This window comes from Ipomoea nil, unplaced genomic scaffold (genome assembly GCF_001879475.1).
Source record: "Ipomoea nil cultivar Tokyo-kokei standard unplaced genomic scaffold, Asagao_1.1 scaffold2805, whole genome shotgun sequence".
Lineage (NCBI taxonomy): Eukaryota > Viridiplantae > Streptophyta > Magnoliopsida > Solanales > Convolvulaceae > Ipomoea > Ipomoea nil.
In genome coordinates, this window is record NW_017619233.1 from 4,042,823 (window position 1) to 4,114,911 (window position 72,089).

At 34.2% G+C, this 72,089-nt stretch overlaps 6 protein-coding genes and 2 long non-coding RNA genes across 12 annotated transcripts in view; 5 read left to right on the plus strand and 3 right to left on the minus strand.

Annotated features, from left to right (window-relative positions):
* Positions 1–2,955, minus strand: part of LOC109158317 (peptide deformylase 1B, chloroplastic) — a 3,414-nt gene extending 459 nt beyond the window's left edge. Inside the window, exons 1-5 of one of the 2 annotated variants that reach the window (XR_002050364.1) lie at positions 2,649–2,955; positions 2,413–2,551; positions 2,074–2,266; positions 1,002–1,140; positions 122–184 (exon numbers count right to left, since the gene is read on the minus strand). Coding sequence is in view for 1 of the 2 variants with exons in the window: in XM_019306243.1 (XP_019161788.1) it covers positions 122–184; positions 1,002–1,112; positions 2,074–2,266; positions 2,413–2,551; positions 2,649–2,874 (732 nt within the window). In the remaining variant the exon portion in view is untranslated. The remainder of the gene's footprint in view (positions 1–121; positions 185–1,001; positions 1,141–2,073; positions 2,267–2,412; positions 2,552–2,648) is intronic. The other variant, XM_019306243.1, reaches the window with a different exon arrangement.
* Positions 191–1,012, plus strand: LOC109158318. Its single transcript, XR_002050365.1, has 3 exons — positions 191–492; positions 771–776; positions 929–1,012. It is a non-coding gene; the product is annotated as an uncharacterized LOC109158318 (long non-coding RNA).
* A 3,232-nt stretch (positions 2,956–6,187) lies between the features above and the next one.
* LOC109158090 lies at positions 6,188–6,700 on the minus strand. The gene has a single exon (XM_019305911.1). The coding sequence runs from the start codon at positions 6,698–6,700 to the stop codon at positions 6,188–6,190; it is 513 nt and encodes a 170-aa protein (XP_019161456.1).
* Positions 6,701–14,174: 7,474 nt separating this feature from the next.
* LOC109158288 (carbonic anhydrase 2-like) lies at positions 14,175–19,493 on the plus strand. 2 transcript variants are annotated; one of them, XM_019306207.1, is made up of 9 exons: positions 14,175–14,457; positions 15,821–15,883; positions 16,391–16,519; positions 16,900–16,948; positions 17,068–17,184; positions 17,730–17,869; positions 17,973–18,078; positions 18,598–18,756; positions 19,240–19,493. In XM_019306207.1, exons 1-9 carry the CDS (start codon positions 14,279–14,281, stop codon positions 19,279–19,281), a joined length of 984 nt encoding a protein of 327 aa, XP_019161752.1. In that variant the 5' UTR covers positions 14,175–14,278; the 3' UTR covers positions 19,282–19,493. The 2 variants fall into 2 exon arrangements, with proteins under 2 accessions (XP_019161752.1, XP_019161751.1); XM_019306206.1 differs by having other exon boundaries at positions 14,178–14,461; positions 15,822–15,883.
* Positions 19,494–19,773: 280 nt separating this feature from the next.
* On the plus strand, positions 19,774–21,188 carry LOC109158289. Its single transcript, XR_002050353.1, has 2 exons — positions 19,774–19,882; positions 20,714–21,188. It is a non-coding gene; the product is annotated as an uncharacterized LOC109158289 (long non-coding RNA).
* Positions 21,189–24,320: 3,132 nt separating this feature from the next.
* On the minus strand, positions 24,321–28,427 carry LOC109158287 (cysteine-rich receptor-like protein kinase 42). Its single transcript, XM_019306205.1, has 6 exons — positions 27,618–28,427; positions 26,491–26,601; positions 25,752–26,102; positions 25,446–25,680; positions 25,207–25,351; positions 24,321–24,818 (listed from the first exon to the last, which is right to left on the minus strand). Exons 1-6 carry the CDS (start codon positions 28,384–28,386, stop codon positions 24,462–24,464), a joined length of 1,968 nt encoding a protein of 655 aa, XP_019161750.1. The 5' UTR covers positions 28,387–28,427; the 3' UTR covers positions 24,321–24,461.
* Positions 28,428–32,427: 4,000 nt separating this feature from the next.
* LOC109158101 (denticleless protein homolog) lies at positions 32,428–36,688 on the plus strand. The gene is made up of 16 exons (XM_019305921.1): positions 32,428–32,724; positions 32,814–32,926; positions 33,024–33,132; positions 33,224–33,288; positions 33,778–33,816; positions 34,118–34,214; positions 34,327–34,414; positions 34,639–34,702; positions 34,792–34,868; positions 34,976–35,057; positions 35,138–35,217; positions 35,315–35,399; positions 35,505–35,573; positions 35,658–35,725; positions 35,818–35,866; positions 36,024–36,688. The coding sequence occupies exons 1-16, from the start codon at positions 32,658–32,660 to the stop codon at positions 36,369–36,371; spliced, it is 1,500 nt and encodes a 499-aa protein (XP_019161466.1). The 5' UTR covers positions 32,428–32,657; the 3' UTR covers positions 36,372–36,688.
* A 16,885-nt stretch (positions 36,689–53,573) lies between these two features.
* On the plus strand, positions 53,574–55,734 carry LOC109158000 (LOB domain-containing protein 25). 3 transcript variants are annotated; one of them, XM_019305814.1, is made up of 2 exons: positions 53,574–53,913; positions 54,875–55,734. In XM_019305814.1, the coding sequence occupies exon 2, from the start codon at positions 54,929–54,931 to the stop codon at positions 55,481–55,483; it is 555 nt and encodes a 184-aa protein (XP_019161359.1). In that variant the 5' UTR covers positions 53,574–53,913; positions 54,875–54,928; the 3' UTR covers positions 55,484–55,734. The 3 variants fall into 3 exon arrangements, with proteins under 3 accessions (XP_019161359.1, XP_019161360.1, XP_019161361.1); XM_019305815.1 differs by having other exon boundaries at positions 53,574–53,912; positions 54,893–55,734; XM_019305816.1 differs by having other exon boundaries at positions 53,574–53,912; positions 54,901–55,734.
* Positions 55,735–72,089: the final 16,355 nt, after the last annotated feature.

A 72,089-nucleotide genomic window follows, 5' to 3' on the forward strand; every position in this document is an offset into this window, starting at 1 on the left:
TTTTCAAAATTTCAATAGACTTGATAAAATCTTGTATTGATGTCACATCCAAGTTTCAAGAACATCAAAATACAATATAAAACGTTAGAAGAATAGATAACTGTATAATTGATGTACCAACCTCTAAATTTTCCCGCACAGTGTCTAGGACTTCATCAGACATTCGGTCAAAGAAAAGAATTCCCTGCACAATCATTAATAGTACATAGTCAAGGGCAGTCATGGCAATCTAAATATGATGTTTTAGCCTGCAAAGTGCACTAGTATTAGAAGAAGAGAAAAACACTTCAGAAATCATAAAACAACTTAAACAATCACCTAACCCTACATTCACAAAAGGGGTGAACGAGTGGGTGGAGCATGATTCTTGTACTAGAAGGTCATGCATTTGATTCTTTCCAACACATTCTCGGTCGAGCCAGTCACACAGGGTCTTCCTAGTGCGGTTTACCTCTCATATGTGGTTTGCAGACTAATACACACAGGAGTGGGGTTATCCAATGCACACCCTCGGGTTGTGGCTATGGATTACCCTCGTTGCCCCAAAAAAATATAAAAGGAATATGTCTTTGTGCATCTAAATTAGAATGAAAACAGGATCATAGCTTTTGAATGAGAGTTCTAATTTTCTAAATAATGTAAGGCTCCATTTGGACAAACAACTTAAAAGTTCTTCTGATATGCACTGAACAATAAGTTCCATGAAATAAGCTTAAAAGAGCTTAAATAAGTTCAGCATTTCAACTGACTTATGTATAAATGTTTTTCAGCTTTACGTTTAAAGATACTTGAAATATAGCTTATAGAAATAAGCTCAAAACAGCTTTTTGAAATCCACACACTCTTTTTGTAAGCATATCCAAACACAGTAGCAAAGAAATCTATGTCCTTAACAGTAGTAGGTAAGCCCAAATAAGATGAAAATAAGCTCATCCAAATTGAGCCTAAGTTTGAGAAATATCAGTTGAAATAATAATACAGCAAACTTCCTAAAGAAGCACCTGCAAATGATCATATTCATGCTGGAAGACCCGTGCAGGAAGCCTTGTCAATCCAACTGTAAACCTTGCCCCATTTATATCCTGTGCATCTACGTTCACAGAATCTGGTCTCTGGAATTGAAAATATGGACAACCCAGTCCGTCAAAATTCACGTTAACGAAGAACATTTAAGTACATTCAGCAGTTCATGAATCTAGTGTTGAAGCAGCTTATGGGCAGATTCATACTAGCTATTTGCAATTATTCAAGGGATATAAGCTTTAGCTTGGTAAGCTAAATCCTTTTCTAGAGTTTGAATCCATCCTATCCCCTCTGATATATAAAAAATAATTCCAATGGTTGGAAAATTAGGCATTAAACCATTAAGCAGCCATTGAAAGGTTGAAAGCAATATACCTATCAGGTAATCAAGAGCAAGTGCGACATAAATTCAAAGAAAATTAAATTGAAAGGACATCCTTCATCTGACAAAATGTAAGTGCCAAATAAACCCTAAAGTGTAGGATACAGAGCATACAAGGAGTCATATTGCATGTTCCAGACATGAAGCTAGACACTAATGTAATGAAAAATAGCCAATTTCCATAGGGAGCACAGGTTGAAAATACTATACCCACCAGGTAATAAGGAGCAAGTCAGTCATAAATAACAAAATGTAAGTGTCAAATAAACCCAAGACTATAGGATACAGAACATACATGGAGGTCTGTTGAATTTTTTTGACGTGAAGCTAGATCCTAATGTAATGAAAAATAGCCAATTTCCATAGGGAACACTAACAAGGTACTTGATTTTATTCTGTTGACCTATTTTTCTTTCCAGAAAGATTGTTACAGAGGGAAAATGCACATGCATGTGATTGCTAGATATGACACAGAAGTTCATGTTCCAAGCAAGAAAAGCTCCATCCTTTCATGCAAGCAGCTTAAAATTGGAATTCTTTGTGGAGCTTGCTAATAAGAGAATGAGGAAAGAAAATGAGTAATCATCATGCATCCAACCAATAATGAGTTTAAGGTCAATAGTAGGGAAAGATTAGAAAATCATTAGTATAGATAATTGTATTAATACCTCTACATCAGCATAAATCCCAGGAAAAGATAAGCAACCTTCATTATATGGCAGCACCTTTCTGGAATATCTGGTGACCCGTGGATTTACAAGAACAATTTCCTCTCCTTCACCCCGCTCACCAACCGGATTAAATACCATAAGCTGAACATTAATTCCAACCTGCGGTGCTGACAGCCCAATGCCATCAGTTCTGCAAAATAGGGTATGAACAAAGAACTTCAATGAGGGAAAAAAAAAAATATTCAAACCACTCCAAATCATGAGCATTCACGCCTAACAATCTTGCTATCAATCTTCCTAACTCCAGAGACTGATTAGGAAGGCCACAAAACTCACCTATACATTACATCGAACATTTCATCTACTAGCTTCTTCAAATTATCATCAAACGTTCCAATTCTTTTGTTCTTTGCTCTAAGTATAGGATCCGGATATTCTACAATTTTCAGAGGCCCCTCAAAACACAAATCGGCCACTAACCACAAAATAAAAATAAATAAATAAATAATCAGTCAATAGAACTAAAGTTGTGCATTGAAATTTTCGAAAAAGTAGAAAAAAGAGGTTTTTACGAGATGCAAGTTCATCCTTGATGACTTTATTCGAAGATAAGCTTCGCCTAGCCTGCGCTCGAACGGCGAGCGGTGAAGGTTTATTACGGCTTATGGAATGGAAGGGACGGCCAGTTGACATGAGCCGGCGGGAATGGAAACAGCTATCGAAGAGCAGAGAATACCGACGAGCCAGCGAGGGAAGAAGAGATTGAAACGATGAGTGGAGCATAGTCGCACCCGCCATCGCCACATGAAAGAGGGAAACGGAGCAATAATCTTGTAACTTAACGGTGTACCAAAAACAAAATCATAAAGAATATAACGTTATCCATAGAACAAATACGAATTTTGGTTCATATTAGTAAAATAGCTGTTTCTATTTACATGTTTAATTCTTACTAATTTTTATCATTATTATTTTAGTGCTAAATATATTTTTAATATATTAAATGTACATTATTTATGTATTGAATGAACATTATACAAAATAATGTACTTTCAGTACTCAAATAATGTACTTTACCTAAATACCATATACATTATTAATATATTAAAAGTACATTATTTGTGTATTAAATGTACTTTTAAAAAAAAAACTATTAATACATTATTTTATAACATACAAAATATAGTTCACACAACTTATGTAGCCATGGTCCACACAATAATGATTGGATCTTAGAGTTCAAATTTCTTTATTCATACTCAAATAATAATAATAATAATAATAATAATAATATTATTATTATTATTATTATTATTATTATTATTGCTCGATACTTTATGCCCAAAAGACGATAAATTATTCTGTGGATCCGGGTCTAAAAAATTTATATATTGAATATTTACAATTTACATACTGATGTTCACAATTCACGTATTGAATGTTCACACGTTTATATATTAAATATTCACAATTATACTTTTTTTAGTAGGATGACTCAATTACACTTTTATGTATAATTCGGTGACTAATTTGAACCATTCTCCTATGATTTTTATAATAATTGGTTTAATCTAAAAACATATCACAATCGAATAACATTGTATTGTTGTATTTCGCTCCCTTTAGCCCGTAGCACTCCTCGGTGAAACAGATTTATCCATATGAAACAAAGTGTAAAGTAAAGCAACAAAATTAGAGGGAAAGACGAGGTAACATATCAAATATATTATCTTCAAAACCACTTCATATGTACAAATGATTCAATATACTCCCTATATAATATAGGAAAATGATCAAATAGACTTTTAAACTTTACGCCAAAAATTAATTAGGCACCTAAACTTTTAAAAAGTACAATTAAACCTTCAAACATGTTATTTTTTGTCAAATAAATAAAATTTACCGGTGACTAAACCGGTTACGGTAAAATTACATGGTTGACCATATATTTGCCGTTGACCGGCGAAATCTTACCGGAAAACATTGTCATCGACCAAAAGGTCAACCATGTGGATTTTTTGTTTTTAGCACCCACCACCCACTATCATCCAAAAAAACTTATCCATACAAGATGTATCATAATATACACGAGCCAGATTAAAATTGTCATCCCTAAAGAGAATAACTATCCGTTGTTATGCCGTGGACCATGGTCCGAAAACGACGTCTTTCTTTAAGTAAAGAAACGGTTGACGTTATATTTTAACAAATCCCGTTTTTTTGTGTGCTTATAACAAAACAAAACTACAGTGTATCTAAAATTAAACTGAAGAATTTGTCTCGCATATATTATCAAATGAAACTGTAATTGAATTGAAATGATACATTAGTTGTGTTGAAATGAAATTGCAATATGTATAAAAAGAAACTGAATAACATGTCTCACATATTGAGTGTATATTTTCAAATGAAACTGTAGTTATATCAAAATGATATTTTAGTTGCATTGTAATGAAACTACAGTATATATAAAATGAAACTAAATAACAATTTCACATACTTGAGTGTATATTGTCTAATGAAACCGTAGTTGAATTAGAATTATAATTTAGTAGTATTGTAATAAGACTACAATGAGTATAAAATGAAATTCAATAATATGTCTCATTGTAATAAGACTATTGCATGTATAATGTCGAATTAAACTGTACTTGAAACAAAATGAAACTTTAATTGTGTTGGAATAAAACTACAATGTGTATAAAAAATAAAATTGAATATGTTGTATTAATCGAGATAATTACACAAAACATGTGCTTTTTTTTTTTTTTCTTAAAAGAAACGGTACTGTTTTGGACCATGTTCACACAATCACATAGATGTGTGGACCATGGTAGTCAGTAAAATTTGCCAAAAACTATGGGGGAAGAGTGACGCGCTTAACATACATACTTATTAACGTATGGGCTACCTTTTTCGATTTTGCTAGTTGTAATTAACTGACAAACTCACACAGAGTGATTGTGCAGACTGAAATATAATTCCATTTTGAAGTAACAAACTTACATGGCTTATGGAGTCTTCGATTGTCATTTCCCGCAGTCACGTGAAATTTTTTGCTGCCTGCTCGTACAACATATATTCAATGCCCTTCAACATTTCTTCATTAATTTATGTAAATGTTAGATTTTAGCACCAATAATATTTGGAAATGAACTAATAATCGTGAGACCAATAATGAAAAAATTAATAGTCAGAAACTAAATGTGAAAATGATTCAATAGTCCAAAAGTGAAAATAACTCATTTGTATTTACACTATTATTGCAATTATAAATATTTATACATTTTCAAGACGACAACTAGTCAAATGATGAAATATTTTTCTTTTCCTATTCAAGTGCGAGCCATTCATATGTATCATCTAGATCTCTAAATACAAGAACACTTTATACACAAAATGTTAAGCATATATATATATATATATATATATATATATATATATATACACACACACACACACACACACAAATTTGCAATACACTATCCGTTTAATCTTTTAGTTGAGATGTACATATGTTTTAATTTTGTTAGGTTTGAATCTTTGCGCCACCCAGTAAAAAGAGGCTATGGTTCACGTATTGATCGATAATAGCAGGGACCACATGCTTCAATTCAAATGATATAATTTGTAATTCTGTAAAATTAAAAATCATTAGTTTAATACTTTTATCATATGTACCGAAAAAAGTCAGAAGTTAGCTGCCCAATTCAAATAATATAATGCTAATTAAAACCATTCATTTCCTTAATACATACAATGTAGGCATGTAGCTAGACTTTTCTATATTCATTTTTTGTCCATTACAATAGTACCAAGAAAAATAAATTGAAACCCGTGAATTGGCTATGATACCAGGTGTTAGAATCAATTAATTACGCCAAAAGTTATAGTTTTTAACAAAAAACGCAACTTGTTAGACTTAACCCTTCAGACCTTTGCTCAACAATACCCATCCGCCACATTCATTTTCGAGAGATAAGATGTTAAACTTGGTCTTTCAGGCCTCTGCCCAACTGCTCCCAACATATACAATTTGTACTTCAAAACCCTTAATTGAAACTAGATAGCATATGTAATCAAGAGTATATCAAAATTTCCTAATTGCCCTTTAATTGCATTGAGGTGGAATTTCAGTGAAAGAAACCCTTCCAAACCCCAAATGACCAACCTGATACAAGTCTAACCAAACCTCCTCGGAATCAAACCTTGCACTAAAATTGTCTTTTCCCATTTGTTCTCGAATCCCAAACACCGACACGGACGATCCCATTCCCGATGTCTCGTCTTCCACGCTTCCCATTCTCGGAATCCCGTCGCTCCGGCGACTGCATATCCGCCGAGAACCGCCGCCGTTTCTCTTCTTCCTCTTCAGCCATTTCCGGCCCAGCGTCCACGGGACCTTGAACAATGCCAGGACCAGGATGTCCACCACCGCGCAGGGGCAGCAACACACCGCCACGCAGTCGGCGATCATCCCCGCCGTGCATGACTTGCACGCCTTCCCCGTGCACACGATCTCATCTCCGCCGCCGTCATCTCCGCTGCGGTGGTGGTTCTTTCTTGGAACTACGGCGGCGGCGTTGCTGGTCCCATCGTCGTCTCTCCCACGTGAAACTACCATGTCTCTGATCGAACTTCTTGGCGAATTGAAATTCTTGGATGGATATGAATGACGGTTACACCTTATAAACGGTGTTTCTAACTACTCAAGTAACTAATTATAAATTTTTATCCGATCCAAATCTAATAAAACTGCCTGGGAAATATACTATGGTAATAGATTGAGTTGAATGAGAAGAGATAGTGGATGGAGTCGGAAAGTGGAAGTGGGGGCTATAAACGCTTTACACTCTTAATGCTGCCAATTGGCCTTGTGGTTGTGGGATGTGGCTACTTACAAAGTTACATGTATGCTCATTTATGAATTAATACTCAATTTAATGTTTGATTATAGCGGTTTTTTTTTTTTAATTTAGTTATAAATATTTTTTTTTGTTTAATTAGGTCATCGATTTCGACGGTTTGACTCAATTGAGTCATCGGCGATTAGAATCAAGGACTAAATCGAAAAAAATCACTATAGTTGAAGGCGACCCAGATCTAAGTTCGGCGAGAAGGCAACCCAATGGTCGCCTTCTCAACCGGAAAAGGCACCACATATGGGTTGCCTTCTCCAACGAGAATGAGACCCAAATCTGGGTCGCTTCTCGCCGGAGAAGACGACCTTGGTGTCTTCGTCACTTTTTTTTTTTTTTTTTTGTCAGAAAATTCACCTAAGGGTGGCATGAACCCTAATGACCTGTGATAACAGGTCATTAACTTGTTTTTGGGTTTCATTGCAAAAATAAATTGTTGATGGATGTAATTGTATCTTTAAAAAATTTAAAGGTTTAATTGATTTTCCCAAAAAGAAATAGTATATTCAATTTTTGGTTTTGATAAATAATTTATATGTGCAATCTAAATTCGTTTCAATATACAGAGTACACAATAAGTAATTTTGTTGTAACCACTATGTGAGGACCGTGAGGTACACAATAGTATTATGAATAAAATTATATTCTTTTCATTGATAAAATGCATAATATATATTTCCTTATTAATACTTATACCATAAATAGTTTCAAATTATTGGTCCATGTATTTGGCCGGGGTAGATATTTATTATACCCAATTATGGAAAAGTTAAAACCTTACAATTGATTTCTCATTATCTGAGCATTAAGTATAAACCATACATGGTACTTATTAGAGGGTAACGTGACTTCGAACAGGACACGTTTGTTTTTTCAAACTCATCTGAAAACATTTTTGTGTTGTATTCTAATAAAATAAAAAGTTTTCAAAAAAAGTTTGGATCAGCGGAGTGTATTTTATTGCTTGGAGATAGGGAAGTTTGGAACAAAATATATTAAAAAATAAAGGTACTGTCAACAAGGTTCAAACTCATGACCTTTAACATAACAACACACATTTCAAATCATTAAGCCACTCTATTTCTTAAGTACAAAAAGACATGATACTCTATTTACCCGTTTAAAGATCGCTGACATCCAGGTAGTGAAGGACGCCTGTATGGCCAAGATTGAAGGTTTATTGATGCCGTACAATTGTCAACCATCTAGAAGGCCTCTACACTATATAATGCACCATTCCCTCCCTTTAAGGCATCATCCTTGATTCACTCAATCTCCACTGGTTTAGTGGTTTGTGGTCCTAACCTCTAATCCATACATCATGGTTCGTTTCCTAGCATCAACATTATAGGGAGGGGGGCAGGTACCCCCACCCCCACTCTATATATAACCTTTGTATTTATATAGTACAACTGTACAAGTTTCCCTGCCCCCCTCCCCCTACCCCACCCCACATATAACCTTTGTATGTATATATAGTATAATTGTACAAATTTTAGTATTAGTATAAAGAAACAGATGAATATTAACAAGAAGTAGATTAGTTGGCAAAGTAAACAATAAAGGTTCAGGTTTCACAGTTTCTCTTGGCTCCACACACGCACGCGCGCGCGCGCACACACACACATAACGTTCTCTTATATTAATAATGAGACGTGTAATTTATAATGTGTTCTCTATTCAAATTATTTTATCAAATAAATTATGTTTCAAATATTTTGTTATGAGCATTTTTATAAAATTTTGATGTGTTATTTTTCACCCATATCCAACAATATTTATACCTATATTTCTGGGATAATTTATTTAATTTTTTCAAAGGGAAAATCGCACTTTTGGCCCCCCCAATTAGTGCTCAAAATGCAATGTGATCCCAACTTCTCAATTTGGACAGAATTGTTCCCTTAATTATTTTCCCGTTAGTCAATTTAGTCCTTCTGTGAACGGTGTTAAACGGATTAACTCACAGAAGGACTAAATTTTATGTATGTTTACTAAATGAATAATTAACTGAATGATCAAATTTGGAACAAAAACAATTGTCAATAGATCATTTATGATCAAATTGAAAGTCGATGATGAAAATTGGTAAAGATCAATAGTCAATGAATCATTTATGATTCAATTGAAAGTCGATGATAAAAATTAAAAAATGTCTATAGTAATCATTTTTAGAATTAACTCATTACATTAATTAGGTATCTCAACTTATGTCGGATTAATTTAAAATCTCAAAATCCTTGTCAAGAGTGCATGAGAAGGTAACTCACAAGTCACCCCCATTAGTTCCAAGTTCCTACCATTAAATTAGTTGTACACTCAATGACTCCCAAAATTATTAGTGAGATTCGAACTCCCACATTACTGTTGGAGCCAGATTTTAAAGTGAACCTAGCAGAGGTGCAATTTTATATTTTATATTTTATATTAATTTGGTGAGGAGCGCGTGATAGTGCGTGTAGCTGGCGAGGGCTTTGCGTGGAACTGTGGAAGATCAGATAGATATGGAAGAAGAGATCAGAACTTGTTAGTTGTTACTGGAAAGGAGGGTGCAAAACGGGGTAAAAATAAACTCACCATCTGAGTTAGGTTTTAACTTTCATCTTCTTCAACATTGTATTATTAACCCAGGCAGGCCAGCTGGTATACGAATGGTAACTTGAAAAATTAAAGTTGCCGTACAAGCTCAATATGATTTTTCAAATTCGTAGAGGGAGAGAGAGAAAAGTAAGAAAAATTGTAATGTTAGGATCAAACGTTTACCACTTACTGATTCATAGCTAATAGCGAAGACGTAATTTATTTCTTTACTTATAGACCGCCATCACATTGTTCGAAACAGGCTGGATGCTGGACTTGACCCGCAAATTATGTTGTGGAAACGTGTTCACCATGTGCATGGTGAATATATGGGTAGATTCATAATTTCTATGATGTAGATTCATAATTTTGTTTTTCATTTGTTGTTAACGACGTTTCTCTCTTCGCAATCGCATTATTTCGTCTTCGCAGTACAGAAATTATGAATCTACAGTATATAAATTATGAATCTACAGCATAGAAATTATGAATCTAGAAATTATGAATCTACAATATAGATGTTATGAATTTACAGTATAGAAATTATGAATCTATCATGTGTTCACCCTGCGCATGGTGAACACAGTTTTATGCCACAATATAACTATTGGGACTTGACCCTTAAAGGCTTTATCAGTCTCCGTCCAACAACCTTAAGCATCGGGTACTGGACATAGCCCCTTTAATTTACGTGCCCTGTCCAACAATTGTGAGCTTATAATTTGAGGAAATTAAAGAAGGTGAGAGATGAGAGGCAGTGACAAAGACAGGTGAGGCAGGTAGAAGCCAAGTTAAGGTTGTGAAACATCTAGCTCAACTCCACTTAATGGGAATGTCATAAATAGAATGGATCACCATCTCATTGTCTTTGATCCAATATAAGCTTTTATCCAACTGTTTTTATGTTTTTGTCCTTTTGGCCTATCCTAACACCATGTCTACCCTATCTCTATTCATCTGTCAGTGGATGGAATCACACTAGCTAGCTTCTATGCCACCTTTAATTTCTTTCTTTCTACCTCCAATGATGCACTATATGCATGGTTACATACTTTTCTACTTTATCGTCCGGTTTACTTTCTATTATCTTTGTTTGTTAGTTTATCTTGTATCCACTATTCAATTCAAATTCTTTAATAATTTGCATGCAATTCCTTCTTCTATTTTGAATAATGAAATATATAGTGTGAAAGAATCACCACAAAACATAAAGGCTCTGTTTGTTAAATGGCTGGGCAGCTGATAGTTGTTAGCTGATTGTGTTTATTATATTAGAGGGTATAATTAGTTGATAACATTAACTGTACTGTTGTAGAAAAGTATTTGGTAAATTAGCTATTAGCTGATAGCTGTTTGGTATAATTTCTTTTATGAAAAAGCTAATTGAAAAAGTTGTTTGGAGTAGCTTTTTGAATTTTAGTATTTTAGAGTTGCAAAAAGCTAATTAATTAACCAAACTAAATCAAACAATTAATAATGGTCAAATAAGTCAAAATTGGCCTATATAGGCCAATTTTTTTACCAAATAAAATAAGGACGAATGGATAATTCGGGTGGGTGGTTAGCACAAATTGAATCACTATTTCTTTAAAGAAAACCAGGCTAGGAGCAACTTAGGTTTCCAGATCGCAAGGCACGAGAGATAATCTCTATGTTTATAATTCAATAATAAGTTTTTAAAAGACTCTTATATAAATAGTGGTAGAAACTCACTTCCCAAACCAATGTGGGACAAAAGCTTCTTCAAAGCCTTTTTCCCTTCACTTTTCTAACTCAAATGGGTCTACTTTGATAATCAATTTCTCATTCACCCATTATCCGTTTTGAGCATACAATATATCAATCTCTTCGTCTCACTACGAATAACCTAAATTCACTTTGACCCGACCCAAATCGAAAATAAACTCCACTAATAATTATACCACAAAATAGCTACTTATAATGTCATTTTATGTCATTTAATTAAGCTATTTTCACACACACACACAAATTTAAATGCTTGTTTACTACTCCGTAAATACTAAACAAAGATACTACTTTTACTCAAACACATTTCATATGGTGCGATAGCTTCCCCAACGTGTGGATATATATGGACCATTGGATGAGCTTAGATCAATGGCTAGAGATTTATAAAAGGGAGAAAATGCGGCAGTATTTTGATAATTTCAATGATATGCTGGTGCATTTAGATATGCTTGATGGTGTTTTAAGTCCAATACGAGTCAAACGTGTGCACCACAGACCAGCACGTAGTGAACCACAAATCACTACTAATTGTACCACAGACCAACACTTAGTATGCCACAAAAATATACTTAGTGTACAAAATTATAAAAATGTCATCGTGTTTTTTCTCATTTTAATTTCATTGATTTTCAATCACTGAATTGAACTCATCCAATGGTCCAGATCTGTCCACACTTGGGAGGCTACCGCATCTTATCCTAGATTATAACTGCTGGAAATTATGGAATTTCTAACCTCCTGAAAGTGATCTTAAATCAAGTCGAAATCCTTGTTCCGACCACTTTTGGTATCCGGAAAAACCTTTGTTGCTATTTCCAACCACTTTTTACTTTCGACTTGATTTAAGATCAACTTCAGGTGGTCGGAAATTTCATAATTTCCAGCAGTATATATATATATATATATATATATATATATATATATATATATATATATATATATATATATATATATATATATATATATATATATATATATATAATCCTAATCATATGAGAATAACTCCCCAGATGAAAACTTGTGGACAAATCCAAACTATTGATCTACAAGATTTGGTAAATAGGAAATCAAGTGAAAAATGAGCAGGATTATTTTAATAAATATTACAAATTTTTAAAATAAGAACTAGTTTTCACGTGAGAACTATGAAGAACAAAGTTACGGTGTCTATTTTTTTTTTTATAATTTTTTTTCCATCTAATGGTTGTGATTTAATTGAATTTAAATGGTACGGTTTCATAATACTTTAGTCGGGATGGATTAGTAATTTTGTACTATTTGTAACTACATGGTTATGTATTCGAGTGTTTCTAGCTAGTAGATTTGTAAGAGTTGTTTACCCTTTTTTACCATAAAGTTTGAGGAGTTTTTGCCCTGGAGTTTTCATCTTCGTCGTTTCTTCTTTAGCCATGGGTCACTACTGGAAATTATGAAATTTTCGACCACCTAAAAGTGATTTTAAATCAAGTTGAAACCAAAAAGTGATCGGAAATAGCAACCAAAATTTTTCTGGATACCAAAAGTGATCGGAACAAGGCTTTTGACTTGATTTAATTAAGATCACTTTTAGGTGGTCGAAAATTCCATAATTTCCAGTAGTGGTCAAGTCTGATAACAAGTAATTTTATTCGAATATAAATTTTCATATGTTGGATTATTCTGAGTTCTTTATAGTGTATTTAGAATTTCGTCTAAGGGTGTCTCATCTCATCAATGTTTCATCGGCGGTTATATGTAGAGTTTTGGTGATTTTGGGTTTTAGTTTTGTTTATGAGTTGTGGAGTGTTATATTTTTCAAGTTGTAGGTATTGCACATTCTTGTAGGTGTAGTGAATAATATGAATATGAATATGAATATATACCATGCATTCCTAGTGCACTCATCTTATGTTTATCAGTGTCGTGCATTCTTGTAGCCTTGTAGAGTTGTAGGCATATTTTGCAATAAGAATATGATTTTTGCACATTATTAATGCACTCATCATAGGTTTATCTGACGGAGATAGGACGGATATCTGAAGATAAATCGGATTGTATAAAATAAAAATAGAATAAAAAAATTAAGGAAAAATCTTGAAAATATAAATCATATTTTTTTTTTTTCAAATTTCCAGAATTAGTATACTAATGTACTAAATTGTTGTTAAGCACCTTGTGCTTAGTTGTCACTTCTGTGACTCTCCTTGAGGGAAGGTCACCCGGCAGTGGAGTATTGACTCTTTGGGCTACAATAGATGGACAAAATATATATTGAACATATACTACCTTGTAATAGAGTCGATAGTACGCAAAAAAAAATGTACGAAACTTATTGGATGAGCATAGATCAACAACTACAACGTGCACATGTGGCAAATGCATGTAGTGCATGTGCATACACTTGATCGTGTACCATAGACCAGCCCTTAGTGCACCATAGACCATCCTCCAGTGTACCATAGACCACTACTAAGTACACTACAAACCAGCACTTTGCGCACCACAGACCAGTTCTTAGCGCACTACAGAGGATCAACCCTTAATGCACCACTGACCAGCACTTAGTACACCACAGAAATATACTTGATCCAAAAAATTATAAAAATAACAGTACATTTTTTTTTTTTCCTTTTTCATTGATTTTCAATTATTGATCGAGTTTATCCAATGACCCAGATCTGTCCGCACAATTGCAGCTGCACTTGATGGTATATAGCATGTGAAATGGAAAGCTTAAATTGGTGGGAGGGAAATGATGACGTTGAATGGTTTAGGCATGCAAGTAAGGCCAAATGTAGGAGAGTTTTGATAATTGAATTAAATCTCCAACATCCAAACCTCATCTATCTCATCTCCAAAGCTAGAAGCTCTCCTTACCCCACCTTTCGCTTTCCTTATCGAATGGGGTTCGTTATGGTATATTTACCGTGCTGTAGGCTGTAGCAATTACATACATACATACATACATACATAGCATGTCGACGGCGGCTTCCATCAACGGTTGTCTCTCCTCTCTTTCCCCTGCAGCTGCCAAAGCTTCCACCGCCGGCAGATCAGCCGCCGCCACTTCGTCATTCCGTTCTCCTCCGGCAGCATTTGCAAGGCTTCCCAGACTCATCAGAAACCACCCTGTTTACGCTGCCCCTCCTACATTATTGGTACACACTACACTACACTGCTGCCTGCACCCACTTCATCTTCATCTTCTTCTTTTTTTCAACTCTACTAATTTATAATAATAATAATAATAATATATACATATCAATATATCATCAATAATGTTACTTTTCTGCTAAGTCATCCACAGTAATTAGCTGCGCCGCCTTCCCTGCATCCTGCTGCATGTTTCCCATCCCAAGTATATATATAATTATATATCACATTGTTGCCCAGTGAGGATATGATAACTTAGGTGGTGTTTAGTTGGGTATTTTTATATCCTATTATAGGTTTTGATACTTATTATCATGTTTTAATTGTCCACTTTTATTATTAAAGATGTCAATTCCTCCGTTCCCATGAGGATCCTCCATCCCTTCCCCAACAAAGACGTGAATGAAGAAAAAGTTTGGAGAATGGGGTAGAGATAGAGAATGTTATCAATCTCCCATTGGGGGACCGGGACGGGAAAGGAATGGGATACCCCTTCCCTCCCGGCCCCGCCCCAGGCCACCCCTGATTTTTCAAATATAATAATAATAATAATAATATTATTATTATTATTATTATAACAATATTATTATTATTATTATTATTATTATTATTATTATTATTAAAGTTGTAGATAAGTTATAGATTTAACTATTCTAAGATTAAAAGTTTGGTTTGGTGGTGCTACCAAGACGATTTCTTTATGCCCATCAAAGGACCTGTTTTTAAGTAAATATTGTGAAATATAGTAGTTTGACTTTTATTTAAACAAAAAAAAAATTAATTTAATTAAAATTTGACCAAAAATTCCTAACAAAATGGGAATGTGGAAAGATTTCTGACCCCTGATAGGAATACGGACAGAGACAGGAATAAGAGTGGGGTTTTGGGGACGCGTACCCCCTCCCAGCGCCCCATTCACATTCCTATTTGTTATCCTCCTATTATTAAAATTAAATCTTTTAATAATTACAAAACTAGTTATTCTTTTACTCCTTTACAAAACTCACATGTATTTTCCAATGTGAAAAAGTTTATCCTAAGGCAATGGAGAACAAGCACGCAAAGCTTAGGAAGGAGGTGTGCAGAAAAGAGTTTAATCAGAAAGAAAAAAAATTGTAGAATTTGGACAAAAAGAGAGAAAAAAGTATAAATAAGGGATATTTGACAATTAATTGATATTTGATTACAAATGGATTTGATTGTTGTTAATTCTCTTCAAAAATATTATATTTTAAGGCCGGTTTCTACTTCATATCAAATTTTTTTAGGTAATTCAAGGTCTTTTCTTACATTTGTAAAGAAAAAAAAATATTGAATTTGTTAATTCTCAATTTCCAATGAAATATGTGGTAATTAACTTTGCAGAGAGAAGACATGACGAAGGGCAACTACGGAGAGGCCATTGAAGAGCTGAGGAAGGTTCTAAGGTAATATTTTAACATAATGAACAATTATATATATATATATATATATATATATATATATATATATATATATATATATATATATATATATATATATATATTAAGTGAAATGTTTCACACTTGTTGGAAAATGTCCACCTACTAGGATGAAGTATTTATCACTGCACTAAAAGTTATAGTGTATAGTGATTAGTGAATGCATACCTTTATTTTTTTATAATGTCACATTTTTAAGGGACAAGGCCTTAATTAATTGCACAACACCTGCCTTTGATACCATTTTTTAAGATCAAGCTAGCCGCTAGCTAACTATAGCTTGTAGCTAAGACGGCGGCACAATTTTATTTCTGTATACTAGCACATTTTCGAAAATCAAGACATTGGGTTTGAACTTCCGCCTTCCACCCAACGATCCCTTAGCCACTTAATTAGTATAGGGAAAATTGTATTGATCAGAACGTACATACATTATATTAATGGGTGTTGAGCAATATAATGATGTTTTTGCAGTGAGAAGAGAGAATATGGAGCCATAGCGGCTGCAGCAATCAATGAAATAACAGCAGAATTACAGACCTCCGACGCCCCAACCCAGCAGATCAAAAATGGTTTCGTTCACTTCAAAACAGAGAAATATGAGTAAGCTGCAGCAAGCCACTTAATTAGTACACGAAAAACTGTATTTTTGGTCTTTCAGTTATACTTGTGATACAGACTTAGTCTCTGAGTTAAATTCATGATCATCTTTAATCCTTTAAGTTATGCATGGAGTGACGATTGTAGTCCTTGAAGGACCAAATTAGCCACTTTATTAAGTGATAAATTTATAGTAAAAATAGTCTCCATGAACTAAAATCCTCACTTTGTGCATAACTTTAAGGTTAAAGAAGGTCACGCATATGATTAAGGAGGGCGGCCGGATATGAAATTAAATAATATGCATGGCTCCATTATATTCATTATGCATATATACATAATTTTTAATGAATTAATTGTATGTTAATTATTATATTCTCAAGGAAAAATACAGCCTTGTATGGAGAACTTGCAAAAGGCCAGAGCCCTAAGGTAATTACATATGTAATTGTGAATATAGATATAGATATATATTCTGATTCATGCATTATGATCATACTCAAAATTTAATGAAATGTTTTTACTTACGTTGTTGGCATGCATATATGCAGTTTATGGTGTTTGCCTGCGCAGACTCCCGGGTTTGCCCATCACATGTGCTGGACTTCCAACCAGGAGAAGCATTCGTCGTCAGAAACATTGCCAATATGGTCCCTGCCTATGATAAGGTCAGCCTAAACTCTATATATAGAGTCCAGTGCAAACTAATTATGGGCACACAACAAATTAGTATCATACATACATAATGACACACAAGAATATGTGTAAACATCAGGTTTCGTTAACAAACATATGCACACGACATACAAACTATGGCACACGACTATATTAATCCAGGCACACGACACAACTACATTAGCCCAGACACACAACATACATACTAATGGCACATGACTACACCAATCCGCACAGTCCTCTATAATATAGTGGTTCTCATTTGAACTCAACTATATATATATATATATATATATATATATATATATATGATCAACATATATGATCAACATATATGTGTTATTAGGTGAAGGCCCGTGAAGGGCAGTCACGCACTGATAGGATGATTGTTGCGTCAAGTCCTGAAAGGGCCAAATCCAGCACATGTCTCTAGAAAATATGCCGATATATGAAAATGAAGTTGCGTTTTCATTATTAATTATAATTTTTGATGTAATGATAAGGGTTTGATAGTAACATTTTACAACATAAGTAACAGAGCAAGTACTCTGGAGTTGGAGCTGCCATAGAATATGCTGTTTTGCATCTTAAGGTGGAGAACATTGTGGTGATTGGGCACAGCGCCTGTGGAGGTATAAAGGGCTTGATGTCTTTCCCTGATAATGGACCCACTTCTACGTACGTACGTAACAACGTAACTAACAGTACTAAGTTTCAATACAATATAATTTGCCTTTACTATGCATACATACATACACTGTTTTGAACTTTTACTGTACAGTGACTTCATCGAAGACTGGGTTAAAATATGTTTACCTGCGAAGCACAAGGTGATATCAGAACACGGTGATGCACCTTTTGGAGATCAATGCGCATATTGCGAGAAGGTAATTCAACTCAATCCACAATTCCATCTTCAATTCACCGCTTAATTTGCATTTTACCGTGCATCAAAATTGTTAGGGCCATAAAGGCCAGTGAAGGGTCAAGTCCAGCATCATGTGGTTAGAGAATGATTAGGTGGAGGTCTGAGCAACTAAGTCTAGCACTAGATGGTTAGGAGATATTTGGACGGTGGAGGCTGAAGGATCAAATCCAACACGGCCTCTTGAAATATGGAGTATAAGGAAATAAAGTTATGTTTTCATTACAGTTTTGAATGACGAGAGAAAACGGTAGCCACTATTAGAGGACATGCACGGGGTACCTTATCTCCTGTGACCCTAAGCCGGCACAGAATTAGAAGAGTAAACCAATCTAGGTTGTTCATAGTTGACCGACTCAAACTAATATGACTAAATGTAAACTTGTGATCTTGTGGTTATCCTCTATATTGTCTGTATAATGGTAAGTGTATGATCATAACAAATATTAATATGAATATGAAATGCTGAGTGGCTATGCAGGAGGCTGTGAATGTATCTCTAGGCAACTTGTTGACCTATCCCTTCGTGAGAGAGGGATTGGCAAAAAACACTCTAGCATTGAAGGGTGGTTATTACGATTTCATCAAAGGGGCATTTGAACTCTGGGCACTCGACTTTGGTCTTTCTTCTTCTCTCTCGGTATGAACTCAAAACTACCCTTTTATTTGCTTCCTAACATATATATATATATATATATATATATATATATATATATATATATATATATGGTTTAGTTCCCGTGCGGTCATATACAAAAATACACCAGGGTGTAGTGTATTTTTGTGATGCATTTGTACATTTCACCTTGGTGATTTCTGAACACATTATGGTGCATTTATGCATACCTAATAGTGTATGGCCGTACATTTTATGGTGTATTTGTACATATCTAGTGAATCTATGTATACTTAATAGTGCAACCTGCACTGAAACAAGGCGCCGCATTTGTGTGCGTGTGTATATATATATATATATATATATATTAGCTATAAACACTGGATCTAGATAGTGTCTCCCCTGGTAGTTTCAATTCTATTTTTTTTCTTTTTAAAAAAAAAATTATTATACTAATAATATAAATTTCTCATGGCTATATATAATTTCGTTTTCCTGGTTTGGTAGGTTAAAGACGTTGCAACCATTCTGCAATGGAAGCTGTACTGATGATGTGAGGAGAGATGAATAATGTTGCAAAGATGAGTCTTGCACGTACTGTTACCAATTTTAGAATTCAAATATGGATCAGAATATATAGGCCGTGCAAAGCTTTATCCACTTAGTTAGTCCCTAATTTCAAATGTTCCATTTAGTTCATGTGTTAAAGAATTGATCAATTTAGTTCTTATGATATTACAAAATAGAATAATTAAGTAAAATTTTGATTTCATGACATTAAAACAATACTGAGTAATAACTGATTTCATGACATTCTGAAATGACAACTTTACCTTTACTTTATTTTTAAAAGAATCACAATTAATTAAAATTTTAAAGTTAAAAGAATCAATAATTAATTTAAAAATTTAGAATTAAACGTGACAAAAATATCATATTTGGAATTTCGGGTGACCGTGATAACATTCATTTAAAGAACTACACCCGCGTCACACTGAATTACGGAGTATTAATTTATCATTTATGCACAAGTCCACGTCTACAAACGTTGACAAGAATACGGGTTGAACTCTTCAACGGAGCGCTTTTTTGTTCTTGAGAATTTTTCACTGCTTCAACTCGCTATCTAACTTCTCATACAGTTGTACAGGTCTGTATTCAAATGATTCTCAATCTTCTATTTTTTTTTTTAAATCTAATTTATGTGGGCACAAAAAATAGCAAAAAACAACGAAATTTGATCGTTTCGTGTTTGACCTTTAATCTGTTTGAGACGTTGAGTTACCTGAAAACAAAGGGATCTGGTGGATTATGTTCGTCACCATCTGTTTGCTTAAGGGAAAGTTGCAATGGATGGGATTTAATTTTATGTGCATTTGTTTTATTGTCTAAACAATTTAGAGTTGATTCTGTTTTAGATGCATAGAATGAGAGAGATGATTGGATCGATATGTATAGTGAGAACATTCATTGATCTTTGTTGGGCTTGCCCCATTCCGTTTTAGATTGGAATTTGATCTTGGTGGACAGAAATTGGATATTGGTATATTGGTTCATGTTGATTGAATAGTAAGGTTGCATTTGATAATAGAAGTTTACTACTTTGCGTGGGAGTAATTTTCAAGTTTATGTCTCTTGTCTGCTATTTCTTCCCCCAAATATTACTTAACTAGTGAGCTAAGCCTGTGCAGGCACTTGTCTTTTATTTCTTGTTGAATTTGTCTCATATAACGAATTATGTGTTTGTCTCATGGAATGAGCATATTGGTTCGGGCCCATAGTACAAGGGTAAATGCCTATAAATACACACATTGTTTGTCTAGGTGTGGTATCACCCCCATCACAATTAATAAAAGAATAGTGTCCGTCTATGGTATCACCAACTTAGATGACATGGTTGCTGCCTTGTTTACTCATCAAGCTTGTAGTGGCTAATATGAATGTTTGTTTACCTCAAGTTCCCTTTATTTTTCCTCAGCAGAGGATGACCGGAGGCCATGTTGCACATGTTGTGTACAAGGGTCATAGCGTTGTGAAGGAAATTATCATTGGGCTTGTGGCCGGAGGTTTCTGGAAAATGCATCACTGGAATAACCAGAGGAGAACTAAGGAGTTGTATGACATGCTCGAGAAAGGTCAGATCAATGTTGTTGTGGATGAGGAATAGGTTTGATGGCCGGAATCTACTGTTTATTATGTGTGAGAATTGTATTTCACGGGAATTGAACCATCAATGACTGTATATGTTTATTGGTATATTGCATTGTATTAAGGGATGCAGGTGAAGGGAAACCCTTCAGCTATTCTTCTTTTCTCAATAATGCTCGAGTTTTTCTCCGTTGACACTTAGTTGAGTAGTTGATGTTTTGATATGTGTTTTCTTTGTGAAATATTGTTGTCTCCCAGGATTCTGCAGGAGCTCGTGTAAGCATCAATATAAGGTTCTTCCTCTCTTCCATGTATCTATCAATTTAAGGTTTATCCTCTCTTCCGAGTATCTTTGTTTTTATTGTTTTTTCCATTAAATTTTTATGTGATGCAATATGCTTTTCTTGACTCCTTCTGCCTTCCCGTAGGACCTGTACTACAGTACCACTCTTCTGTACTTTTGCTCTTAGCGATAACACGAGTGTTGATATTTTTGGTGTTTGTTTTGTACTCCATGTGCTCCTTTTCTGAGAATGTGGCTCATAGTGCAAGAAACTAACTCTTTTTTTATGGCGTTGGAGTGGGCTGAAAATTTCTGAGAATATAGGTGATAGGGAAATAATCAAGGAACCCAAATTGGACTAGTAGTTATAATTGTTGAAGAGTGTTGAGTGTTTGAATGGTCTCCTTGCTTTGAACTCACACATCAGTGTTTGGAGAGGCCCTGCTTGATGTAACAAAATGCTATTAATTGTTGGTTTGTGGCCTGCATGGAGCCTGGAGGGGATGAGAAATTATTAAACCTGTGTCTCCCTTGTCAATCGTTATGCTCTGGACCTGGACACGGGTAACAGTGCCGTTATGGCACTGTTATCTTCTTTTTTTTTTTTTTTTTTTTTTAATTTCAGATTCGTTATAGGAGTATATGTTCATAATTTTATTACTATATGTTCATAATTTTAAGTTCATAATGTCAGAGCTCTATGTTCATAATTCAATAACTGTAAATTCATACTTTCATAACTGTACATTGATAATTCCGTAACTGTACATTCATAATTCAATAACTGTAACTTCATAATTTTCGAAGCTCTATGTTCACAATTTTAGAGCTCTATGTTCATAATTTTATCACTATATGTTCATATTGTAAGTTCATAATGTCAGAGCTCTGTGTTCATAATTCAATAACTGTATATTCATAATTGCATAACTGTACATTCATAATTCCGTACTGTACATTCATAATTCAATAACTGTAAAATCATAATTTTCGAAGCTCCATGTTCACAATTTTAGAGCTCTATGTTCATAATTTTATCACAATATGTTCATAATTGTAAGTTAATAATGTCAGAATTCTGTATTTATAATTTTATAACTTACATTCATAATGTCATAACTGTACATTCATAATGGCACAAACGAATAATGCCGTTAACGGCGAGACAAAATCAAAATTTTTTTTAATTGGAATGACGTGTTTTACTTAAAAACGACGTCGTTTTGGACTCGTGACCACAATGCATTGTGGACATGGGTCCAGGGCATAATTTGCCCTCCCTTGTGGTCCAAAGATGATTAGTTACCTATCAAAATAACGGTAAGTGGGCTAGTTTAAGTGATCGATCATATGACCTAAAGTCAGTACTCCAACGGGGGCAAATTATACAATGGACTAAGGTCCATCTTGCATTGTGGACTCTAATCCAAAGTGACATTCAGATTATGTGCATGTAAATAAATTGAAAGCACATAATATGTTAATTACAGGCACATAATATGCAATTAACATATTATGTGCATGTAGTTCACATATTATGTGTCTGTAGTTAATAAATTATATGCATTCAGTTTATTTATAGACACATAATTTATTAACTGAATACACATAATATATTAACGGTAAACATATAATTTTTGAATAAGGGTCTATAATGCAAGATAGACCATAATTCATGGTATAAAAATTGTCCAACGGGATTTGGGACAATCATTCTTCCATGGACCATGGTTTACACAACTGTGTAAATCATAAAAAAAGTACATTTTTAAGATATTAAAAGTACATAATTTGTGTATGTAAAATATAGTATTTGAAAGTACATTATTTGAGTACTGAAAGTACATTATTTTGTATACTATCAAATAATGTACACTTAGTACATAAATAATGTACTTTTAATATATTAAAAATGTAATTTGTATTTATGGTGCACACAATTGTGCGAAGGGAAAATTGTAATTTATGCCCCTCACAAATATGCCAATTATCAATGTTACCCCTGAATTATTAGTGATGTAAATGTTGCCCCTCAATTTTTAAAACGTGACATATATTGCCCCTCCCCTGAGTTATTAGTGATGTAAATGTGGTTACTCGTCGTCTTTCTTGTTCGAAGACCACGTTTTTTTCCTCAATTTTTCTTTCTTCGCTTGTTCTCCTTTCGTCGACAACAAATTTTCTCCTTCTTCATATTAGGGGAGGGGCAATATATGTCACGTTTTGAAAATTGAAGAGCAACATTTACATCACTAATAATTCAGGGGTAACATTGATAATTGACATATTTCTGAGGAGCATAAATTACAATTTTTCCTTGTGCGAACTATGGTACACAACAAAATTTGCCGAGTTAGGGCTCCTCATACTAGGAATTTGGGCCTTTGGGCTTGTGACTTACTTCTTCCAATGACTCTTGAGCAGCGGTTTTAAGAGCTTAGAATTAGTCTTAATTTAAACTCAAAAACTTTATGTATAAAGATAATAAGGAAAATTTGAATTTTTCGTTTTTAAGTTATAGAGTAATTGTAAGATTTGTCTTTACTTATTGGTCATATTCACTTCTTGTTCTTAAGTTATGACTAACGTTACAAATTTTGTCATTTTTCTAACTAAATATTATGGGCGAAATTTACAACCTAATTATAGCTTAAGAACAATAAGCGGGCATGACTTGAGGTGGCTAAAGGACGGCCGTTGAGGTGGCATGCAATTCAACCCATGTGGTCCCTTATGGAGAGAGGACCACCGTTGTTGATCTATAAGTATCAACCATAAACACATTGGTTGGGAAGTACATAGGCCGGCCATGACTCCAACACCTAATCTAATTTTTTTTTTTTTTTAAATACTATCCACTCTATTACATTGTAGTATTTGTTTATATATACTTTTTCAACCTATTGAAATATAAAACATCAACACTCTCACATTAGGGTCCAAATCTGAGACCTCTTATTTAAGGGTACATAGCTATGCCGCTTAACCACAAGGCTTTTGGCTACCTGATCTATTTGAAAACAACACATTTTGGTGAGAATCAATCACGCACGCTACTTCATTACACCAGTTTGTGACAGCACCGCCCCTCTATGCGTCTCCATTCAAATAGCTTTTAAGTTTTACCCTCCAAATTAAAGTATTGACATTGGCCCTGTTTCATAAACATCCCATTCGTCATTTATGATGTTTTGACAACTGCTAACGGCTAACCGCCAATTGCCAAGCAAGACCATTGTTTCTGTTTTCTTAGGTAATTACAACAAAATGAAATTAAAGATGAAAACTCAACAAAATCTTATTGGTGCTGAAAATCTTGGCTTCTTGTTGACGACTGATACGTAGAAGAGGAGGAGGAGGTGGTGCAGGAAGAAGTGTGGAGTTTATTCAGCATATCGGACATCAAACTCTTGATATTCCCAGCAGCTAATACAGTGGGGTTTATGAAGGGAGGCTGAGTAGGGTGAGGGATGTGGGGATTCTCAAGTATCAACATCTCCACAACTTGAGACATGGATGGTCTTGAACCTGGAGAAGCTTGACAGCATAACAGCCCAACTTGGATTGCTTTAGATGCCTCTTCTGCTGGAAAAACACCTTCTAGTAAAGGGTCTACTACTTGTGTTGACTCACTAGTTTTGTAAAGCTTCCACACCTGACATCACAATTAGCAAATAACAAATTGTTAGATCAAAGACTTATCACTGCGCCAAAAGTTATACCTTGCAGTGAAGGCACAACTTTGGTTGAGCAGACATGAGCCAATGTCAGTGTACACAAGGAAGGGATCTGTCCACTTTGGGCATAATCCCAACACTGTCACCGTTGAGGTTCAAATCTTGGTCTCTTATCTCAAATACTGCCTATTGAACCATTGAGCTAAGCTCGTGCGGGCAGTGAAAGCACAACTTTTTCCTAGCCACATGGTGTTGGACTTGACCCTTTATCGGACTTGACCACATGATAAAAAACACGAAGATTTTCATTAAAAACCAGGTGAATGTTGTTGGAGGCTTGGAGCCTCCCCTTATGAATGAACTTACTGTTTGCAGTAGAGAGCCAGTGTCCTCTACAAAGGCATTGTTTTTCCTACCAGATACAATCTCAAGAACAAGAACACCAAAACTATACACATCTGCCTTCTCTGTGAGCTGTCCTTTGACAAGGTATTCCGGAGCCATATAACCTCTGCATGTGAAACAACAAAATTAATTAGTATTTGATGATGGCAAAGTCCACTGTCAACAATCTGTTGTTTGTGAATTTTAAGGTTGGAGCTTACAATGTTCCTGCAATCCCAGTACTGAGATGAGTTTTATCAGCTGCAAAATCCCTAGCAAGCCCAAAATCAGCAATTTTCGGGGCGAAATTTTCATCCAGAAGAACATTGCTGCTCTTGATGTCCCTGTGAATTATCCTCGATCCACAGCCTTCGTGGAGAAACGCTATCCCTTCCGCTATCCCAACCACGATATCAAACCGCTCCTTCCAAGTCAGGATTTTGATCTTGTTCTCCTCTGCCAAATTTCAGATTCTCAGTGTTCACAATTCATCAGTTAAACGAAGAAGAAAAAACGGATATTATTACCAAAGAGGTAGTGATCGAGGCTCTTGTTGGGTACGAATTCATATACGAGCAGGCTTTCGGGGCCTTCAATGCTGCAACCCAATAGCTTGACAAGGTTCTTGTGCTCAATACCATTTATGAGATTCACCTCATTAAAGAACTCATCCACCCATTGCCTTGTATTGAAGAATAATCTCTTTACTGCAACAACTTTCCCACGTTGCAGAGTGGCTTTGAACACAGAACCAGCCCCTCCTTGCCCAAGTTTCATGGAAGGATCAAAATACTTGGTTGCTTTCTCAAGAGTTTCATACTTGAAATTCAGATTAGACTTGTTGTAACTACTCAATATTGCACCAAGATTTTTCCCTTCTGCATCATAGAATTTACTCAATGTGTTGCGTTATTTTGGGGGTGTTTGGTAAATAGTTGTTAGCAATAGCTATTAGCTGATTCGGATAGTGGGTTTGACTAGCTGACAATATTAGCTGATTGTAAAAAATGTTTGGTAAATTAGCTCTTAACTGATAGCTGATTACATGCAAAATGACTTTTTTAAAAAATTGATCGAAAAAATTATATTGAGCAGCTTTTTGAATTTTAGTATCTTGAAGCAATAAGCTGAATGGTACAAAAAACTAATTAATTAAATATTTATATTAATTGTTTAACTAAGTTAAAGAGCTAATAGTAGTCAAATAAACTAAAATTGACTGATAATGTAACTATATTACCAAGGAGGGCATTTATTCATTCATACCTTGCTTTCTTTTCAATGATTTTTTGCGATATGTATACGCAGCAAATGTAGATATCATGAAGATAGCCGTCACAATCAAAGCAATTATTATCTTCACACCAGTTTTGGACGCTACAAATTATAAAATTATCGCCCAATTTCAGGTTACAGCTATAATATATAAACGTAAATGTGCAAAGAGATAACACATAAGCTTCAATTTGCTATCAATTCAACATGTATCACTTTAGTATCAAAGCTACACGTGAGATGGCGTGTTAAGTTTATAATATATAAACGTGTAAATTAACTATGTAGCACATGCTTCAATTAGAATAAATCAAGATGGTATGAGTGTTAGGGTACATATAGCTTTATGTAAACTACTCGTGTTCGCGTTTGGTAATTGTTCGTTTATGTTCATTTAATAAGGTAAACGAACATAAATGAATAAATTTTAGACCTCATTTAATAAATGAACAGATTCTGAATATTTGTATGCTTGTTTGCTGAAAGCTCGTGAACACGTTCTTTAGTGTTCGTTTAATAATGTTTATAAACATTCTCGAAATATACTCGTTTAGTGTTCATTTAAGACCGTTCCCCCACTCATTTATTTGTAATTTATTTTATTTTATTTTAAAATGTTAAGACACTAATTTAGTTTAGCCAAATCTTTTATAGCTATTATATATGTGAGTTAATGAACAATTTGGTCCATCAATTATTAGCGAACTGCCAATGTAGCCTCTCAATTGCTTATTCATCGATTTGGTCCCCGAAAACAATTATTTTTAGTCGATTTAATCCCTCAGGCTGTCTTTCATCGAGGGCCGGAGGGACTAAATTGACTAAAAATAATTGTTTTCGGGGACCAAATCGATGAATAAGCGATTGAGGGACTACATTGACAGTTCGCTAATAATTGAGGAACCAAATTGTTGATTAACTCTATATATGTTATTTGTTTGGTTATTATTCATGAACATAAACTATTTCTTATTCACGAACAAATTATGAAAATGTGCTTGAATGTGTTGGCTAAACAAACACGAATACTCTAATACAAACAATCTATGTTTGGTTAGTTAACAACCCTAATAATAGTATGGTAATTGAAAAGGGGGAAACTGGGAAAATTAGCTCACCGGAACTTCCGCCGTCGGCTTGGTGGTTACGATCGGCGATGAAATTATGAGTTGAATATCTGAGATAGCAACCGGCGTTTAAAGCCCTACCGTCCCTGCTGCCAGGCAAACACCCTTTCACTTCTCTACTCGCCTTTACTAAGCACTCTCTACACCCTTCTCGACTCACCGTTTTCCAGCACTGCGCCAACCCATAAACTCCGTTCGCATTCGCCGCCGCGAAACCCCGCCCCGCCACCGCCATTCCGGTGACATTATCAATCAACCGCCCCGCATTCACCACAAAATCCGCCGGTTCTTGATCACCCCCCACCCCACCCGGGCTGCTACAATTCTTAGCGTCCACTGTCGGGTCAGTGCTCTGGTTGAAAAAATTGTAGCCGTCGTAGCGCAGGAAACAGCCGTCGAGGAATAGGCGGCCGGAGGTTGCCGGGAGACAACGTGGGAGCCTCGTCCGGCTCGCCGCGTAGCAGAGGAGACAGTCTCCACGTGGAAGGTCCTGGTGGCATTGGGCCAAGGCGTAGATTGAGATGTTTGCGTTGATGACGGCGAATGAACCCCACCCTCTGTCGGTAACGGACTGCGACACAGTTTCCATTTCTTTAACGAAGTTTGGGATGATTATGCTCACTGATGTTCTGTTCTTGCCGCATATCAGGGCGGCCTCGGAAATCCGAGGATCGGAGTAACACAACAACGTTGTATTCCTCAATAGAATTATAACTATTGCCCATCTCAGATATGGGGCTTTTGCACTCAAGAAATGCATGAAAGCTCACAGAACAAGGAGGAGAGGTGGGTGGGTGGGGGGGGAGGGGGGGGGAGGGGGGAACTGTTCAATATTGGGATTGTGTTCCAAATGTTGTATGAATAAAGCAGCCTCCGTTTTAACAATGATTCCTGTTAAAAGTCCACCACTGCCTCCAAGTAAGTTGTCTATTGTCTCATTAAGGCACTATTTGGTAAAATGGTTCTTAGCTGTTAGCTATTGTGTTAATTAGATGATATAAATAGTTGATAACATTGGCTGATGGTAGAAAACTGTTTGGTAAATTAGTTGATAGTTGTTTGGTATAATTTCTTTTTTTCAAAATGCTAATTGAAAAAGTTGTTTGGAGTAGCTTTTTGAATTTCAGCCTTTTAGAGTTGTAAAAAACTAATTAACCAAACATTTATATTGATATTTTAACTAAATCAAACAATTAATAGTAGTCAAATAAGTCAAAATTAGCCTATAGACCAATTTTTTACCAAACCAGACCTAAATCTTTTATTATTATTATTATTATTATTATTATTATTATTATTAATTAGGTTTTTTGCTAGATCCATCATAAACCCTCAAAATCTCTTACTCCAAATACTATCTACTGAGCTAGTAAGCTAAGTCCGTGCAGACCATCAAAATCTATGTTCACAGGCGCAGGAGGAGGTAAATGGTAAATCACAAATCGCTCTATCAATCTTCAATTTTTACCTCTGGGTGTACACTCTACGCAAAACAAGTTCTCATCGTCTCTTATCAATTTTTTGAACTTTGGTTCGCATGGATAGCTCAGTTGGTTATTTGGGAACAATAATCTGAGATCGAATCTCACTAGCGAGTGTGGGAATAACCTCTCAAAGTGAGGAAGTTCCTTGTACGCAGTAAGCAAAGGTCTAGCATTTGCATTCAATTGAATTATCATGATTTACATCCTCCAAATACTCTATTGGGCCGATTTTTTTTTTTTTTTTTTTGTCCTTTCTGATGGAAGGGGTATACCCAAAAACTAGCTAACAGAGGTAATAGTACAAGGGAAAGAGGCTCTCATAATATCATCATTAAGCGGTTTCAGTACGTCAATCGCCGGTAGTGGTGTCACCCACATACCTCTATTCCAGTTAAGAGATTTCTTCGACAATGCATCCGCCACTCTATTATGTTCCCAGTAGACACGTTCCACGCACTCTTACTTGCTATTCCTTTTCCATCCACCTCCTGCAATCGTGGATAATATTTACTGTGACTCCAACTAGATAATCTTCTTTGTCTTTAACATTAATCCAATCAACCACTCGTTTAGCATCAAATTCAATAATTATTTTACGGTACCCCTTATCTCACACTAGTTTCATCCCCTTTAAAACTCCCCATGATTCAGTTTCTTCAATAGAGCATCTACCAAGATTACCAATATTGTCTTTTGACTCTTTTCTACTTTATCCAACTATCTTTGAATAAATAAATAATTAATTAGGTCATAGTCAATAATATCATCCTTCTTCTACCTGCTTAATTTGTCCTTTAAGGACATTATATTGTACATATATACAAGTCTCTTATATTCTATACAATTACAACTAATCTACTAGCCCGTCCATTTCCATGGTGTAGTTGTCCAGGAAAGCTACATATATAAGTAGAGGTCGGTGGTATTTATTGAACATTAAGGCTTACCACATCCCTGCAATTATCTCAATTGCAAAGTGATGTATAAAAAAATTATAATTTAAAATTTCTTTTTATTTTCACCGTGTTACAACTTACAAGCTTACCTTGCACGCTTGTAATACTACTTTTGTCTTTTATTATTTTTATTATTATTTTTATTTTATTTTATTGTATTGCTTTGTAAAAGGAGTTATTTTATGTAAATGGGTCCACTTTTAAAAGTAGATTAGAATTGTAAGAATGTAGAGAAAATACTTAATGAATTGGAAATTTGATGATTTGGAGGTCGGATCTACTTTTGAAAATGAGTGAATATTGGAGGAATAAATTTAACTTAAATCAAATCATCTTTTCAGATGATGTATTTAGAATTTATGAAGTTCGAGATTTATTAAATATGTAATTTTATTTTTTTCTAATTTTTTTCATATTTAACTTTTTTAAAATAGAAATTAACTTTTCAATAGGTTAACAAAAAGACAAACTAAACAAACATATAAAATAAAAATGAAGATCCTAATTCTAGCCACGTTCCCCATGAAAAATATAAGATATTAGTGTGTCAACTAAAGGCGACAAGATTTGAAAAGCCCCCTCCGATCAAACTAATTAGGGATTATTGTGGCTTTATAATCTATAGTTTTATTCTTTTAATTTTATCTTATTAATTAATTAATTAATTTATTTATTTGTTACAATTAGTCTACCACTTAAAATTTTGTCATTTTATAGTTTAATAAATTAAAATTATTAACATGTAATTTTAACATTCAAACATCTTGTCTCAACATGTAATTTTGTTTGTTTTTTTTTTTATTTTTTATTTTTTTATTTCTCTTGTAAACTTTTTAAATTTAATGATAAAATTAAATATTAGTCATATTTATTAAAGTGCCATTTAATGACTAGTTAATTAAAACCATCTATTTCTTTTACAATCTAATAAGGTCCTGTTTGACCCCCCCCCCCCCCCCCCCCCCCAAAAAAAAAAAAGTAGATGAAGCTGAATATTAGAAACCAATAAGTTTTTTTTTTTTTTTTTTTTTTTTTGGAAAATTAAAAGCTAATAAGTTAGATGTATATAATTAGAAGTGTTTGATAAAATTTACTATTAAAAAATTGATAAATGTTAAAAGACAAATTAAAAGTGATATATATTTAGTAAAATTGAATATTGTATTGCTCAAATTGTCTCGTTTTAATGGAGATGTATATTATGTGTCATTTTTGTAAAATAATAACGATAAAAGTGAAAACAATAATGAAATTTTAGAATTTATTTTGAAACGTAATGGGAAGTAACATTTTGAAAGAAAATTACTTTTTTTTTTAAATTTATTATATTTTACCAAACAAAATTTATAATTTATTAGTAGTTTAAAATAAGCTTTACTAGTTGGAGCCTAAAACATTACCTTATTAATAATTTATAATTTTATACAGAAAAAATAACAAATAAGCACAATCGATTTGTTTAGCCAATTAATTAATTCCATTCCATTTAACCGACGGTTTATTTACCTTTACTAAATAAGTAAAGAGAGGCTATTTTACTTTCTCCAGGACGAGCCAAAAGGAATTAATAAAAGACAAAAAAAGGAGAAAGGGAAAAAGATTAGATATGATTTCTTTTTTTTTTTTTGTTTTTTGTTTTTTTTGTTTTTTTGAATATCACTGGCCCTATTACATTGTAGTATCTGTTCATATACTTTCTCAACCTACTGAGGAGTCCAACCCGGATACCATTAGACCATATAGTCTTAGTGATTAGATATGATTTCTTACTTTACAAGAAAATATAATTAGCCTTCTAAACATTTGAAAAATGTAATTAACCTCTGTAATATATTAAAATGGTCAAATAAATTCAATTTGTCGTTAATTACCGGTATATAAGTCGTCGTTGACGAACGTAGTTGATAATAATTGAAAAAAAGTAGACGACTATTCATTGTGGTTAGACGAAAAAGGTGATCGATTAGTTGCCCTCTTTTACGTTGAAGGCGACCATTGTGGTCGTCATCTCCAGGCGAAGGCGACTATTGTGTTTGCCTTCTCTAATGAGATGGCAACTATCGTTGATCACTAGAGTATTGATGGAGCGATCAAAATATTAGTATCCTACTATTGCAAGTCATTAATCGATTTTGAGATTTTAATGCACTAATATAATAAATTTATGAGCTTAATTGTACTTTTTTAAAAAATTAATTACACTTTTGTGTAAAATTGAAAAGTCTATTTGACCTTTTTTTTTTGAAAAAAAAAAAAAAAAAAAAAGGAAAAAGAAGAGAGGGAATCCAACAAACGTACATTGCAATATGCCGCCAAAGTGGCCATTCTCAAAATTTTTGTTCTTTCCCGCCTTACCCTGCAACTTTACTCCCGCCAAATCCAACATATCTATCACTCTCCTCCTTCACCGCCGCACCAATCCCTCGGCGGCTCTGTCTCTTCATCGCTATCTCCGGTAAAACCTTTTTCTGCCATCCCTGAAACTCCTTATTCAAATCCGAGCACAAAAAATCTGCATTTCCAAGCGCCCATAAACCCTCGCCTAAGCTCTCCGTGTTGGGATTCTAAATCTGCTATTGCTAGAGCGGCGGATGGAGGGCTCAAGGAATCAGTCGTTTTTTCAAGATATCAAATCGAGGGAACTCCACGGCTTCAGAGGTATTCCTTAACCCTTATTCTCTAAATTCCTCACCAGCATTGATGATGAATTTATAATTTTTTTTTTTTTTTTTTTGTGTGCATCTCAGTGAAAAAGCGACCTTTTATAAGTAGCGAGTCCGCAGAATTCAGTGAAATGGGAGCTGTTTCTGTTGAGCACAGCGGTCAAACGTCGCCTCCCATGGCTCTCTCTTTCTGCAAGGTTGATTTCTTAACCTAATAAAAGATATTGAGGGAGTAATCGTTTGTATCTGGCTTCGGTGGATTTTATTAAAATCGCAACCTTTTTGTTTCTGCAGACAAGTTCAAATTGCCATATAGTTGCCGTCGCCGATGAGGGGGGTTACGTTAGCTTGTATAATACACGCTCCAAGTTTCTGTCTTCTTCCACTTATCAGGAAAATGCAGGTAAAACCTAGTCTGTAATGTTCAATTCTGAATTTAGTTTTCTCATTTAATTGATTCCAGTGTCTTGATGACTAAATGTAACAATTTGCAGAAAAGGCGAAGATTTCTGAATGGGTTGCACATGATAATGCCATATTTGACATATGTTGGATTCAGGTATCCTATCTGCCTGCAATTATCTACCTTGTGCTAGTATATTTTTTGTGTATTTTCCCAACTACCACACAGAAAATAGGCCTCCTATATTTTCCATTAGTCATTGTTACCTTAGTGTCTCCCACTAAGACTATCTTTCTAGTTGAAACATGTGCGATTTTGGGATGAATTAAGCATAAAATATTAATGCCAGTGTTATGCTCTCCCTCCTTATTCTCTGATATTCAAACCACACCCTCCTTATTGTCTAATATATGATTGCATGTGAACTTCCATATCAAGGATTGGAATGGAACATTACATGATGGTTATGATACATTTATGTAGCTTGCTCTATCTTAAATGGATAGAGAATGCTATAGTGCATAACTCAGGCATTAAATATTATTGATAAACATGAATAGCCAGATCTCAGCTAAAGACTTTGATATAACTTTGCAATGCAATCTTGTCATATTTTAATGATGGCCATAAACTGATTCTCTGCAGGAAGACAGCAACATAGTAACAGCTTCAGGTGATCAAAGTGTGAGTAACTCTTCTATAAATTTGTTTTTGTTTGTCATCTTAAAACATGCTTCACAATGAGGCTTTTTTGGCTGTTGACATTTTACATTAAGATCATTTGGCAATAATTGATATGTTAAAGGATACTTGAGCTTTGATCAAATCTAAAAAATTCATGTACACATTTGCGCATAGAATGTTGGTTCTGTTATTGTCAATTTAGGTATCCCCATGTACATTCTTTTCCTTCAGTAGGGCTGTGCACTTTTTGAAGTTTATTGAAATTCAGAAGTAATGTGAATTTACTTGAAAAATTGAACAGATAAAGGTATGGGATGTAAAGGAACAGAAATGTTTAAGAGCATTGATGGGCCATACTGGAAGTGTGAAATCCATTTGTGTTCATCCTACAAATCACAGTATGTTCATGATTTTACTCCCCTCTTCACTTGAATCCTATTTTTCTACATTTAACTTTCATCCAAGGGGTCTGTCCTGTTTTTATAAACTTATTTGTGTGTCTTATGACAGATGTTATTGTCTCCGGTTCAAGAGATGGGTCCTTTGCTCTATGGGATTTGAGGTGCAATGACAGCAGTGGCCAAAGACTTTGTCTACAGTAAGTACTGTTTCCCTAAGAGCATAAAGGATTACGATTTATGAATACTAATGATGTACAAGAATGTTATAAACACAACGCATAAAGTTTTTGCATTACAATTTACAAATGAACAGTCAAGTTCAGGAAACTAAAGAGTTTAGAAAAGAATAACATATTTTATATGGCCTTGAGTCACTTTAGAGGATTTGAATGAATTGAATCATTATTCTATCTTTGTTCAGATCAATTGCTATGGTGCATGAGGCTCACATTTCTCCTTGTCAAAGGCGGGGTAGACGTAGAAAGGTTTGCCTTGACAACTTTTGTTACATGATTCACTTTGTTCTTATATTTGCTAATATGATTTTATTCTAAGTAAGCCCTATTTATTTCAGGCTTCTTCTATGAGCATCACATCTGTTCTGCATCTAAAGGATGAGGTCTCCATAGCTACTGCTGGAGCAGTTGACAGGTGCCTTAGAAACTTTGCAATGATAATTTAAACAATTAACACCCAATTGAAGCTTATCATGTGATTATCCATTGTTATTTACTAACTTTTATTTCTTGAAATTCCAGTGTTATAAAGTTTTGGGACACAAGGAGTCTGAAATCTCCTATCAGTCAGGCATGCCCTCATCCTGAAGGGTCAGCTGAGAAGGTAAGTCTTTAGCTGCACCATTAGCTTGAAATTGAGGATGTTCTTGTAAGCAATCTTTATCGATTCTTCTCCTTGTTCAGGAAAGAAAGCTGCATGGCATATCTAGTTTATCTCAAGATTTAAATGGAGTCTTTATCTCTGCATCTTGCATGGATAGCAGGTATTTTAGTTTGTAAACATGCAGTTTCAGCTTTGGGCATTGCCTTGCATTTAATTATTTTAATAGGAAATTCCAATCCTTCTAAAATGTCTTTCAGAATATACCTATACAATGTACTTCAGCTAGAACAAGGGCCAGTGAAAACTTTCTCTGGATGCCGAATTGACTCTTTTTTTGTGAAGGTAAGTGATGGTTACTTTTTAGTTCTTACTATTTAGACTATAAGAAAGCTGCTATATATATATATATATATCTAAAGAGACTGATGCCAATTGATGCAATTGCAGTCATCAATAAGCCCTGATGCAGCTCACATATTAAGCGGCTCTAGTGATGGGAATGCTTACATATGGCAGGTAATTATCTTCATTCTAAACATTCCATCAAGGGATTGTTCAATGTTAATATGATGGTTAATAGCATTAGATCATTCAATGCAGATAAGGAAACCTCTAGCAGATCCCATTATACTGAATAGTCATGAAGGAGAAGTTACAGCAGTAGATTGGTATGCTTTCTATCTGACTGGTGTATTCTTGTACATGGTAGTGTCTGTTGGTATATGTTAAGTTGTTAACATAACTCATAATACTACTTTAGGTGCCCATCGGAGACGGGGAAAATAGCAACAGCATCAGATGATTTCACGGTAAGTTAGATGAAGAAATCTTTTAAGGATGCAATTCACATGTTATGTTTGTTCATGATGCATTCATAGGAAAACATTATCTTTTGTGCTTGATCATAACAGTTTTCACATACAGTGAAAAGTGATTTGTACATCATTGTCCACATTTCTTTGTCAGGCTCGCATTTGGAACATTCAAAGCAGTTGTTACTCCAACACAAGATCTCCTTCTTCCATCCGGAGGGGAATAATGGCGCCTTCAGGCAAACAATGCCGGAAGCTTAATTTATTTCCTGATGAAAAACCGGATTGCTCCAGGAATGATTTGGACGTTAGCTATTCACCCGTCTCAGAAATAAGTACCCCGGAGTCCCAAAAAAGAAAATATTCATTGTTGGGATATGAGATGAAAGACAAGTTGGAGAAAACTCCTGAAGCTACAGCAAGGAGCCCTTCTTCTGTTCTGAATCCCCCTTCTTCGTTAAAGAGAAGAACAATCAGAGATTACTTTCTGTCAGCCTCATAAGGAAAGGAATACTGATCGAGTACATAATATTCATTATGATTTATGAATCTGTAACGTTACAACAAGTTTTTGTTTACTAATACCATGAATGCCAAACTGTATACTGTTTTAGCAACTTCAATAGTCAGATTCCGATTGGAACCAAGAGTTGATAGGTATAATTATCAAGAGCTTCAGTGATATTGGCTCCTAGTACTAGACAGTGGAACCAACTCACACTCCCTTCTTTCTTTCTCAGTTGTAATTTCTTATGCCCAGATAGTTTAGCTTTGCTAGTAGTTCCCTAACCCCTAATTATAAGTGTGAGAAGTACTTCAGTAGTGGTCTCTACTGGCATCTCCCATTTAATCCATTGTTTGCTAGGGCTTCTATGATTTTCCTAGCCTTTGCTTGATCATATGATAAGCCTTCTTCAAATAAAATACACTGTATTTTGAGATCAATATTTTTTAAGTTGTTCCATGGTGGCCATTTTGAGTGAGCTTTTGTTTTCTAGTTTGAAGAAAAATTTAGGGCTTTTGAGGAAATTCCACTTGAGAGTTCAAGGTTTCAAATAGAGTTTGAATGACGAAGATGAACTCCTTTTATATGAGGAAATTAAAGTGGGTCGATTTTTTAATATAAGTATATAATATTATAAAATTATCCTCATTAAAAGCTTCAAGACTTGTAATGGTTTTACATGGCTAAGAGTATATTTGCCTCGCAAATTATGCAGTGGACTCGTGTCCATTGTGGACACGAGTCCAAAACGACGTCGTTTTTAGGGAAAACGCGTCATTTCAGTTATTTTTATTTTTATTTTTATTTTTGTCTCGCCGTTAACGCCGTTAACGGCGTTATTCGTTTGTGCCATTATGAATGTACAATTATGTGATTATGAATGTACAATTATGGAATTATGAATGTATAGTTATGGAATTATGAATATAAGTTATAAAATTATGAACACATAGCTCTGACATTATGAACTTACAATTATGAACATATAGTGATAAAATTATTAACACAGAGCTCTAAAATTGTGAACATCGAGCTTTGAAAATTATGATTTTACAGTTATTGCATTATACAGTTACAGAATTATGAATGTACAGTTATGCAATTATGAATGTACAGTTATGAAATTATGAACACAGAGCTCTGACATTATGAACTTACAATATGAACATATAGTGATAAAATTATGAACATAGAGCTCTAAAATTATGAAGTTACAGTTATTGAATTATGAATGTACAGTTATGGAAGTATGAATGTACAGTTATGGAATTATGAACATAGAGCTCTGACATTATGAACTTACAATTATAAACATATAGTAATAAAATTATGAACATATACTCCTATAACGAAGCGGTCTGAAATTAAAAAAAGAAAAGAAAAAGAAAGATAACAGTGCGTAATGTCACTGTTACCCCGGGTCCATCGCATAACGATTGTATTTGCCTCATCATAATTTAATACACAATTGAAAGTAAATTAGAATTGTTTAATGGGTGTTTGCGTTTTTTCATGTCCATACATTTATGGGCTGTTTGGTTCACAGAATAGGCCTAGAATGGCATATCATTCACAGTAATAGGCCTATTCCTCTGTTTGGTAACCACTTGTATTCCCAGGAACATTATTTCCAGGAATGATCTATTCCCCTTGCAAGGGGAATAAAGATTCCTAGGGGGGCCTTGGTATTAGGCTATTCCTGAGTTATCAGGAATAGCCTAAAGTTTCTATTTTCTATTTTACCCCCCCCCCCCACCACCACCGCCACCCCACTAACGCCACCAACATCACCACCACCACCCCACTAACGCCACCAACATCACCACCACCACACCGTCGCCATCACTACCACCGCCGCCACCACCACTCACCATCGCCACCAGCACCATCGCCCCACCACCGCCACAACTGCCACCGCCCCACCACCGCTACAACCGCCACCGTCGCCACCACCGCCGCCACCACCACCACCACCACCACCATCACCATCACCATCACCGTCGTCGTCGCCGCCGCCACCACCGCCGCCGCCGCCGCCACCACCACCACCATAACATATTTTTATAAGGGTATTTATGTCTTTTAAAACACATTTCATTTCTATTCCTTAAATCAACCAAACACTGTAATATAATTCTTAAAGCATATTCTTTTTACTAACCAAACAATATAATACAATTCATATTCTATTCCTTACCTATTCCATCCTTATGGAATAGTATTCCTATTACCTCAAAATTCATTTCGTGAACCAAATGTGCTCTTAATGCTCTAAGACTAGAGAAATGTAGTTGAGGTTATTTGAGTTTTATTTTTCCCACTAGTAGTAGTAAATGGGAATTTTACCTTGTTACTTCATTTCCTTATTGTTAGTTACCTCTTTTTATATACTCCTTATTGTTGTTCTTTCTTGATTTCTTGACTTTTTGACAATAGTTGTTTATTGCTTCATCCTTTTATTGTCTGACCTTCGTATTACTAAATTGTTGATAAGTGCTAAATGCAAAGTATTTTTGGGTATATTTTAGAGTGGATTTGTGGCTAAATTGGTATGATTTGTGCTTTAAACGACCTAAATTAGTATAAATTGCATTGAAGCTATAATTTTAGAAACTTTTGCATTTTGAAGGGAAATAAGGTCATTTATAGGTTGTTTTGGTCAAGAATTGGAAAAAATAAGATGAAGTCCATTCAAGCACACGTACGAGCGTACCACTGCTCGTGCACCATTTCCATAACTGTACCCCAATTGGTGTGAGAGGGGATTACGAGCGTACCACTGCTCATACGTCATTTCCAGAATGGTACCCAGAAAATATGAGGGAACCAACCAGTGAGAAAATGGTACTTGGATCTATGAATCCCTTACGATATCATTGACCACAACATATAAATGTCAATAACAATTGTTCATTTCTAAGAACGTGAGGCCTCCTATTTCTTGCATTAACATTTTGTGAGTTCTACCTAACGATTTTACTCGAACACAGAGAATTAATGTCATCTTACCTCTAGGGTTACAAGTCATCCTTCCAATTGTGTCTACACTCGCTAAGGATATCTCTATCTCAAAGTTCATGCACCAATCAAGAATTCAAAAAGCTAGCAATTATTGACTCAAGAACAACAACGAAACACAATTGAATCAAAGGAAAACAATTATTAATTTGCAAGAAACAATCAAGAACGAAGTCTCTTCCTAGGGTTCACTATAAATCCAAGTACTACAACAACTAGCTAGCCTCTAAACATGGAGGCAAACACAACGAAATGAAAGAAATGATAAGAAAGTTGTAAAGCATAGAAAAGCCCCTTGAATCGTGGAAACCCCTTGTTTTCAAGCCCTTCCATGGTGTAAGAGTGTCTTCTTAATAGTGGTTTTTGCCCACAAGAATGTCCTGAAATGTTTCTTGAAGCCTAGGGTAAGTCCCTCAAAAGGGTTAAAAATGTTGTTTAAATAGATTCTAGGAAATTGACACGTGGCTTGATTTTTTCCAATGTTTTTCTTCATGTTTTACACCAAATCTTCGAAAACTTTAACCACTAAAGTTGTAGAGAGATCTCTTATCTTTCTAGGGACACTTAAATCACCTTAATTGGACTTCATACGAAATACATATGGCCGAAATACTACTAGCATGTAGAAAGATCGTTTTCCTGAGCGCGTCAAAATTTATTAGCCTTTTTTTTTTTTTTTTTTTTTTTTTTTTTTTTTTTTTTTTTTTTTACCCTTATTTGTCCCGAATCTCTTAAAAATCTTAGCATGAAAGTTATAGAGAATACTCATATATATCTTTCCATAGACACTTGATTCACCTCAATTATGCTGTAGGTGTATGAAAGAGATATAACAAAAAATATTATTAGCATGTCACAAATTGCATTTTCTGCCATATTTTCTAAGAAATTCTTTAAAAAGAAGAAGAAGAAGAAGAAGAATGAATTGAATACCATATTCCACCAAACTAAATGAGATACAAGCAAACTCATTATAAATATGATATTAGAAATAAGTGTAATTTATCATTTATCAACTTATAACGTCGCACATATAACTTCGGTTTTTTTGCAAAACCGGCGTCAAAACAACAAATAAAATTATATATATATTTTTTAAATTATATAACGTCGGTTTTATTATAAAACCAATTTCGTATATCAAAAATATTTTTTTTTTTTTATAATTTACGACGCCTGTTATGTCAATAACCGACGTTGTATCATGCATTTTTTTTTTTTTTTAAAATTTTCATATACGACCTCGGTTACTTATTTGTAGTGGGCATTGGATGCTGTCATGCTGATGACGATTTGTCATCTACTATATGAAATTTATTGGGTTGATTCAATTGGTTTCGAGCCACAGCCCACATGAGGACATTAAAGAGACACGGGAAACATATGTAAATTTATAAATAATTAATATTCCGTAGTTATTATTAATATAGTGATGTCAAGTACTTACATATATTTTATGTCTTATATTAATAGGTGTGTCAATGCAACAAGCATGTTGAGTGGAAAGAAACAAAGTCGTCCACCAAAATGGATTACATGTTCGGTAAATACTTCATACACTTAGCTAGGGGAAGAAGGGGAAAAATCACAATTAGCTAGGTTTATATTATTTAATTTGGGGAAGTAATCGGCAGGTCAAAGCTGCGCTCTAAACAACAAACAATATAAAATGTCATTTTTACTCTTCATTTTAACACCCACTTAACGCTAAATCTAACGGAGGGCCATTTTGACTTAAAATTTAATAGTTGGAGGATCACTTTGGGTGCGATTAGAAGTCAAGGAACCAATTTGAAAAAAGGTCATAGTCAGAGGACCATTTTGGGACTTAACTCTTATTATTATTAATTACTATCAATTGTAGAATTTATTAGCTTGATTAATTGTGATATTTATCAGTCTGATTAATTGAAAAATTTATTAGTTTGAACAATGAATGTAAAATTGCACAGGTTTTAAAAATTGATGTGAATTGTAAAATTGCACAAGTTTTTATGGAAAATCATAAAATAAATTTAATAATTAAAAAATATAAACGACGTCATTTTTTTTTAAAAAAATAAAACTGACGTCATATACTAAAGTTAAATTTAATAAATAAAAAAAGAATGACGTCGGTTTTTAATAAAAAAACGGACGTCGGTTTGTTTGTTTGTTTGTTTGTTTGTTTTTTTTTTTTTTTTTTTTTTTTTTTTTTTTTTGTAAAAAACCGACGTCGTATATTTTTTAAAAATTTTTAAATAAAATATACGACTTCGGTTTTTTTTTTAAAACCAAAAACCGACATCGTATATGTTTTATTTAAATTTTTTAAAAAGTAAACGACGCAGGATTTTTTTTTTAATTAAAAATCGATATCGTTTATTTATTTAAAATTATTAAATTAATATACGACGTCGGTTTATGTTTTATTTAAAAAATATACAGCGTCGATTTTATGTTTTATTTTAAAAATTAAAAAAATATACGATGTCGATTTCTTTTACGTATGCTAGAATGATGTCGAAAAAAAAAATTAACGTTAAAAGTGTCAAAAGATTGATGTTAAAAGTGTTATTTGTAGTAGTGTAGATTACTAACTTACCCAAGAACTCGGGTTCATATACTTATTACAAATACAATGATTCAACAATAATACACAATAATTTAAAATCCCTAAATCACTAATATTTTACAAAAAAAAAAAAAAAAAGCAAGAATAAATTAACAATTATTTGTTATTATTTTTTTTATTATATAAGAGGGAGGGAAAAACCCCAAAGAAAGGCCTAGCTAGCTATCATGCCACAAAAATTTAAACTAATGAAAACTGGCCATACATCAACTACAATGCCATATTGTGTGGATTAAGTATTTCTTAAATGTGAAAATTGAAAAAAAAAAAGAAAGAAGGAATACTCCGAATTAAACAACAAAAAAGAATATTTTCAAAAAAAAAAAACAACAAAAAAGAATGAAGGATTGTGACGACCCAACTTGGAATAGAGTGTTATTTATAAACTAAAAGTGAGCTACGATCAATAATCGGCACCCCAATGATTAGAAACAATTGTAAATTATTGACTTGTCATTATTATATTCCCCAACGTACTTTTGGGATCCCTATAAGAGATGTATCAAATCCAACCTAAATTCAGCAGGCCGGCGTGCCAAACTACAATGGAAGTCTCTCATACGCTACAAGATAAGGGCGTCCACCCCGCCCTTTAATACTTTTATTTATACTATATAGCAACTGAATCTATGAAATTTCCTAGCTAGCTACTCGTTTCAATCAATTATCAATTTCTTAGGCATGGTTCCATTCTGTCACCTTTTCTTAAATTATATATATATATATATATATATATATATATATATATATATAGGCTTCGAATCTGGTGCACCCCCTCTAATAGATGAGACCACGAGGCCTCCTAATATCCATTGATTCAATTTCCATCCATGGTTGAGATTATAAGAAATTAGGGTAGTAATTAAGGACATTTACCAATGTAAAGGTTATATTAGTAATTGTAATTCTAATTTATTTATGGACATAATATTATTGGAATGTGGAGCATTATTTTAGGGATTTGTGGATGGAAATTAATAGTTTCAATTATTACAAAGGTTGAAGAAGTGAACGTGGTATGGACAATGCTAAAGGAGAAAATGAAGCGGTGGGAGAGCAGGAACAACACTAGAGCACACCGGTAAGTGCATTCACATGTCAACGTCTGTGCATATACTGAAGAATGGGGTTTTTCCCCCGGTGGGGGTGGGAGGGGTGTGTGGTTGTTGGACGAAGTAGTAGTCCATTGACATGCGTAGCGTGTTCTTGTTCAGGTGGGTGCGTACAGGGTTATTTGTTTGACCGATAGGATGACGGGATGATGCGTAAACAGCAAATAGTATGTGCGTAGACATCCCATCCATTTGTTAATTTGTAATGGATGGATGAGATTGAATAAGGAATATAATGTAAATAAGGACATATTTTAAATAGGTGGGTTTGGATTGTAACACGGGTAGGTGATGCTGTTTTGGATTGTAAATTGATTTTGAACGTCGGTTTGTGCATTGTGGACCTACGCGTGTGCATACGAAACATTTAACGCATTTGTTATTGTGTTTTGAACAATTAATATGTAACGGGAACATGAAGCAATTGGGGGGTTTTTGTTTCTGATTTTTATTAAAAAGAAGAATGCAAAAGCAGTTGGGTAATGGGTAGACTATTGGTGTGTGCGTGCGTTTAAATTGGCATGTGCATGTTGTAGATTAAGGGGGTTTGGAATTTGTTTGTTTTTCATTTTGTATCCAAAATAATTATTATAAAGGGATGTGCGTGTAATGATATTGTTAGTTCATTTTGAATGAATTAGACGGTATAGGTATTATTTGGTTGGTCTGCTATGAAACGTATTTTTTATAGACACTAGTGTGTGCGTGTATGTTGGCAGGTTTGTGCACCGTATTGAACATTTAAATAACACACTGCATTACATTACAAAAAGGGTCGGGGTAGTCGTATTAAGGGCATTTGGGTGGAAACATGGCAGTATGTATGCTTGTGCAAGATGTAAGAAGCGGTAAACATGGAAGAAGCTGTCCAAAATCAAGACTGTATTATGGATGAATCACAAAACGGCTCTAAGATTTGGGTTACGGAATGCGACCCATCTATAAAACCGGCCGTGGACCATGTGTTTGCTACATTGAAAGAAGGTATCGCATACTACAAAACGTATGCTTCCGTGGTTGGATTCGATGTGCGCAAAAGTTCCGACCCAAAGAACAAGCACGGCATCATCCTGAGAAAGAAACTAGTATGTAATCGTGAAGGGTTTACAGCCCCGGGAGGTCATCATGTAGCTCCATAAAGTGGACCATGTCCTCCAAAGCTCCAGCTAACGCATCGGACTTCTCAGCATATATCGTAGCCACAGTCTGCAACATTAAAGCATTGTGTTCATATTACAATGCATCCACCCCTTTACATCCCGCTGTTTATACTATAATGCATTAACCTCCTACCTCATACGCACATAGCATACTTGTAAAAAAAAAAAAAAAAAAAAAAAAAAAAAAAAAAAAAACAGCAAGCTACATTACCAGCAGGAATCCAACCTCATTGCAAAAAAAAAAAAACCCCATTACGAAACAAACACAAATCGAACCCCATTACGCACAAACCCATACTAATTAAAGTTACACCATGTTTACACTGTAGTGCATTCACCGCCTAACCCCTACGCACATAGCATACTTGAAAAAACAAATTGAACTATTTTGCCAGCAAAAATCTAACCTCAGCATAATAAAAAAAAAACCCCAATACAAAACAAAACACACACAGACCAGTTACAATACCATTAGCATGACCACCAACCCCCTTCCCCCCCCCCCCCCCCCCCCCCCCCCCCCCCCCCCCAAAAAAAATGCACTAATCACAGACTATGTACGCACAAACCCATAGTAAATAAAGCTACAACAAGGATATACTATACTGCATTCACCTCTAACCCCCTAGGCACATAGCGAAATTGGGAAAAAAAGATATACACAGTAATACCAACAAAAATCCAACCACATCGCAAAAAAAAAAAAAAAAACATTACGAAACAAAAACAACCACGGACCCGGTACAAAACCACTAGTACGACCACCATCACCACCCCCCATAAACAAGCGGTATGCATTCACCGTAATACACAACACCAAAAATGAAACACAGACAGACATTAGTTTGTGTGTTCACGTGTGCGTCTACTAACAACAGTCTGTGCATTCTGGGTGCCTATTTTGTTTAGTTTTCAATTACTTAGTTTAAATTATTAGTTTAATTTTACAAATCCAGTAGGCATGTTTCAATATTTTTTAGCAGTTGCTGGTACTCTTAATAGTTGTAGTAAGGACGTAATGGTGAATGGATGGAGGGGCTTTAAAGCATTTTAAAGCAGCCACACCGTAACGCACCAACCAAGGGCATAAAACGCACACAGTAGACCACGAAAAAGCACATGAAACATATAATTATCATCCGCTGCGAATGCCAAAGATAAATCACAGGAACCACAAAACAAAAAGAAAAAAAAAACATATAATTATGCCCAGCCATGAACACCAAAACACCACCAATGCCCAAAAACCCCAAACCACCACCAATGCCCAGCCACGAACACCAACCTCCCGACCAGTTCGAGAAAAAAAAACCAGATTGCAACCCCCATAAACCCTAACCCGAAAAACAGAAACCACCCACGGACACACTAGCACCAACCACCAAACCCTAAGTACATCGACATCGCAAAAACAAAACTCCCCGATGATAACAGCCCAGAAAAAACACACAAACCAAGAACTTCAAACACACAAGAAATCGAAAATCCTAAACCCCAATCCACTACCCTTCGCTACCGTAACAAACCCACCAAAATCTGGGAAAAAACACCAGAAAACAACAACAAAATTAAAAAAAAAAAAAGGCGATAGATAGTACCATAAATTGACGAAGATGAGATACCCCTAAGCCTCATAGACTGCCTCCTGCTAGACCCATTCATGGAGACACTCGGCGAGGGAGAATGGTTCGAAGATTGGTTGTTCAGAGAGACAGAGAGACGGGAGGAGGCGATGAGAACAAGAGGAAATCAGAAGAATTTGGGAAAGTGATGCGAAATACTCACGCAGATTCCCAGGCGAAATTAAATACATGCTATAATAAAAGCCAATGCGAAATTACAAAACAAGCCCTAATATCCTCACAAAGCTGATGCACGTGGCAAAAAAGCCCAAATCATCTGGACCATTTATTTAAACTAATTAAGGGTCAGAAAAGGTGCTCACGAGCTCATCTGCCAAGGGGGTGTGCACCGGATCCAAAATCTATATATATATATATATATATATATATATATATATATATATATTAGAACAATGCATCTTATAAAAAGTGATCATTAATTTCAGTTAGAGGTATCAAAAGGACGAACTAGTCTGAGGTCCAATCGATGCCTAACCGGCAAATTATAATGTGGACCGTGGTCCACAATGCATTGTGGTCCAGATATCAAAACGGAATCGTTTCTTTTAATGAAAAGAAATGGCACTTGTTCCGCGCCGCCCGCAAAAAGCAACTTTTTTTTAAAAAAAAAAACCGCAAAAAGTAACTTTGATTGTATAACATATTCAGTTTCATTTTGTATACACTGCAGTTTCATTTCAACACAACTACAGTTTCATTTCGATATAACTATAGTTTAATTCGATATTATACACTCAAATATATGAAACTGTTATTCAGTTTCATTTTATATACACTATAGTTCCATTACAACACAACTACATTATCATTTCGATATAACTACAGTTTAATTGCACAATATACCCTCAAATATGTGAAATGTTATTTAGTTTCATTTTATATACATTGCAGTTTTATTTCAACACAACTACAGTATTATTTTAATATAACTATCGTTTCGCTGGACAATATACACTCAAATATATGAAATTGTTATTCAGTTTCATTTTGTATGCACTGTAGTTTCATTTCAACACAACTACAGTTTCAATTCAATTCAATTGCAGTTTCATTTGATAAGATAAAAATAATACGTGAAGCAGTGTCAGTTTAGATACACTATAGTTTTATTTGGTAATTAAAACACAAAAAATACGCGCTCCGTTAAGCTGTAACGGCTGCCGTTTCTTTACTTAAAGAAACGACGCCGTTTTTGGACCATGGCCCAGAAAGCTTTGTGGACCATAGTCCACGATATAATTGCTAATGCCTGATACACTATAGTTTTATTTGGTAATTAAAACACAAAAAATACGCGCTCCGTTAAACTGTAACGACTGCCGTTTCTTTACTTAAAGAAACGACGCCGTTTTTGGACCATGGCCCAGAAAGCTTTGTGAACCATGGTCCACGATATAATTGCTAATGCCTAACCCATTTGGGCTTTTCCATCTCAGTCCATTTGCTGCAAAGGGTGGATTAGCAATCATTATGCTATGGACTCGTTGTCCAGCATACATTGTGGACACGGATTGAAACGACGACGTTTCAATGTAATGCATTAATGGTGCCGTAAGTGGCACCGTTATCTTCCACCAATTATTTTTTTTTAATAAATTTCAGAACCTGACTTTCGTCACGATTAAGCATCCATTTTCGCGGGTTTCCTGTCGATCAAACTTCCATTTCTTCTTCGCAAAAAGCTCGGTTATGAATGTAGAGTTATAACATTATGAACATACAATTTAGACATTATGAATGTGGAATTCTGTAATTTACAAATTGTGAATATAGAGTTATAAGATTATGAATGTAGAGTTATAACATTATGAACATACAGTTCAGACATTATGAATGTGGAACTCTGTAATTTGCAAATTGTGAAAATAGAGATATAAGATTATGAATGTAGAGTTATAACATTATGAACATATAGTTCAAACATTATGAATTTACAGTTAGAGAATTATGAATGTACAATTATGAAATTATGAACACAGAGCTCTGCCTGCCAAACAAACGAATAACACCGTTAGCGGCGAAACAAAATCATTTTTTTTTTTAATTGGAATGCCGCCGTTTTCCCTTAAAATGACAATGTTTTGGACTCGTGTCCACAATGCATGGTGGACACGAGTCCACAACATAATTTGCGGTGGATTAGGATTAACCCGTTGGCAAAAACTAGTGTGAGACAGTGTCCGTGAGACGGGTCGAGTCAAGATCAAATGTAATATTCATACAGAAAAATATAATACTAATAAGGAATAAAATATTTATTACTTATACGGAAAAATGTAATACTTTTACATTTTGATTTAAATGTATTACATTATATTTTTTCCTCAAAAGTATTATATTTTCCTTTATAAGTAACAAACACTTGTCAACATTACTTATAAAAGAAAATGTAATACTTTTACATCAAAATGTGAAAATATTACATTTGTCCTCAAAAGAATTACATTTTCTCTTATAATAAATAAGTAATAAACACTTTATTCCTAATTCCTAATAAGTATTACATTTTTCTATTTAAGTATTTTATTTTTATATTAGGCAGATCCGACCCAACCTGCCTCACGGATAATGATCGTCCGTAAGACGGTCTCACACAAGTGTGGTTATATATATATATATATATATATATATATATATATATATATATATATATATTTGAACTTTATATAAATAACTTTTTCAACCTCTTTGCTATTCTATTCGCAATAAGCGTATATAAAAGTTAAAAACATGATAATAATCATATCATGGCTTGCTTTCTTCAATCATGAAATTTGACGCATGATTTCCACAATCATAGAATATTTTTAGTTTTGGTACAATGATAGATTGATAGATTCTAGCTTTTATTTATTTTATTAATGCAAATATAGTAGTAGCACTTAATGCGAGGCACATTAATGTAGTCCCAAAAGAGCATACGTTTCCACATGCCAAGAATCTAAATTTTATGTCTTCATGTGCTAGCTCAATTGATTGTAAAAGTAAAATTTATTACAAGAGATTAAGGATTGAATTTCATTAATAAAAGTGTGGGAGCAAATCTTTCAAAATAAGGAGCTTTATGTACACAAAAGTAAAAGTCTACCATCTGTTGGTTAGTTGAGTATTATGCAAACTTGACTACTAAAATATGCACTTCACAGAATTTTTCAAGTTTGCACACTTGAGTTATTTGTCCTCTGGCTATTTTTAAAATTTCTCTATTGTTTGGATTTACAAGATATATTGATTGTAACATTGTTGTAGTCTTGACATCTTTTCAATGCTTCAGGTGTGGCACGATGTTCTATTGCCCTACATTAACATTTTTAATAATGAGTTTTAAGTAACTACGTAAGATAATGATATAATTACAATTTACATATTATTATCAGTATAAAAGCATACAAGTCGATTAGGTGTTCAACTCGAGGTACTTTTGGTTCTACCATTATTGTTGAATGAGATCTCATGGATAGAGAAATTCATAGTTTATTTCATGAATAAAATTAGATAAGGTAGTAAAATTTTATAAATGTTAAATCATCTTAATAAAAAAAATACGATTTACCTTTAAAGTGAACATCAGTGATGTAGTCCAGAGATATACGGGATACTTTTGTCGCTTCAATTTCTTGGGTTATTTGAAAATACCCTCTTTGTCTACAAATCATCCCCAAGTAGTTAATGGCCCTGTTTGGTAAAAAATTGGCCTATAGGCCAATTTTGGCTTATTTGACCACTATTAATTGTTTTATTTAGTTAAAATATCAATATTAATGTTTGGTTAATTAGCTTTTTGCAACTCCAAAAGGCTAAAATTCAAAAAAATACTCCAAGCAACTTTTTCAATTAGCTTTTTGAGAAAAGAAATTATACTAAACAACTATCAGCTAACAGCTAATTTACCAAACACTTTTCTACAATCAGCTAATGTTATCAACTATTTATACCCTCTAATTAACACAATCAGCTAACAGCAAACAGATATCAGCTAACAGCCATTTTACCAAACAGGGCCAATATGATTGACTTTAAACTGTTTTTATGATATTAATAAAATACTTAGTAAATAAATATATAACATTAATTATTTGAATTATAACTTTGATATTAAATTACAAGATATTTTAAAAACAAGACAATGGACAATGTAGCGAATATAATTAATGAATTTGAATGGAAGGAATTTTTGCATTGTAGAAATAAAGACAATACAACTAATGAAATTATATCTCTTTTTTTAAATTTTGAAAATGAATAAATTTTTTTTAATAAAGACATTATGGACATCTAATTCTAAATTTGAGGCACAACATTCTCTCCTTGCTACAGTAAATGCCACCCAAAAATCTTCCTGCACTGTTTCAGTTATCTATTTTGTTCCTAATACAGTACTAAATACAGATGATTAATTTGTTTTAAAAACAAAATATAGGAATCAGATAGGATTTCACCTGCATTCAAGACTCACAATTTTTAACATAATGTATATTTAATATATTAAAAAAATGTACATTGTATTCAGAAAAAATATATTATTTGAGTACTAAAAGTACATTATTTTGTATAATATATATTTAATACACACATAATGTACGTTTAGTATATTAAATTGTACTTTTTGTTATGATTTACCTAATATTATGTGGACCATGATTCATACAATAATTTGCCACACTTGCTCATGGCGAATTTATAATTATTAAAAGATTTGAATATCATAATAGTATAGGATACGTTAAGTGAACAAATATTATAATTAGAATGAAATTCAATAGTAGAGAACAAAAATTGTAACCAAACATGCACCACCTTAAAGTGCAGTACTGATAACAGCATTACATTACACCTTCCTATTTTAATTACTTTAGGAATAAGGTTCAAATTAGCTACTAAATGAAACATGAAAGTACAATTTAGTTACTAAATGAAATAAAAAATGTAATTAAGTCACTCAAAATTTTAAATGTATGTAATTTCACCTAATAGTAAGTTAACATCCATCTAGCAGTTACATGTTGACATGGACGATAACTTGGAATTTTTTTTAATAAAAAATTTCCTTTTCAAATAAAATATTTAAAAATATAATTACTAGTTGCATAAAATAAAAAATAAAAATTATATATATATATATATATATATATATATATATATATATATATATATATATATATATATATTATACTTAATATACTGCTAGGCATCAAACAAAGAGCTATTATTTGTAATAGCAATTTGGGACGAAGAACAGTAACAATGTGCTACTGTTTGCAACACTAAATTGTTGTTGTGAACAGTAGTTCGCTATTTGTAGTAACTTGTTGTTTAAAAAAAGAAAAAGAAAAAATATATTATGAATAAGAGTTTTGTGAAATTACGCAAGAAAAATGGTTTTCAAAAATAAAAGAAGAAATGGAAAGGAAATATAGAAAAAAAAAAAAAAATCAAGTCATCACCCACGTCAACATGCAACCTTTTAGATGAGGTGTTAACCTGCTATCAAGTAAAATTATATACATTTAAAGTGTTGAGTAGCCTAATTACACTTTTTTTATGGGCCAATCTAAACCCTTCCATTACTTTATTAAAGTGCAAAACATTTTATACAAATGCAACTAGTATTTTGAGATTGAGCATAATTAAGGTAGCTAGCTAGCGTATGAACTACAAGTTGCGTACATGTCGGCAGGGAACAAGGGAATAGAGCAGTGTAAGTGAAAAGGATAGATACTTCAACTATAATCATTAGTTTATCTGTCCACTCATGAAAAATTGATATGCTATCTCTACTGCCATTAATTATTACTATTAGTATTATTATTTTTTACATGAAAAAGTATTATTGACTGTGTTCAATAATAGAACCCAACCACACCTACTGTATATAGCCCTTCCACAACTCCCAATCAAAGCTCTCTTAATAGGAAAATAGCAACTAACCCGCACATGTTTAGCTTAATGATTCAGTAGACAGTATTTGAAAAAAGAGATCAATATTTGAATTTTAATGGCAATAGTATGGAGTTATACTTAAAGTGGGCAGATCCCTTGTATGCATCGACATTTTGTCATGTCTGTTGAGTCATTGAGTCACCGTGATTTACATCCTCACAAATGCTCTGTCAGATCAAAGTGTAGAGGTCCTTGGAGTTGGGAATCACAAATTAATTGATTAAAAACTTTTAAAAAAAATACTTTTCGAAATTAATGATTATTCAAACATATTAGGAAATATGTAGAAATTAAAATGGAAGTACTTATACTAAAGTATCTCAAAAAGTAGTATTTCACCTTTCAAAATGTGTCAATGTGAGATTATATATTTGTAGAAGCAACCAATAAAGTATACATATATTTCCATGCGTTGGAATAAGTGAATTGAATAAGAATATTAGGTGGAGAAGTTGGCAAAGCTTTCATGATATACAAGTTTTGAAAGAGAAATGTTTCTCTTTTTTGTTTTGTTTTTTTTTTTATTTTTTATTTTTTATTTTTAAACTTGAAACAATAATTGAGTATATATAATATTGCTGATTAATAAAATGTATTTAATTTTATGATGGATAATATATAGTTCTAATTATACTTATTTTTTAATATTATCAACTCTATTATAGTGTATTATGGATCATGTGACCTTCACTCAAAGAGAACCACAAAAATGCCAATTGAGTACAAGGTGCTTGTCAATAATTATATCAAAAAAAATTACTCACAAATAATGAGACTAGAATACTACTTTCCCCTCACAATAATAAGGATGAAAAATATGACCATTATTCAAATTTAATAATTTTTAAGATATGGTATTGGAATTTTACAAACTAGGAATGGTATTTTAATTAATTTTTAAATGTTCTTCTTCCCTTAAATATTGTCAATACAATTCAAATCATATCATTTATAACAAAGGAATAATGTTCAATTGGGTCATCCAAATTATTGGACCATCCAACTCAAAAAGTTATAATTGGGTCTCTGAACAATCCAAAAGTATTTAATTGAACCAAAATTGACATGTTCTTCCGATTATTTTTGACGTGACGTTCATCTCAATAAAAAATATTATTTTAATAATTTCAAATAATATATATATATATATATATATTATTTGAAATTATTAAAATAATATTTTTTATTGAGAGGAAGGGGTGAGGTTTATATATATATATATATATATATATATATATATATATATATATATATATATATATATATATAAACCTCACCCCTTCCTGTCTTTATCTTCGCTTGGTCTTTGTCTCCGACCAGAGAAGAAAAAAACATTTTTATATCCGGCTTGGAGACAAAGAGAAACTCTTGATTTTTAACCCGAGACAACAAAGAATACGTCTTCATCTCTGGTGGCGAAGATGAACTAGGGGAGGGGTGGAGTTTATTTATTTATTATTTTATTTTATTTCAAATTATTTGACAATTATATTATACTATCATCTCGTTAATATATATATATAAACATTAACATTATGTAAGAATGTCTACTACATGTATTTCAGGCAAGGAATAATTGTAACATTTGTCCTCTTGGAGCACAGGAGTAAATAAGTTGGGCAAGCTAGGATTTGGCGGACAATATTATAAGAATATAGTAATATAGTATAGTATACAAAGCGGTGTTCACAGTGAGCATGGCCTAATAATTGTAGCCCGCCCTACTTATTATTCTGCCATTTCTTTGCTGCCTTTTGCTTTTCGTTCAATCTCCATTCCATCTCTCTCTCTCTCTCACACACACACACATTATCTTCACTTTTTGGATGTTCACTGTATTTGCAGGGTTCTACTTACTATCTGTCTCCTGCTTCTTCTAGGGTTTTCTTCTTTCAACCACCTTCCCAGTATATATCTCTCACACTTTATATATATACTCACAAAATTCCAGTCGTCTTTCTTAGCTAATGGATGCAAAAGTTGTGAATTGAAGCTTGAAGAATGAAGGGAGACAGCTTGGGAAATTCAACCGGGAAACCCACAGATTAAAGGTATAGTACTTGTTGATAAAGAAAGTCGATTCTTTTTTCTTATCTTAAATATTGTGTGCCTACTGAATCAGTAAGCTAAACTCAGCTCGTGCGGGCAAATCGAGTCTATTTTGGTCCTGGGCGGAATTGGACATTGGTGAGATAGAATAGAATTCTTAGAGCCAATTCTTGATTATTAATTGGATGGGTACAAATTATTATATATATTGAATGAGCAAATAATAGCTTATTGGGTTAATAGTTTTGGTAAAGAAACATCAATTAATATAATCGATCTCGATAACCCAACGAGATAGCTCAAATGGCAAATAAACTCTCTTTGTAACACAAAATTTTGGGAGAATCCTAGTTCGGTTCTCCCTGAACCAGCTTCCGTGTCTCTAGAAGCGAGTGGGTATTAGTCGGGTGAACCGTAAAACGAACGGGAAAAGATCCAGAACACGTGGTGGTTTACACCAAAAAGAAAATAATCGATCCCAATGAAAGCTAAGGGTTGAGTAGTGAGTTTAGGGTAGTAGTAGGAAAAGTCTAGTTTTACGGAAATTTGCAGGTGGAATGTCGGATGGTTTGTGCTTTGTTTTGAGACAGCAGAAACATAAAGGCTTAAACAGCGGAACTAATAAGTTCACATGCCTTATATAGCCCTCACCTGTTTAATTTGTACTACTGTGTTTAATTGTGCTCCTAGATATATTGATAACCTAGGTATATACGACAATGTCGTCCATGTTTATGTATGTGATCATCAAAATTTTCAATTTAAACTTCTGTCTATATATACCAAATTTAATGGAAAATTCAATTAACTAGCTAGAATTATTTGAATTTATTAATTAGATAGCAGTTTGCATTTGACACGATCCGAATTGAGTAATAACAAGTTTACTGATCAAATAATTTTATGAATTGGTATTGTATAGTATGTGATTGTATTCAATTATGATCTATCGTGTAATATTTCTTTTTGTGCATGTTATAAGCAATCTAGATTGATTATATTGATCGATCCGGACGAGATGTCGTCTTCGAGCAGTAGCTATTCCAACCCGCCATGTGCCGCGTGCAAGTTCCTGAGGCGAAGATGCCAGCCGGGCTGCGTCTTCGCGCCCTACTTCCCTCCAGAGGAGCCACAGAAGTTTGCGAACGTGCACAAAATCTTCGGGGCGAGCAACGTGAGCAAACTCCTGAACGAAATCCAGCCTCACCAGAGAGAAGACGCGGTGAACTCTCTGGCCTATGAAGCCGAGGCGCGGCTCAAGGACCCCGTGTACGGGTGCGTTGGGGCTATCTCGGTCCTCCAGAGGCAAGTCCTCCGGTTGCAGAAGGAGCTGGACGCGACCAACGCGGATTTAATGCGATACGCTCGCAACGAAATGTCCTCGTGCGGGCATGGATATCACCCCACTCCAGATGACAATAACAACATGAATAGTTATCAAATGTATAATCAACAAAGGAGCAGCAGCAGCCAGTATGGGAGATCCGTTTATGGCCAATCTTATGGAATGCCCAATTATTCTTCTCAGTGGACTAACAGTTCTTCTGGAGACCATAACCCAGAGGGTGATTGAATTATATTGTTCCGTGTAAGCTAAGCTTCTATTTGGCTTAGGCAACTTAATAACCTTAATTAAGGTTAAATAAGCTAAGCTAGCTAGGTATGCAAATTTACATGCATGTCTAAACTGGATGGCATCACTGCAGAGATGATGAACAATATATATAATATAATATGATATATTGTTTCCGTATGTAATTAATTAAATGTAGCACCTCCACTTTTAAGGAGCTGAACTAATCAGTTATTGTAATTGGTTGTGAATGTGTTGGAAGTTCTTATTATATAGTACAGTACACTTTTACTCTTCTCTCTCTCTCTCTCTCTCTCTCTCTCTCTATATATATATATATATATATATATATATATATATATATATATATATATATATATATATATATATATATATATATAGGATCACATTCAAATGAGAACGGTACGCCCAAGAGAGAACTTAGAATGCATGACATCCGTCTACGTGTCCAGATCTAATGGATGAGAAATACTGATTTTTTTTAAAAAAAAACACGGTGTCGGTTTTGTAAATAATTGAACATCGAAGTGCAAGTAAAATGTATTACAAGTGCAAGTAGCATTTTCATATAGTTCACCGAAGTGCAAGTAAAATGTATTACCGATGCAAGTAAAATTAACACTGAGCATCAATACTAAGTGCACCTAACGTTATAACTAGTTGCACCTAACGTTATAATTAGTTGCACCTAAGTGCACGAATGTTAACAAGGTCAATTAATTGCACTTGTAAGTGAAAATAAATGCACTTGTAAGTGATTTTACTTGCACTTTTATTAAAATTATATCTGATTCATTGATTTGGATACGTGGACAGCTGTAAATCAGTAAATGGTTCTTTATTTCTCTCTTGGGCGGTTATTCTCATTAGAGTATTAAGAATAAGTGCAAATGGAAAAGAAATTGTTAAGAATAAGTATAATATATTTTGATAATTCTCCCAATAACATCTACAATTAAATTAAAGTTAAATTACATATAAAAAAACAGTGTACAATAAAATTAAAACTATTAAAAATTTAGATAACCTACCAATTTGTTCTTTATCATTCACACCACATGATATTAAAGCATCAAAAGCACAAAACATTAGCTTAGGAAAACCATACCTCTGGTGAGACTCCACAATTGTTAGATGATTAAACTTGATTATGTATCAATGTTGAGTCGTTTTGTATTTATAGAAGTTTGAAATCACCAGAAAGTTTTTCACTGCATACACTTTACCTTCTTTAACACAAATGCTAAATTTTGACACATATTCCTTTAGAATATTTGCATGAATGTACGTCCCTTTAAAAAAAAAAAAAAAAAAAAAAAAACAAAACAAAACAAAACAAAACAAAATGTAAAGGTTCTTCCCTAAAAGTACATACATAAATTAGTAGAATAAGAAGGACTTTACCTTAGTCATGAAATAGACATTCTTGACTCTTGATGACATTAATATTTCTACCTTCCGGCACTAGGCATGTATGTTCTTACCAAATGAAGCCTTATAGCCATTCTTGTATGATCTGGACAGATATTCTTTGCTAAAATGTAAATAATAAATAATCAATGTATCAATGCACAATCAAAATGTACATTTCGCCTATCCCAAAACGACGTTGCATCATTTGGGCAGAAAAATGCAATGATTTCATTGCCAAAAGTTATGGATTTATTATATAGGAAGATGTGTGTTTCATTCCATATACATAATCAGTTAGTCACAAATGCATAAATGAACATTGCATAGTGCATAAAAAGTGGTTGATATATATATATATATATATATATATATATATATATATGAACTGAAGTTGTTTTTTAAAATGAATTGGTCTGTACTAACTGGCAGGTACATGTCATGATTCCCCCTGAGTTTCTGATACCCAAAATCTGTTTAGAAAATTAGAGCTGCCCTCATGCTTCAAGGCAAGAAGAAACGACAGCCGGCCATCATTAAATTGAAGTGAAAAGCCTGATGATCCACTGTTGTCGTGTGTACACCACCTGACACTTGATTGTAGCAAACAAATTAAATCAAATGTATGTTTTGGAAATATCATTCATTCATTCTCACAAACACATTAATTTGAGCTCAACACTACACTGAGCCATTGAGTTACCGTGATTTACATTCTCCCAAATGTTCTATTAGAGTTAGGGTTGTGGATTCAATTTTTTGAGAGAAGGAAAGACTAATTATGACCCGCATAGGCAGCTTAAATTGTTCTCGATGGTAGATTGTGAGTAAGGAAACACTAATTGCACCGTACGAGCTTAATTCACTAATCCAGTAAGCAATAATTGAGGGAAGAGAATAATGTTTGAAATTCAGCAATGACAGTATGTGAGTTATGTCCAAAGTGGACAGATCTCCTGTGCGTAGCGGCATTTAATCATGTCGGTTGAGTCACTGAATTACCGTGATTTATATCATCTGAAATGCTCATCGGATTAGAATGTAAGAATCCTTAAAATTGGAGATTCAACCTTTTAAGAAAAGAAAAGACTAATTAATTATGACCGGCAGAGACATCTTAAATTGTTTGTAGATGGTAGGTTGTGGGCCCGCAATGAAAAACTAATTGTTACCCACAGGTAAGGTGAACCATATGCTTAATTTTTTTTTTTTTAATTTTGTTTTTAATACATTACCATATATGCTTAATAAAAACTAAAAAGTCGTAATCAATAATATAATGTTGTCAACGAACCGTATCCCCACTTTAGATTCAATGAACTAGCTTTCTAAATGTCTTGTATTCACCATTAAACATGTAACATGTCTGCATTCTGTAGAAAATATTAAAAAATTTAAGAGTGATCATTTCATTTTATAAATATATGTGGAGTTCATCCTTAATTTGAATCAGTCAAATTAAAGTAGATTCGAGTTATTTTAATTGAGATCGGACAAAAAATTTATAACATTATACGCTCAAAATTACTAATAAATCAATTCTCAAAGGGCACCATTTGAGTTAGAAAAATATAGATGAGTTTCTCCCGGGCTCAAAATGAGAAAATATAGGCCGTGTTTGGTAAAAAATTGGCCTATAGGCCAATTTTGGCTTTTTAATCACTATTAATTGTTTGATTTAGTTAAAATATCAATATAAATATTTGGTTAATTAGCTTTTTGTAACTTCAAAAGGCTAAAATTCAAAAAGTTACTCCAAGCAACTTTTTCAATTAGCTTTTTGAGAAAAGAAATTATACCAAACAGCTATTAGCTAACAGGTAATTTACCAAACACTTTTCTACAATCAGCTAATGTTATCAACTATTTATACTCTCTAATTAACACAATCAGCTAACAGTAAACAGCTATTAGCTAACAATCATTTTACCAAACAGGGCCATAATAAATTAATTATTAACCGTACCCCCTTAATAGGTTAGTAAATTAATAATAATATATCTTAGCTGCTATACTAGTCTGTTGTAGTACATACATGATTATTTGAGAATTGAAGGAGGAGATGTGTACAGTTGATTGTGCCCCCACCAAAAGGGGAAAGAAACATACATAACCTCAGTTCGTTGGTGTGAGTTGATATGTATTAAGTTTCAACCATGGAATTGAAGCTTTCGGTCATATATCTATCTGATCTGATATGAGTGGCTGGCCTGTTGTTATTATCAGATCAGAGGAGTCAAAAGCTTTTTAGGATTTGAGTGGAATCATTAGTATGATATGGTGGCTGATGGATGGTATAGGTGGCGGAGGTCGGTGAAGGGTCAAATTCAACATCATGTGATTAAAAAATTGTTGGGGGGAGGTCTGAGGGTTCAAGTTTAACACTCAAATTTTGAAAAAATGTGGTGATATAAGGAAATAAAATTGTGTTTTCACTACTAGGGTTTGATCCTAACATCTGATATCACCTACCAGTTATCCTAACGCACACATACACAACTCCATCCCCTGATGGATGGTATACTGGACGGAGGTCGGTGAAGGGCCAAATTCAGTACCATGTGACTAAAGGATTGTTGGGTGGAAGTCTGAAAGTTTAAGTCCATCACCCTGATTTTGAAAAAATGTGATGATATAAGAAAATAAAGTTCTGTTTTCGCTACTAGGGTTTGATCCTAACAACTGATATCACCTACTAGCTATCCTAACACACACATATATAATCAAATGAAACTACCTCTTCAAAAATGCACAAAAGCTACTACACGAATGCATATATATAAACTAGATTGTGTACAACTCACTCAGCATAAATATATATAATATATCATATGTGCATTCGTGTAGTAACTTTTGTGCATTATATTCAGAAGGTCTCACAGAATAAGTGGATGCACTTGATCATTTGCGCATACATATGCGTCTGTGTGTGTGTGTTATAGACTGTTTCCATTTGCTGTTGCTTGCGAGTTTTTTGGCATCTTCATTAATGAAGCATGTCATTGTCCTCGCGTATTACAGTAAATTGTACAGAGAGCTAGCTAAGCTAGGCTTGTAGGATCAGAAAATATTGTTCTACCATGTGATGGAACATGAAGCTACAGAATACAGATTTACTTATTCCATCCATCTTGTTGGTTTCTCCTCTTTCTATCCTTTCTACTGGCTCTATGTCTGGAGATGGAATAAATGTGTGAGACGACTCACTCACTAGTCACTATGCATGACAAAATACATACGTTGATTGATAAAAGTTTTACTACATTCACTCTCTATTTTTACTTTTTAGTGTGTCAATGAATGATTAGTTGTCTTCATCTCATGAGTCTCAAAAAAAATGTCAATATTAAAATTTGGTAAGAAGAAATAAAAGTTAGGAGTATAATTTGAAAGTAAAAATGATATTTTTCATTTGATAATCGTACACTTGAGAGTGCTGCAGTACAGTGCATGATTATATGTTAGAATATTGAGACTAGTAGCAGACCGGCTAGCCGTCAAGATTGCAAAAGGCGCTAGGTAGGCGTTGCTGCCCAGATGACTTAGTAATTTAAAGAAATATAATAATAATAATAATAATAATAATAATAATAATAATAATAATAATAATAATAATAATAATAATAATTCTTTATATAATAAAGCTATATGGTTTGAGAAATAATTAATGTTACAATTAATGCCACAACATCCTTTATTATAAAAAAAAAAAAAAGCACAACATTTAAAAAATAAAATAGCTATATATTATATAATCATATAAAAAATATACTTTTGAAAAATAAAATAGCTATATATTATATAATCATATAAAAATGTGTTAAATTAGAGTTTAAATTTACACATACAGAATTTGAAATTTGCTTTCCAAATGTAATTATCGTAGTTATTATTCGTATTGTGAAAATTATAATATAGATGAAATACAATTAAGAATAAATCAATGTAATTATGTAAATTCTCTCTATAAGTTTATTTGAATATGCACATAATTAGAGATTATATTAACCATACAAAATTATAATTTTAATTGTAATTTTGTATTCTATAAAAATAATAAATACTTGACAAATAGAAGCTCAAAAATATTATTATATTAAATAATTTAAAATATTTTAGTTTTTCTATTTTTTATTTATATTTATAATAACATAATTTTTTTTCATGCATCGCGCGGGTGAATTACTAGTAATAATAATAATGCTGATTTCCAGTGTAAAAGGGCCTAACTCGATTGAGTTGAATGTTCAGAGCAGAATTGCTTTGGGGTCAATTCCCCTCAACCTAGGGGCACCTAGTGCTAGGGGTGTTAATTCGGACCAACCCACCCCATCAGGCTCGTCTGAGTAAGCCACCTCATGTGTGCTCGCGGGCTCTGCGGGCTAAATTAAAAAAGTTATTATATTATTATTCTATATTCAAATAATTTAACCTAAATAATATTAAATTTATTCGTGTTTAGAAATTAAAAATTATAAATTTTTTAGGATTTTAATGTTTAGTGTATATATGTATATAATGTTACACAGTAAGATTATAAATTTTTTAGGATTTTAATGTTTAGTGTATATATGTATATAATGTTACACAGTAAAGCAGATTGCTGCCTTGGTATGTAACATTTTTGCGAGTAAAAAATTCTAGGTCCTAACCTGCTCTATCGAGGGGCTGCTTAGGGCTGACGGCGAACTTCAGCCCCACTTTGATACCCTACCTAGCACCTAGGCGGATTTTTACAATATTGCTAAGAGCATCTACATCAGAGGAGAAATGAGAGAGAATTCACTACTTTTGAGGCCAAAACGCCATGGTGGCAGAGAGAGAAGGGGTGGGGAGCATCTGCAAAGGTTGAGATATTACTCTGCCCAAGAAAAAGGAATTAATGATGGAAGAGGGAGAACCAATAGAGAACAAGAATTACTCTGATGACATGCTTATATATATATATATATATATATATATATATATATATATATATATATATATATATATATATATATATATATTTTTTTTTTTTTTTTAAATCAGTTTTGATTTTTTTTCCTCCCCTCTCACATTATTCTCTTTCCTAATCACTCTTACATTCTCCCCACTAATATCTCCACTGATAAGGATGCTCTAAGAGCATCTACATTAAAGGAGAATTTGAGGAGCATGCACAACTTTTAAGAAATATGGAGCTTACATGGAGGAGAGAGGTGTAGACGAGAGAAAATTGAGTTGCTCCTGCAAAGGGTTGGATAATTCAGAATTTGTGGAACCCACCAAAATTTATACCAATGGCACCATTTCGCTTGTGCACTGCACGCGCCTGACAATCATAAAGTATTATTATTTTTTATTTTAAAATTCAATTTTCCTTTTTTTTTTTTTCTTTTTTCTCTTCCATCCCATCTTCTCTTTCCTAATCACTATTACATTTTCCTCCTAATATCCCCAACTGATAAGGATGCTCTAAGGACATCCCCATTAATAGTTTTTGGTGTGGTTTTTTAAGAAGGCAAGCCTATGTGGAGGAGAGAGGTAGAGGAGATAGAATAAAATTAGTTGTTGCATGAGAGTCTTGATTTTTGCAAAAAAAAGTGGCGCCCACCAAAAAAACAAGGAAGCTTGTTGGTGCGCGTGAGGTGCACCCAGTTAGGCGCGTTAATTTTTTTTTTTTTTTTTTTTTTTTTGCTTTTCAAATTTTGTTTGTTCCATTATCTCTCATTTTTTTTTTTTTAATTACACCTACAAAAACTCATCAAAAAGTACAACTATTGAAGATGTAATACCAAGATTATCTTCATAACATTAACCAATTCAAAATTTAGGAATTGAAGCCCAAAAAGGTAAAAGGCTAGCTAGCTAGCTAGTGTAAGAATTTTCAACAAAGAGGGTTTGTCAATCTTTTTGGTGACATGACAAGATCCCAAATGTCCGCACATGAAATCTTGACTGGCATGGCATGGGGATGAGGATAGGCAGGCCCGGCCCGTTTTGGATACGTGTGAAGGGGATTGAACATTGAGAAATGAGATATGAATATGCAAAATAGGATCTAACAACCTTTTTGATTGACATCAAAATATGCTGTCTGTCTCTCTTTCAATTCGCATGCAAAAAAAAATGCATGCGCACGCCAACTCAATAAAAAAAATTACTATATAACCAACTTGATTCAGGTGAGTAACCATACACTCTCATTCTTTAAAAGATCTTAGAAATTCGAATTCCTTTCGTATAAAAAATCAAGCTAGTATTTTGCCTCTTAATTAGGTCAGCCCGATAGAAATGTAAATTAGTCTGAGTATGATACGGGCTTAAAGGTGCCTCCTACAATTAGGGCTTGCTCAGGGTACCTTAGGGGGCAAATTATGTTGTGGAATCGTGTCTACCTTGCAAGGTGGACACGGCTCCAATACAGTCATAACTATGAATATATATTTCAAAAATTATGAACATATAATTCTATAATTATGAACATAGAATTGTGAACATTTTTTTTGAAAACCAAACACGGGCATATATTAATGAATGAACAAAGCAATAGAGTCGAGGAGGGACAGAGTCCCAGTACAAAGATTGATCCTGATCAAAAGCTAACAAAGTTAAAATATGAGCATGTAAATTAACCGATCTAGAGATAACATTTAATGAGCAATAATCAAACAAAGACATTGACACTCGACACTGGTCCACAACCATCCCAACATACGATAAGATAGCCGTAGAACTCGAGTGCAATGAGCTTCGTAACTCTGAGCAATCTGTGAGGAGATCCACATTCAGTTCGTGTCATTCCTTGAGCCAAGATAGAGCCTCTTTTCATGCGAGTGCCTCCGCCATAAGGGGTGAGAAGCAGCCCGCGAGTTTGCCATTTGTCACCGCTTTGAACGAACCATCCGATTTGAGCAGCACCACACCATACGTTGCTTCCCTGGTGGTCGGTCTGTACCCCGCATCGACGTAGCATCGCGGCCGAACCCGAGATACCGCCGCATCCGCTGCTGCCAAGGAGCGTAGTGGTGGACTTGTGTGTATGCATGCAATGCGGCAGCAGCCCGCCTCCACAACAGCTCCGGCCGTGACAAAATTCCATTCCAAACTGCTGCATTCCAGGCGGACCATAACTGGTAAAGCATGGCAGCCAATTGGCGAGATTGTTCCTCTGTCAAAAGTCATTATTGCACCCATGAACCATACAGGAAACGAATTAGCTCTAATATTTGTGACAGGTAATTCCGTAATATTCCAAACAAGTCTAGAATTGTGAACATAATTATGAATCATATATTCTGTAATTATGAATATAGAGATTCAATAATTGTGAATATAAAGTTCAAAAATTATGAATATATAGCTTTATAATTATGAACATATAGTTCAGTAATTATGAACATAGAGTTCTGTAATTGTGAATATAGAGTTTAATAATTATGAATATGAAGTTCAAAAATTATGAATATATAGATTTATAATTATGAACATATAGTTCAGTAATTATGAATATAAAATCGTGTCCACCTTGCAAGGTGGACACGGTTTCACAACACAATGATTGACCTCATGGCCTGACTATAAAAAATAAAAAATTACTACATATTGAATATTCACAATTTTCATACTGAATATTTATAATTTTGTAAAAAGTAAATTGTGAACATTTAGTATGTAAATTGTGAATATTAACTATGTAAATTGTAAACATTCAGTATGTAAATTATGTATTTTAGACCCGAATCTAACTTGAAAGGTGGAACCTGATCCGGCCATGGTATGACAACTGCACTTCAATTGTTAACTGCCCTGGTCTTCTAATTATTAACCACGCAATATTCATTTTATTAATTACATTTTATTTATGTGATTATGTCCATGTTCGATAAAGCTACTTAATCCATATGTCGTACTATCATTGTAATTTTCATTTAACAACTATGCTATAACTTGCCCTTCATAAATACATCTCTTCATTCTTCACCTAATCTTTTTATGTTAAAAATTTTTAAAACTACGAAACTGCTTCTCTGTAAATTTGAATAGTCTTTAAATTGAATTATCATTATATAATTGTTAAATTGAAGTTAGATATTTCAGTTGTTTCAAAAAATTTATACTTAATTTCCTTTAATCACAAATTTTAAGGAAGAAGTATATATGTAATTTGATAAAATAAAAAATTCTTATAGAAAAGTTTTGATAACTTTTTGAACGTTATTAAAATGACTAGTCTTTATACCAATGATGTATGAGAGTAAGTACTCTATTGATCCCAAACAAGATAAATCTAGAAGGAGGTATTGAATAGATTTAAAAAAAAAAAAATTAAAACAGAGTTAAAGAAATAAAATTAGTTTTTGTGTAGATTTTATTATTATAAGGAAGGGGATACCCTATATATACACACTATTTGCCTCAAGTGAGGTTCAAAACTTACACCTCACACTTAGGAGAGTAACCCAATACCAATAAACCACAAGCCACTTGGTAGTTTTTGTGTAGATGTGTACATATTTGTGTAAATTCATGAATGGGGTTAGTAGCACAATAATAAACAAAGTAATGTCAGAGAGATATTTCTATACTGGTTTAGAAAACTTTCCTACTGTACTCCGCTCTTTTCTTTAACCTCCAATTAAGATTTCACTATGTATTGTGTACAAAAATACAAAGTGAACTAAAGCCTTTTGCATGCACCGCTACTTGCTTTTTTCAGTGGCCGTCCATGAAACAAGTAACTAACTCCTCGTCGACTTATTCTTTACTACCTGATCAAGCTCTAACAAAGGGTCAATCACAAAGTCATCTTGCTAGGTTGATATGCCAACTTCAATTCCTTCAACTTAGAAAGATAGATGTTTGTTGAGCGTTGGACTTTGAGAATCTGGATGATTCTTCTTAGCTTAGAATACTTGATAAAGCTTTTTGCAATTTTCTCTTTCAATTCTTTCAGCAATTTGATCACAAATAATTTCAACATCCTCTATATATCTTCTAAGCAAGGGGTCTTCCTTTTATAGATGATGAGGGGTACACGCCAAATACTAATTTGAATTTGCCCCTTGTTATTCAGCAAGTGGTAGTCGTCCAAAAGCTATTGCAATCTTTGAAAATTCACTACTAAAACCTTGCTTTACGCTGGGTAAAGACGATTTTCCTATCAAAGTGATGTGGTAAATACACTATTGAATACAAGTACGCTAAAAGTATGTAGGTATGCAAGCTCGGGTAAGTCCCAAAAGTCACCCCTCAAGGCATTTAATGTGTCTTATATAGAGGACTAGAGGGAGCACATATCGGGAGCCCGACATGTTAATCATGTGTCTCCCACACATGGGCATGGCCGGATCGGAGGCACTCCCAATAGGTCCACATGCCTAGAGATTCCCGACGTTTACACTGTCACGAGGTGGTCAGGTGTGGGTTCTATAGAGTTTGTCCTTTGGTGCTGGAAACACTACTGTATTCGATATTCCCAACACGAGCATGCTGGGTCGGGAGATTAGTTTCGACTGCGGGGCATAAAGCATAGCAGCAACCAACTCAAAGGGGTAAGCATATACTCAAACTCGGGTTGGGTTTGATCTTAATGGGGTCGGACCAGCTCAGGAAACGACCTACACGACATATGGCGTATATACCGAATAGGTTTATCGACATACGAGCGAGGGATAACCCTCTCACAAAGTATAAGCACCCTTTAATTTGTTCAAAGACTTATGCTACCTATCACCAATTGTCTTTGAATGTAGACTAGTTAATATTAGACAAATTGCCTTTTGTCTAATAGTTCTTTTTATCCAGCAGTGTATGAAATCCTTTCGAGGTTGATCCATTCCTTATGTCTTGAAAGAGCATCAACTTTGAGTTCCAATGCACGTGGTAATGAATTTAAAGAATATGCTTGAGTCTTTTTCTTGAAGTCCTTGACTTGTTTAAAAAGTATCTTCCTCTGAATATCTTCTTCCGGAGTCGAATTGGAATCAAAATAAATACATAATTAATAAAAATAAAAATAAATAAATGTATAAAAAATATATATAATACATATTGATATGATTAATTTTCGGATGCATGAGTGGAATTGAGTGTTTCTGGTCTAATTATTCCGCCTTCAGGTTTATAGACTAGGTTGACCCAGACCAAGGGTTGAGTTAGTCTTGTTGGATAGATCTCGGGTAGTTGAGAAAGTAAACGTCCCACCCCCGCCCCCTCCCCCTACTAAGCAATAAATGTGCCTTATATTAGCTGGTCTTGGGACACATGCCTGGACTCTGACATGTTCTACACGTGAAAGATGCTGGTTTGCCGATCAAAGGAGTGATGCCAAGTGCTTTAATATTGAGAAAAAGGATGATGAGATGTTATTTGACTATTCTCAGGGTAGGAATTGCGCATATAGATTGGTGGAGCGAAATATTTATTATCCCAGTCTCAAGAACTGATTTACCAGTCATATGTGACCAGGTGATTGGGAAATGCCCTAGAAGGTTAAGGTTCTAGTGGCCGGTATGTGTTCGGCTCCGATCGGTTCTGGTCAGTTTATCTAACGTATACCCAGTCATGCACGCATAAGTCCTATCACATATATATACACATACATGTGTGTATAAATGCATGGATAATGACCTTTTTTTTTTTTTTCATTTTTCTCTCTTATTTTTTATTTCATTATTGTTCAAAAATATAAGAATAAAAGGGTAATGAATTTTTTAAATACTAAAGGATTTGAATCTAATAGTAGGATAACAAAATAGACAAACAAACATAATAATGGATATCAAAACTCATTGTAATTAAGGCGTAAAAGTCTCTAATCAAACATTACCTATGTGTTTTTAATTTATTTATAAACATATATATAATCTGTTAATTGCGTGCACATAATATATTAATTGATAGACGCATAACTTAAATGTCATTTTAAACCAAAATTCATAATGTAAAGTGAAAACTAATCCATCATATAATTTGTCATTCTAATTAGTCACATACTCGATCACATCCATGATCCATGTTCTACGCTGCACGGGCCCCTCGTGACCGCCCATATGGCCATTTTTCTGTTTGTCAAATCCAGGTGACCTGTTCAATAGTATAGAACTACATCCTAAATTCCTAATACCTAGCTAGCTTGTTGGGTTGCATAATTAATTCAAAGGGGCTTTAGAGGCTGTACCATTTTTGTATTTATACTTCACCCAAATACTAAGTTATATCTAATCCGCATATCTGTGACTCTCTCAAATGGGAGGTCATATGTTCAAATTTTAGTTAGGGCATTGACTCTTTGTGTTTTAATAGATTGAGAAAGTATATATAGACAAATGATACATTGTAACAGGGTCAATAATACTCAAAAAAAAAATTATATCTAATTTAAAAACTGAGATATAATTGTATGTTGGTAATATGATATCTTAATCAATCAAATTTAAACATTTAATTAATGACTCAGAGAAAGAAAAAGATTAAATGTAGAGATAGAAACAAAAGTTTCAAAAAAAAAAAAATCAATCAAATTTAAACATTTCATTAATGACTCAGAGAAAGAAAACGATTAAAAATGTAGAGGTAGAAACAAAAGTTTTAAAGAAAATTAATTATTGTTGAATAATTTAATGGTCGTTGATAGGGTTATACGACAATTTTACTTGTCTTATGAGGGTTCATAAGTGCACTTCACGATTCATATAGGCTCATAAGTGTAATTTTCGGTCTCCACTGAGTTTACAAGTGCACTTTCCGATCGATCTAGTGTATTTCCCAAGCCGAATGGTGTATGTACACTTCCCAATCGTGCTTATCAATAGTCTTTTCGGTCATGCCTATCGATAGACCTCCCGGTCTCATTATAAGTAGACTTCCTGGTCTAATCATCAGTAGACCTCCCGGTCTCGATCATTATCGCTAGACCTCCCGACCGACCCTGTCAATAGACTTACCGGTCGTAATATCAGTAGACTTACTAGTTGCCATATCAGTGCATTTCCCAGTCGTCATGGCTAGATAGGCCAACTCCGTCGTCACCTTAATAATCTACACTTGACACAACCGACTTGAGTGCCCAATCAAGAGGTTCCACGTCAGTGGCGTCATCATTATGTTCCCCTGGCACCCATTATAAATAGAGCACTTTGCCTAGTGTGTAAGGGGGCAGCTTCTCCCAACCTAAGCTAGACCACTCCAACCGGAGATTCCCGACCTCATATGGTGGGACCCCTAGTGGGCTTCCTGACCCCATCGCACACCTCCCAATTGACTTTTCGGACATATTATTTCACATTTAGTTAACTTTCTGGTCACATCTCTCCTTTTCATATTTAATTGAGAAAATGGTCAAATAGACCCCTAAACTTTACACCAAAAGTCAATTAGGCACCTAAACTTTGAAAATGTGCAATTAAACCCTCAAACATGTTAAATTAAGTCAATAAAGCCCATGAACCAATAAATGACCTGTGATTACAGGTCATTTTAATTCCGCTGAAAAACTCCGGCGACGGCCATATACGGACAGCTTGCCTGTCGCCGGATTTTTTCACCGGAATTAAAATGACTTGTAATCACAGGTAATTTACCGGTTAATGGGCTTTATTGACTCAATTTAACATGTTTGATGGTTTAATTGCACATTTTTAAAGTTTAGGTGCCTAGCTAATTGACTTTTGGTGTAAAGTTTAAGGGTCTATTTGACCCTTTTAATTTGTATTTCAATAGTATTAAGTATTGTAAGTGCCAACTACTATATATGTAGTGTGATGGCACCGGGATTCTTTGGAAAGTATAGAACATATACTATCTTGTAAACAATCATGAGTGTTTCAAAAAAAAAGTATTGTAAGTTGGGATTTGTATAATTCAAAATCATGAGTGTTAAAAAAAAAAAGTACTGTAAATTGGAATTTGTATTATTCAATCATATTAGTGAAAAGTTGGGATTTGTATGATTCAATCATATTAGTGAATTTCGGCCCAAGTATTGTAAGTTGGAATTTGTATTATTCAATCATATTAGTGAAAAGTTGGGATTTGTATGATTCAAAATCATGAGTGTTTCAAAAAAAAAAAAAAAAAAAGTATTGTAATAAGTTGGAATTTGTATTATTCAATCATATTAGTGAAAAGTTGGGATTTGTATGATTCAATCATATTAGTGAATTTCGGCCTAGCCTAGCTGATGTGGTAAATATGGTAAGTCCACAAAATACGGTCAAGTCCATAAATACATATAATTTGTAGGGTCGGATCGTTGATGAACCCTTTAAGGGTCTGCTTGTTGGTTTAAGTCTCTAAGCTCGGGTTAAATGACAGTGAGTTTGATACAGTTTATTACTCCGTGTATGTGAAGTGTATATCGTATATATGTATGTAGAGTAAGGAATCAATGCAAGAATCTTAGCTCAAAGGAGTCTTTATTGTTCTTCTAATTTGTAGAGAGAGGGGAGAGAGTTGTATATTTTAGAGAGAGAGAGAGAAAGAGTCGTGAGAGGAGATGAACCCCCTACAAAGAAGGGCTAGTGGCCTTTATATAGGCACTTGACCCGTTGACTATGGCCCATTGACTTTGACCTTGACCCAAAACGTTTGACCCCGACCCGACTGTGAAACAAGAGCATGGACGTATAGGGAGGTCAAAATCGGGATATATTCCCCATTAGGGTCAAAGGGTCCCAAGCTAAATATAAGTGTGTATAAGGTGCAAAAGGTACCCCCCCCCCCCCCTCCCCCAGCATTTAATGTGGTATTTATAGAATGAGAAAAGGAACACATGTTGGTCCTTGACCATGCGTGACACGTGGGGTGTAACACCCCAGATTTTCAAGACTTTTAAAACTTATATAATAAAGATAGAATCTCATTAAATCCCAAAATACGATACAAAGAGTACGGGGTGCTATGCCACACCCGAGCTAGAGAACTCAGGTGCACAGGCTAAATTCTAAAACCTCAATCAGTATCAATACTAAATCATGGCACGCATGCCGAAAGGGAAAACTATCTAAGCTACGCCCCAAGCTTCTAGCGCGCTCCAGTGATCTACTCGTCTGTGCCTGAAAGCCAAATATATCTGTTCAGCGAGAGATGCTGGTAACCCACTCCAACGCGTTGAAATACAATACATATAGACATATATATAGATATACGAAAACCATTTTGAAGCATGAAGATATATCCTACGAGACTCTAGCTTTTAAAACAGGGATAGACTCGACAGATAGAGCTAAGCACAGACAACGGTTATACCAAGCATATACAGTTTACAACAGGCAAGACAGGTAAAGATAAGCACAATTAATAATCATAACCCAACATATTTCATCACATAGCACACTTTGTTGGCGCCACAGGACCAATCGCATGCCCATACATGAGGGTCAGCGCATATAGCTCTGACACGGCCCTGCAGCACCCTGCCCCGTATCGCAACACGGAGGGGTCGATCGCAACCGACCGATGAACCACAGCTCATCATAGTTTGATCGCAACCAAACAGTGGACCGCAGCCCAAGAGTATGTCATCTGACCGCAGCCAGGAAATATGAACCGCAGCTCATGTAGAAACGTTTGATCGCAACCAAACGGTGGACCGCAGCCCAAGAGTGTAAATCTGACCGCAGCCAGCTTCTGAACCGCAGCTCAGGAATAACCAATCCGATCGCAACCGAATTGGGGTATCATGCACACATAACACATAGCAAGCACATGCAACCCACATTAACACATTGGGAAGGGGGAGAAAACGTATAACAAAACCTATGCGTCATCCTTCACATACTAAGAATAATCCTAAGGGGTTCATACTTCTTTCACCTAGGTCAACGGGATACCAATTCAACTAGCATGTAATATATAAGACTCATACAACCTACGAACGGTACCCGAAATATCAAACTAGACATAGTCACGATAGACGGAGTCCGTTGGGACACCACGGGGATCGGGGGAACATCAAACGGGGAAGCCAAAATCCCAAATTGGGTATTTTTCCAGCGGGTAGCCGGTGGGTGAGAGTTCACCCGCCGGCGACGATGATTCCGGGCAGCGGGTGCCCGGCGGGCAGCTGCCCGCTGCCGGCGACGCCAACAATGGCCGCGGGTAGGTGGCGGGTCCCTTACCCCCACCTACCCCCCACTGACTCTTTTATCACAAAAACGTCCCGGGAACCTTTGTGGAACCCGAAACCATGCTT

What these genes read in the sequence shown, in the direction of transcription:
- LOC109158090 (XM_019305911.1), bottom strand. Translation starts at nt 6,700, where the DNA reads ATGGTAGTTTCACGTGGGAGAGACGACGATGGGACCAGCAACGCCGCC.
- LOC109158288 (XM_019306206.1), top strand. Translation starts at nt 14,279, where the DNA reads ATGTCGACGGCGGCTTCCATCAACGGTTGTCTCTCCTCTCTTTCCCCT. An exon ending in CAAAAGGCCAGAGCCCTAAG is followed by an intron (nt 16,949 to 17,067) that starts GTAATTACATAT and finishes GCATATATGCAG; the next exon opens with TTTATGGTGTTTGCCTGCGC. An exon ending in TGGTCCCTGCCTATGATAAG is followed by an intron (nt 17,185 to 17,729) that starts GTCAGCCTAAAC and finishes CATAAGTAACAG; the next exon opens with AGCAAGTACTCTGGAGTTGG.
- LOC109158287 (XM_019306205.1), bottom strand. Translation starts at nt 28,386, where the DNA reads ATGCATTTCTTGAGTGCAAAAGCCCCATATCTGAGATGGGCAATAGTT. An exon ending in ATCATTGAAAAGAAAGCAAG is followed by an intron (nt 26,103 to 26,490) that starts GTATGAATGAAT and finishes TCTATGATGCAG; the next exon opens with AAGGGAAAAATCTTGGTGCA. An exon ending in CTGGCTCTCTACTGCAAACA is followed by an intron (nt 24,819 to 25,206) that starts GTAAGTTCATTC and finishes TTGTGATGTCAG; the next exon opens with GTGTGGAAGCTTTACAAAAC.
- LOC109158101 (XM_019305921.1), top strand. Translation starts at nt 32,658, where the DNA reads ATGGAGGGCTCAAGGAATCAGTCGTTTTTTCAAGATATCAAATCGAGG. An exon ending in TGGCTCTCTCTTTCTGCAAG is followed by an intron (nt 32,927 to 33,023) that starts GTTGATTTCTTA and finishes TTGTTTCTGCAG; the next exon opens with ACAAGTTCAAATTGCCATAT. An exon ending in CACTTATCAGGAAAATGCAG is followed by an intron (nt 33,133 to 33,223) that starts GTAAAACCTAGT and finishes AACAATTTGCAG; the next exon opens with AAAAGGCGAAGATTTCTGAA.
- LOC109158000 (XM_019305814.1), top strand. Translation starts at nt 54,929, where the DNA reads ATGTCGTCTTCGAGCAGTAGCTATTCCAACCCGCCATGTGCCGCGTGC.